Source organism: Natator depressus, chromosome 14 (assembly GCF_965152275.1).
Source record: "Natator depressus isolate rNatDep1 chromosome 14, rNatDep2.hap1, whole genome shotgun sequence".
Lineage (NCBI taxonomy): Eukaryota > Metazoa > Chordata > Testudines > Cheloniidae > Natator > Natator depressus.
In genome coordinates this window covers 28,837,748-28,908,882 of record NC_134247.1, presented here as the reverse complement: position 1 = coordinate 28,908,882, position 71,135 = coordinate 28,837,748, and the positions used below count along the sequence as shown (strand labels likewise).

General features: G+C 48.3%; 2 protein-coding genes across 3 annotated transcripts; one reads left to right on the top strand and one right to left on the bottom strand.

The window, feature by feature from the left end:
* Positions 1–13,192: 13,192 nt before the first annotated feature.
* Positions 13,193–17,962, bottom strand: LOC141999006 (uncharacterized). Of its 2 annotated transcripts, XM_074972082.1 has the most exons (3): positions 17,901–17,962; positions 15,229–15,324; positions 13,193–14,627 (listed from the first exon to the last, which is right to left on the bottom strand). In XM_074972082.1, the coding sequence occupies exon 3, from the start codon at positions 14,370–14,372 to the stop codon at positions 13,770–13,772; it is 603 nt and encodes a 200-aa protein (XP_074828183.1). In that variant the 5' UTR covers positions 14,373–14,627; positions 15,229–15,324; positions 17,901–17,962; the 3' UTR covers positions 13,193–13,769. The 2 variants fall into 2 exon arrangements, with proteins under 2 accessions (XP_074828183.1, XP_074828185.1); XM_074972084.1 differs by lacking the exon at positions 17,901–17,962 and having other exon boundaries at positions 13,193–14,610; positions 15,229–15,611.
* Positions 17,963–18,599: 637 nt separating this feature from the next.
* LOC141999011 (uncharacterized) lies at positions 18,600–49,065 on the top strand. The gene is given in 7 exon segments (XM_074972089.1): positions 18,600–19,170; positions 30,910–31,008; positions 31,363–32,805; positions 40,435–40,660; positions 43,449–43,591; positions 43,914–43,952; positions 43,955–49,065. Coding segments are annotated over 7 exon segments (2,844 nt in total). The 5' UTR covers positions 18,600–19,145; the 3' UTR covers positions 44,824–49,065.
* The last annotated feature ends 22,070 nt before the right edge of the window (positions 49,066–71,135 follow it).

The following is a 71,135-nucleotide window of genomic DNA, read 5'->3' as shown; positions in this document are numbered from 1 at the left end:
CTGAATATCTATATCCTAACACTGCCCAGTGCAGTAGTCTGGGAGCTGACCTTGTTCTTGAAGACAGAGGCAAAAAAAGCATTGAGTACGTTAGCTTTTTCCACATCCTCTGTCACTAGGTTGCCTCCCCCATTCAGTAAGGGGCCCACACTTTCCTTAACCTTTTTCTTGTTGCTAACATACCTGAAGAAACCCTTCTTGTTACTCTTAACATCTCTTGCTAGCTGCAACTCCAAGTGTGATGTGACCTTCCTAATTTCACTCCTGCATGCCTGAGCAATATTTTTATACTCCTCCCTGGTCATTTGTCCAATCTTCGACTTCATATAAACTTCTTTTTTGTGTTTAAGATCAGCAAGGATTTCACTGTTAAGCCAAGCTGGTCGCCTGACATATTTACTATTCTTTCTACACATCAGGATGGTTTGTTCCTCTCAGGAAGCAGGTGGGAGAGGTGGAGGTGGCTAGGCTGAGGAGCATCTGTGCCCTTGAAGAATTCGTCAAGAGTATTCATATGGAGACATCCAAGACTGAGGAAGCTATCCAGCTACAGAGGATTGCTGTCACACCACCGGGGAAGGAGGATATGGCTGTGTCACAGGGAGGACACTGGCTGCTGGTTACTTCTGACAGCAGGCAGTGCTCCAGCCCTACTCCCAACCCACCCACCATGGTGATGGAAAACAGATATGCTGCACTGGCAACGAGCAATGAGGAATCACCCCCAAAGTTGGAAGAGGAGAAGCCATGTACCCCCAAGGCTGGGAAGATCGCAGCCACCACTCCCAGGAATAAACATAGGGTGGTGGTGGTTGGTGACTCTCTTCTGAGGGGAACAGAAGCACCCATCACCCTGACATGGCATCTCGGAAGGTATGCTGCCTGCCAGGGCTCTGTATCCGAGACATTACAGAGGGATTGTCAAGGATCATCCGGCCTGCTGACTACTACCCCATGTTACTCATCCATGTGGGCACTAATGATACTGGCAGGTATGACCCTCAGCAGATCAGAAGTGACTACAGGGCTCTGGGAGTAAGGGTGAAGGAGTTGGGAGTGCAGGAGGTATTCTCTTCGATCCTTCCAGTGAAGGGTAGGGGCCCAGGTAGAGAGAGATGCCTGGCTGAGAGGATGGTGTCACCAGAAGGGCTTCGGCTTCCTTGACCACAGGATGCTGTTCCAGGAAGAAGGACTGTTCAGCAGAGATTGGGTCCACCTATCGAGGAAGAGGAAAAGCATATTTGGATACAGACTGGCTAACCTAGTGAGGAGAGCTTTAAACTAGGTTTGAAGGGGGCAGGTGACCAAAGCCCACAGGTAAGTCAAAAACATGGAGACCTGGGAGAAGAGTCAGAATTTGGAGGCAGCGTGGGCTATTATAGTAGGGATAAAGGAGAGACAAGACAGAAATGGGGTGGGGGGAATCAAATCAGTATCTTAGATGTCTGTATACTAATGTGAGAAGTATGGGGGAATAAGCAGGCAGAACTCGAAATGCTAGTAAATAAAACACAACTATGACATAGCTGGCATCACAGACTTGGTGGGTTAATACGTATGACTGGAATATTGGTATAGAAGGGTACAGCTTTCTCAGGAAGGACGGGCAGGAAAAAAAGAGAGGAGGTGTTGCCTTATATATTAAAAATGTATACACTTGGACTGAGATTAAGATGGAAATAGGAGAGAGACCTGTTGAAAGTCTCTGGGTAAGGATAAAAGGGGTAAAAAAACAAGGGTGATTGCATGGTAGGGATCTACTACAGACCACCTAACCAGGAAGAAGAGGTGGATGAGTCTTTTTTTAAACAACTAACAAAATCATCCAAAGCACAGGGCTTGGTGGTGATGGAGGATTTTAACTACTCTGATATCTGTTGGGAAAATAACACAGCAGGGCACAGATTATCCAACAAGTACTTGGAATGTATTGGAGACAATTTTTTATTTCAGAAGGTGGAGAACGCTACTAGGGGACAGGCTGTTCTAGATTTGATTTTGACAAATAGGGAGGAACTAGTTGACAATTTGAAAGTGCAAGGCAGCTTGTGTGAAAGTGATCATGAAATGATAGATTCGTGATTCTAAGAATGGTAGGAAGGAGAACAGCAAAAAAAAGACAATGGATTTCAAGAAGGCAGACTTTAACAAACTCAGGGAGCTGGTAGGTAAGATCCCATGGAAAGCAAGTCTAACGGAAAAACAATTGAAGACAGTTGGCATTTTTCCAAAGAGACATTATTAAGGGCACAAGAGCAAACTATCCCATTGCTTAGGAAAGATAGTAAGTGTGACGGTGTACCCAATAAGGCTTTATGGAAATATGCTTATGAATGTATATATGACATAACTGGAATATGTTTTATACTACATATGCCATGTAACATATCTCTGTAAAGGCTATGATCTACTGAATCTATTCATCCTATTTGTATGCATGTATCATTTTGTATTCGAAGTTATGAATATTGGCTGTATACTTGCTTGATTTTTAAGTAGCCTTTGTAAAGCATTTGGTCAGCTTCTTGAGAAAGGAACGTGCAAATTAAGTGCCCAATCAAGAAACACTTAACAAACAATGGGTCTTGGAAGGCTTCAATGCACATAAGAAGTCTTCCTGGAGACATTCAAGATAGCATGTGGGCAATGGCTGTTGCCTGTAAAAACTGAGTCATGCATGGACATGTGACTTGCCCATGTGACTCCAAAACTCCATCTTGGAGCTGGACTTTGCATAGGAGAGAGGAGTGGTCTCCACCACAAGAGAAAAATCTATTTGAGCCTGTGGGAGACCCATCCATTTTGTTTTCAGCTGGCTCAAGAGATAGCCTCTCCACTCCCAAGGGTACCTAAAAGAAACTGGAACAAAGGACAGTAACTACAGGGGATGTGAGTGATTGCTGGATCCAGACTAGAAGGAGCCTAGTCTGTGAAAGGAAGCTTACTGGAACGCCTCTGAGGGTGAGATTTTATCTGTATTCAGTTTTCTTACTGTATTAGGCATAGACTTGCATGTTTTGTTTTATTTTGCTTTGTTCTGTCTGCTATTACTTGGAACCATTTAAATCCTATTTTCTGTATTTAATAAAATCACTTTTTACTTATTATTTAACCCAGAGTATGTATTAATATGGGGGGGGGCAAACAGCTGTGCATACCTCTCTATCAGTGTTATAGAGGGCGAACAATTTATGAATTTACCCCATATATGCTTTATACAGGGAAAAACGGATTTATTTGGGGTTTGGACCCCATTGGGAGTTGGGCATCTGAGTGTTAAAGACAGGCACATTTCTTAAGCTGCTTTCAGTTAAGCCTGCAGTTTGTGGGATGTGGTTCAGACCTGGGTCTGTGTTTGTGGCTGGCAAGCGTGTCTGGCACATCCAGGCAGGCTTCTGGAGTCCCAAGCTGGCAGGGAAAGCAGGGGCAGAAGTAGTCTTGGCACATCAGTTGGCAGCCTCAAGGGGGTTTCTGTGATCCAACCCGTCACAGTAAGTAGGGCAAGAGACCATCCTGGCTTAACCAGGAGATCTTCAGTGATCTAAAAATCGAAAAAGAATCCTACAAAAAGTGGAAACTAGGTCAAATTACAAAGGATGAACATAAACAAACAACACAAGTATGTAGGGACAAAATTAGAAAGGAAAAGGCACAAAACGATATCAAACTAGCTAGAGACATAAAGGGTAACAAGAAAACATTCTACAGATACATTAGAAGCAAGAGGAAGACCAAGGATAGGGTAGGCCCATTAATTGGGGGGGGGGGAAATAATAACAGAAAATGTGGAAATGGAAGAGGTGCTTAATGACTTCTTTGTTTTGGTTTTCACCAAGAAGGTTGGTGGTGATTGGACGTCTAACATAGTGAATGCCAGTGAAAATGAGGTAGGATCAGAAGCTAAAATAGGAAGAGAACAAGTTAAAAATTACTTAGACAAATTAGATGTCTTCAAGTCACCGGGGCCTGATGAAATGTATCCTAGAATACTCAAGTTGCTGACTGAGGAGATATCTGAGCCAATAGCGATTATCTTTGAAAAGTCATGGAAGATGGGACAGATTCCAGACGTCTGGAAAAGGGCAAATATAGCGCCAATCTATAAAAAGGGGAATAAGGACAACCCGGTGAATTACAGACCAGTCAGCTTAACTTCTGTACCCGGAAAAATAATGGAGCAAATAATTAAGCAATCAATTTGCAAACATCGAGAAGATAATAAGGTGATAAATAACAGTCAGCATGGATTTGTCTAGAACAAATCACATCAAACCAACCTGATCGCTTTCTTTAACAGGGTAACAAGCCTTGTGGATTGGGGTGGGGGAAGCAGTAGACGTGGTATATCTTGACTCTAGGCCACCAGGTAACTCAGGAGGGTGGAAGACCACGAGTGTCGAGGAAGCCCCCGCGCTCTAGGCCCAGGCTAGCCTGAACACTTCTCCCTCCTGAAGGCTGCTGTGTTATACCTTGTGTTTGCTTTTGTTTTCTTGCATAGTTTTGGTTGATCCTTTTTGGTGATTCTTTGTAAGTGTTACACAAATAAAATTATTTTCTGCTTCAAAAAACACTCTCCTGCTAGGAGGGGTCCTATCACGCGTGGGTGTACGACCCCCCACCCCCAAACCGCCCACCCTGCAGCCGTGCCCATCTTGTCGGGCACTCTCAGGAGAGGAATAATTGGTGACACTGGGCGTGGCAGTAGGTAACTCGAGAGGGTGGAAGACCATGAGTGTCGAGGAAGCCCCCCCGCTTTAGGCCACCAGGTAACTCAGGAGGGTGGAAGACCACGAGTGTTGAGGAAGCCCCCCCGCTCTGGGCCCAGGCTAGCCTGAACACTTCTCCCTCCTGAAGACTGCTGTGTTATACCTTGCGTCTGCTTTTGTTTTCTTGCATAGTTTTGCTTGATCCTTTTTGGTGATTCTTTGTAAGTGTTACACAAATAAAACTCTTTTCTGCTTCAAAAAAACAAACAAACAAAAAACAAAAACCACTCTCCTGCTGCCTTCTGGCCATGCTGTATCACAGTGTCCAGTTCTGGGCACCACAGTTCAGGAAAGATGTGAACAAATTGGAGAAAGTCCAGAGAAGAGCAACAAAAATTATTAAAGGTCTAGAAAACATGACCTATGAGGGAAGATTGAAAAAATTGTTTTTGTTTAGTCTGGAAAAAAGAAGACTGAGAGGGGGACATGTTAACAGTTTTCAAGTACATAAAAAGTTGTTACAAGGAGGAAGGAGAAAAAAATGTTCTTCTTAACCTCTGAGGATAGGAAAAGAAGTAATGGGCTTAAATTGCAGCAAGGCAGGTTTAGTTGGACATTAGGAAAAACTTCCTAACTGTCAGGGTGGTTTAGCACTGGAATAAATTGCCTAGGGAGGTTGTGGAATCTCCATCTGTCATAAATATAAAGGGAAGGGTAAACACCTTTAAAATCCCTCCTGGCCAGAGGAAAAACCCTTTCACCTGTAAAGGGTTAAGAAGCTAGGATAACCTCACTGGCACCTGACCACAATGACCAATGAGGAGACAAGATACTTTCAAAGCTGGAAGGGCGGAGAAACAAAGGATCTGGGTCTGTCTGTGTGATGCTTTTGCCAGGGACAGCAAAATCGACTGCTGTACTCCTCCTTGATGAGGGAACTAGTGCTAAAATTGACCTTCTTGGGTCGAATTTGGGGTAGTGCAGACACAGCGTTGTGCAATTTGACTGTATTGGCCTCCGGGAGCTATCCCAGAGTGCTTCAATATGACTGCTGTGGACAGCACTTTCAACTCCAATGCACTAGCCAGGTACACAGGAAAAGCCCTGAGAACTTTTGAATTTCATTTCCTGTTTGGTCAGCATGGCGAACTCAGCAGCACAGGTGACCATGCAATCCCAGAATCACAAACAAGCTCAAGCATGGAGTGAACAGGAGACACTGGATCTGATTGCTGTGCGGGGAGAAGAACTCCGATCAAAAAGAAGAAATGCTAATATATCTGCCAAAATCGCATAGGGCATGGTGGAGAGAGGCTACACCAGGGACACACAGCAATGCCGCATGAATGTTAAGGAGCTCAGGCAAGCCTACTACAAGACAAAGGAGGAAAACGGTCACTCCGGGTCAGAGCCCCCTACATGCCACTTCTATGATCAGCTGCATGCCATTCTAGGCGGGGACCCTACCAGTACCCCACCACTGTCCATGGACACCTGCAAAGGGAGAGTTTCACGCAACATGGAGGAGGATTTTGTGGATGAGGAAGAGGAGGAGGAGGAGGTGAATGCGCAGCACGCAAGCGGAGAATCAGTTCTCCCCAGCAGCCAGGATCTTTTCATCACCCTGGAGCCAATACCCTCCCGAGGTGGGTTCCCGGATCCTGAAGGTGGAAAAGGCACCTCTGGTGAGTGCACATTTGTAACTGCACTACAGGGGTTAAAAGCAATTGTGTTAGGATATAGATATTTAGGCCTGTCTGTAAAGGCCTATATTCTAAGAATTTAGGTGTATTTTTATTACTTAGCTAGTTACAGAGGTATAAAAGAAAGAATCAAAATCACTGTCTGCTGGTGTAAGGGCCTTCTCTCACTGTGACAGTCTGAGGCCCTGTTCTTAGGCTAAGGCCTTTGGCTAAGCAGCAGAGGCAGCCATAAGCTGGGAAGCGAATGGTCACATCCTCACATTCCAAACTAGTCACACTGAAATCAGGTGCTATTGGGCTGTTAGGAATACAATCCTGTCCTGACAGTGCCTATCACCTCCAGAGAAAGGGAAGTGCCTAGAAGATGTAAAAGGAAACTTAGTTTGATAGCATCCTCTCTGGCAAGAACTCATTATTAATAGCTGGGATGTGAAATCCTTATTTCTGTGTTGTTTTATTATTGTAGTCCCCATTTTTTTATTGTTTGTTTGTATAATCTCTGTCTGGTTCTGTGATTGTTTCTGTCTGCTGTATAATTAATTTTGCTGGGTGTAAACTAATTAAAATAGTAAAATATAATTAGTTAAATAATTATATTACAATATATTAAAATTAGTTAGTTAAATTTTAGTAAAATAATTAGTTAAAATATAGCTAAACAAAACTCAAGTTTTACTATATAGCCTGTAGTCAATCAGGAAGTGTGTGTGTGTGGGGGGGGGAATGGGAATGGGGGTGGGGAATTGGAATCATGTTTTGCTAAGGGGGGGAAATGGGAACAGGGAATGGGGGTGGGGAAATTGGAATCATGTTTTGCTAAGGGGGGGAATGGCAACAGGGACACAGGTAAGGCTCTGTGGTGTCAGAGCTGGGAAGGGGGACACTAAGGAAGGAAACTGGAATCATGCGTGCTGGAAGTTCATGCCAATAAACATCTAATTGTTTGCACCTTTGGACTTTGGGTATTGTTGCTCTCTGTTCATGCGAGAAGGACCAGGGAAGTAAGCGGGTGAAGGAATAAGCCCCGTAATGTTTAATGTTTGATTTGCCCTGAAGAACTGGGATGCATTCGCAGCCAGTACAGCTACTGGAAAAGTCTGTTAATATGTTTGGGGATGGAGTGGGAATCCTCCAGGGACATCTCCATGAAGCTCTCCTGGAGGTATTCTGAAAGCCTTTCTCAGAAGGTTTTTGGGGAGGGCTGCCTTATTTCGTCCTCCATGGTAGGACACTTTACCATGCCAAGCCAGTAGCAAGTAGTCTGGATTCATAGCAGCACAAAGCATGGCAGCGAATGGTCCTGGGTTTTGGTCGCATTCATGCAACATTCGGTCTTTATCTTTCTGTGTCAGCCTCAGGAGAGTGATGTCATTCATGGTCACCTGGTTGAAATAGGGTAATTTTTGTAAGGGAACAGTAAAAGGACCCCCATTCATGCTGAGCTGTTTGCGCTTGGCTAAAAGGGATCATCCTGGAGAACAGCCATGCGGTGGAGGGAGGGGTGTGCTGCACATTCACCACAAAACCACAGCCCCTCCTTATAAACTGCAAACCCAACCGGCATTGCTTACTATGGGAAAGGAGGGCATTGCAGTTTGAAACCATTCCCACATGTTATGAAGGCAGAAGAAGCCAACCCCGTGTACCCTTGGGCTTACCATGGCTGCCTGGAAACCAGATTCTGTTGCCCAGCCGAGTGTGCTGTGTCACCATACTGGCAGGCACTCAATATAAAAGGCAAAATGCGACTTTGTACCTAAAGCTCATGTGCTGTCAGCTGTGAATTGCTTGATTCACTGTGAAAGAGTCTCCCTTTTGTTCTTAGAAATGTATCTTCTTAAATTTTACTCTCCATTTTAATCCCCCCTGCAGGTGAAAATGTTTCTATGCTCCATGTACCAACACTGTCTCTGAGGTTATCACAGATTAAAAGGCAAAAAAAAAACCGCACTCGTGATGACATGTTTTCTGAGCTCATGCAGTCCTCCCGCACTGATAGGGCACAGCTGAATGCAAGGAGGCATTTGGTGGCAGAGGCCAGGAAAACATGCAGTGAGTGTGATCAGAACATGCAGGAGGAGATGCTGAGGCTAAAGGGGGAGTAAACAGACATGATCAGGCATCTGGTGGAGCTGCAGGAAAGGCAACAAGAGCATAGTTGCCTCTGTATAACTGCCTGCCCTCCTTGCCAAGTTCCATATCCTCCTCACCCAGACACCCAATGTGGGGTGGGGAGGCTCCAGGCACCCAGCCACTCCACTCCACAGGATGGCCCAAGCAACAGAAGGCTGTCATTCAAACAGCTTTGATTTGTAGTGTGACTACAATAAGCAATGTGGCCTTGTCCTTCCCTCCTCCCCTACCCCACCCAGGCTACTTCGTCAGTGATCTCACTTTTTTTTAATAAATAAAGAATGTATGGATTCAAAACAATAGGGACTTTATTTCCTTTGCAGCTGTGATCAAAGTGGGGAGGGGGACTGGCTTATAGGGAAGTAAATTCAACAAAGGGGGCGGTTTTGCATCAAGGAGAAACACAGACAACGGTCACACCATAGCCTGGCCAGTCATGAAACTGGTTTTCAAAGCCTCTCTGATGCTCAGAGCTCCTAGCTGTGCTATTCTAATTGCCCTGGTGTCTGGCTGCTCAAAATCGGATGCCAGGCAATTTGCCTCAACCTCCCACCCCACTGTAAAAACGTCTCCCCCTTTCTCTCAGATATTATGGAGCACACAGCAAGCAGCAATAACAATGGGAATATTGGTTGCGCTGAGGTCTAACCTAGTCAGCAAACAGTGCCAGCGGGCTTTTAAACTTCCAAAGGCGCATTCTACCACCATTCTGCACTTGCTCAGCCTATAGTTGAACTGCTCCTTACTACTGTCCAGGCTGCCTGTGAATGGCTTCATGAGCCATGGGAGCAAGGGGTAGGCTGGATCCCCAAGGATAACTATTGGCATTTCAACATCCCCAACGGTAATTTTGTGGTCTGGGAAGAAAGTCCCTTCTTGCAGCTTTTTGAACAGCCTGGAGTTCCTATAGATGCAAGCATCATGCACCTTTCCAGACCATCCCATGCTGATGTTGGTGAAACGTCCCTTGTGATCCACCAGTGCTTGTAGCACCATTGAGAAGTACCGCTTGCGGTTTATATACTGGTTGGCAAGGTGGTCCAGTGCCAAGATGGGGATATGCATTCTGTCTATCACCCCCACCACAGTTAGAGAACATTGCAGCAAAGCCATCCACTATGACCTTTTTAGCAGAAGGTCACCGATTGCCTTGGCTACTTGGATCACAGCAGCCCTCATGGTAGATTTGCCCATACAAGTTCAAATGGTGAAAACCCTAAACTGGGATGTGGTACAGCTCTGTAGGCAAAGAGCAACTGCTGCAACACTAGGTCCCAATCATTGGAGCACTCATTTACAAATTTACGTATCATGGCCCCCAAAGTCCCATTAAATTTCTCCACCAGGCCATTTGTTTGATGATGGTAAGGGGTGGCAACCAAGTGATTCACCCCATGAGCTTCCCAAAGGCTTTCCATAGTTCCTGCCAGGAAATAAGTTCCTGCATCTGGGAGGATGTCGGAGGGCCAACCTACCCTGGCAAAAATGTCTGCCAGTCCCTGGCACACACTTTTAGCCCTGGTGTTGCTTAGAGCTACTGCTTCTGGCCATCGGGTGGCAAAATCCATGAAAGTCAGTATGTACTGCTTTCCTCTGGGTGTCTTTTTTGAAAAGGACCCAGAATATCCACAGCTACTTGCTGAAATGGAACTTCAATGATGGGAGTGGCTGGAGAGGGGCTTTGACCTGGTCTTGGGGTTTTCCCACTCTTTGGCATACCTCACAAGACCGGACATAGGTAGAAACATCCTTGCCCATTCCCTCCCAGTGGAATGACCTCCCCAAACGGTCTTTGGTCCTGTTCACCCCAGCATGGCCACTAGGATGATCATGGGCCAAGCTTTACCCAGAACTTAGTTGGAACTACCAACTGTCTCTGAGGATGCCAGTCTTCCTGGTGTCCACCAGAAAGAGTTTCCTTGTATAAAAGTCCTCTTTCTACAACAAACCTGGATTGATTAGAAGAGCTGAGAGGCGGTGGGTTGCTCCGGGCCGCCGTCCAAGCTCTCTGGAGGCTTTCATCTGCTTCCTGTTCAGTCTGGAACTGTTCCCTTGATGTTGGAGACATCAGTTCCTCATTGAATTGCGGACCTATGCTTGGTCCCTCTGGAAGCTATGTAGGGGATGGGGCTGTTTCCGTTGACTGTGAACCGCTCTCTGCTGGTGCACTATGTTGGGGTTCAGGCTCCGGCTGAGCCTCTTGTGTAGGGTTATTGGCTGCTGCCGGTTCTGGTTCTGGGACTGGTTCTGTCTGGGTCTCTGGGACTGGATCCACCACTGCCGTTGCAGATGTTGGCATGGGGTCCGGGTCCATCACCTCTGACCGGGTCCTGGTAGAAGTTTCCGGAACAGAGCTAGGCGGGACGGCTTGCTTAGCCTGGCTGTGTGTGACCATTCCCACCCTCTTGGCTAGCTTCACGTGATTGGCCAAGTCTTCCCCCAACAGCATGGGGATGGGATAATCATCATAGACTGCAAAAGTCCACGTTCCTGACCAGTCCTGGTACTGGACAGGCAACTTGGCTGTTGGCAAATTGAAAGAGTTGGACTTGAAGGGTTGAATTGTCACTTGGATCTCCGGGTCGATTAAATTTGGGTCCACTAAGGAAGCATGGATAGCCGACACTTGTGCTCCGGTGTCCCTCCACGCGGTGACCTTCTTCCCGCCCACACTCACAGTTTCCCTCTGCTCTGAGGGTATCTGGGAGGTATCTGGGCCTGAGGACCTCTGGTGTGATTCCAGTGCAATGAACTGTAATCTGTTGGGGTTCTTGGGGCAGTTGGCCTTTACATGCCCTGGCTCATTACATTTAAAACATCGTCCAGATGACGGGTCACTGGTGCGAGGTGGTTGCTGGAGAACAGGGTGGCAGGACGATAAGGTGTCTGGAGTATTCCTTGGTGTGTAGTTGGGGCCTTGGGCTGCCCCTGGTAGTAGGGTGTGGTCTGAGGGTGTTCCTTCGGGTATCCGCTCCAACTGTGAGCTGGGTTGTTCCTCTCTCCTCCCTCCACCCGTTTTGTTCCGGCTTGCCCCGCCTCTCTGGCAGTTTGGGACTGTTCGTATCGATGAGCATAAGAAGCAAGACTTTCTGCTGAGTCCATTTCCTTATCCCATAAACACTGTTTTATTTCCTCCTTGGACATATTCAGGAATTGCTCCTGAGCTATCAAATCACACATTCCATCAAAGCTAGTGACACCCCTTCCTTGGACCCATTTATCTAACAGATCCTTCATCTGGTTTAGATAAGCCACATTACTTAGTCCAGGCCCTATCTTAAGGGTTCGAAATTTTACTCTGTACATTTCAGATGTAATTTGAAATTGCTTTAAAACCAAATCCTTGAACTTATTATAGTCAGAAGCCTCATCAATAGGCATCTTTTTGAATATGTCCAGAGCTCTTCCAGTTAATTTTGCGACCAATGTGGTCATCTTGTGAGCTTCAGGAATTTTATGGAGAGTGCACAGTCTTTCAAGGGTGAGAAAATATTCAGCAATATCACTGGATTCATCATACTGTGGACATAGTCGCTCCCATTTGTGGACTGTTAGGGAAGGATTGTTAGGGTTATCCAGTAGATTCCGCTCAGCCCTTACCTTCTCCAACTCCAGTTCATGCTTCCTCTCTTTTTCCCTCTCCTCCATTTCTTTTTCCGTTGCCTCCAGTACTCTCCTGTGGGCAGCCTCTTTGGCTGTTTCTGCCTTGGGCTCTGTCATGTTTTTAACTAACTTTACACCCGAGAGTTAGAAAGAAAAACAAACAAACAAAAAAAAACTTGGCTTGTCAAAAAACTATATATATATATAGGTTGTGCTGTAACCAGATACCTATGTTCTCTGATAGTGATTGTCAGCCTACAGAAAAATCCTTAAAAAAAAAAAACCTAACACCTTTGTCTCCAGGCAAATAGATAGAAAACCCCTCTAGTTGCTCTTAGGTAAAAAACAACTTCAGGTCTGTGAAGACTTGTGAATTTCCCTGCAGGAGGTTAACTACCCTGCCTTTAGGTAGAGAAAACTCCAGCTCACAAAAGACAATTCCCTTTTGTCTCTGCTCTGGCCCCCAAGCAGAGACAAAAAAAAACTCTAACTGCTTTCAGCTTAAAACCTGCTTTCCAGTAGCCCAAAGGAAAAAAAGAATATTTCCTTTTAAAAAATCTGTGCTTCTGGTTCAAAAAATCTCAAATTGATCTCAAAATGATTTCAAGTTAATCCCACTACTCTGCTACCATGTCAAGGTTCCTTCCCCACTCTGAACTCTAGGGTACAGATGTGGGGACCTGCATGAAAACCCCCCTACACTTATTTTTACCAGCTTAGGTTAAAACTTCTCCAGGGTACAAACTATTTTACCTTTTGCCCTTGGACTTTATTGCTGCCACCACCAAGCGTCTAACAAATATATAACAGGGAAAGAGCCCACTTGGAAACGTCTTTCCCCACAAAATCCTCCCAAACCCTACACCCCCTTTCCTGGGGAAGGCTTGATAAAAATCCTCACCAATTTGCACAGGTGAACACAGACCCAAACCCTTGGATCTTAAGAACAATGAAAAAGCAATCAGGTTCTTAAAAGAAGAATTTTAATTGAAGAAAAAGTAAGAGAATCACCTCTGTAAAATCAGGATGGTAAATACCTTACAGGGTAATCAGATTCAAAAAATAGAGAATCCCTCGAGGCAAAACCTTAAGTTACAAAAAGACACAAAAACAAGAATATCCATTCCATTCAGCACAACTTATTTTATCAGCCATTTAAACAAAACAGAATCTAACACATATCAAACTAGATTGCTTATTAGCCCTTTACAGTAGTTCTAACCTGCATTCCTGCTCTGGTCTGGGCAAAAACAACACACAGACAGAGAGAGAGAACCCTTTGTTTTCCCCACCCCCCTGCCAGCTTTGAAAGTATCTTGTCTCTTCATTGGTCATTTTGGTCAGGTGCCAGCGAGGTTATCTTTAGCTTCTTAACCTTTTACAGGTGAAAGGGTTTTTTCCTCTGGCCAGGAGGGATTTAAAAGTGGTTAGCCTTCCCTTTATATTTATGACACAGCCAAAAGACACTCCAGGACAAGGAGGCATTGCAAATAACAATAGCACCAGTATCCTCTGTTTCCCAATGATCCCAGTGACCAGAGGCTTCCCCTCCTGCTCCCAACCAACCCTCACACCATGAATTTCGTCACTGATTTGGATGGAGCAGGGCCCCGAAGGTGGAGGGCTAACTCAGGTGGATCCTTTGATGTCTAGTCAGGGCTGAGCTCTGGCCGAAGTTTTTCCTGAAGTTGTGGCATGTGTAGGGTTTCTCTCTTGTATGGATTCTCTGGTGGGTGCTGAGGTTCGAGCTCTGACTGAAGATTTTTCCACACTCAGGGTATTTATAGGGAGTCTCTCCTGAGAGGGTTCTCTGGTGTCTGATGAGGTCTGAGCTCTGGCTGAAGCTTTTCCTGCAGTCAGGGCACTTGTATAGCTTTTCTCCAGAAACATGAGCTGCCTGGTGTCTAATGAGGTGCCTGTTGTCGTTGAAGCTTTTTCCACAGTCACAACACTTGTAGGGTTTCTCTTCTGTATGGATCCTCTGGTGCTGAACGAGGTTTGAGCTCTGAGTGAAATTTTTCCCGCAGTCAGGGCATATAAAAGGCTTTTCTCCGATGTGGATCCTCTGGTGCACACTAAGGGCTGAGCTCTCATTGAAGCTTTTCCCGCAATCACACTTGTAGGGTTTCTCCCCTGTGTGTAGTCGCTGATGGGTGATCAGCCTGGATCTCCAAAGGAAGCTTTTCCCGCATTCACCACGTTTGATCTCTTTCCACTGAGGTGTCATGGCTGGTCAATTTCTTCAGGTGTCTTGGTTGTCCTGTGAGTGAATTTATTCCCTCTCTTCCTTAGAGGGTTTCCATTCTCCATGACTGGCTCACTCTGATGGTCACAGGCTTTTTCCTGCTCAGGACTCTTGGAAACACTCCCTTCGGATCTTCCAGATCCCCTCCCTTGTGGTGCCGCTTGCTCTGGACCTGCCTGCAGAGGAGTCTCTTCCCTGTTTTCCCTCACCATCCCGTAACCTGCAGGGATAGAGGATCTAGACAGGAGTCAATCCCTGTGCTGGTGGGCATGGGAACCTGAGAGAGGGGAATGGGGAAGGGTTTTTCACAAGGATAAAAACCAAACTAAAATCTCTGTTGGTAAAACTGAAAATCAGGAACTGAGTTCCACAGAAAAGAGGATATCGGGGAAAACCATGCTTCAACAGCCTGGAAGTTGAAGATAAACAAATTCAGGCTGGAAATAAGGCAGAATTTTTTTTAACAGTGAGAGTAATTAACCATTGGAACAATTTACCAAGGGTCATGGAGGATTCCCCATCCCTGACAACTTTTAAATCAGGATTGGATGTTTGTCTAAAAGATCTGCTCTCGGAATTAGTTTGGGGAAGTTCTCTGGCCAGTATTATACAGGGGGTCAGACTAAATGATCACAGTGGTCCCTTCCAGCCTTAGAATCTATGAATCTCATGAGGAAGGATTAGTGGCCAGATATCAGGTAGGATGGATGGGAAGCCACGAGTGACATCTGCCATGAGACTACAACACGTACTGGTAACAATTCTGAATGACCTGAGCTGAGGCAGAACTAAGAGCGAGGCCTGGAAGCCTTTTGAGTTGGTTTAAGCACTTCCTCACCTGTGCAGTTGCCACTCAGGAGCTCCCTTTTCTTGGAGCCAGGGTGCTTCCCCTCTGTCCAGCTGGGATGTCAGATCAAGTCTGGGCATTGGAATCCTGCTCAGGAGGGAGAGAACAGACCATATCAGGGTTTGTTACATATTGGCTGATAACATGTCACAAAGACTGTTCCAGGATTTTAAACCCAGCTTCTTTGGCTTTGTCTAGAGTAGATGTGTTCTTCTGGAAATTTCCCACCAGTGTACCCACACAGGAGCAGCTCCACCATTAGTAGCCACAACTGGAGCACTAGGATGGACAGGAATCAGGCAACTAACTCTACCACCACCGTAACATCTAGTTGTGCTGTAAGCAGTCAGGTGACATGGCGGTAAAAACACTGATGTCCCATTTGTGTGACTACTACAAAACAGCCGGGCCAAATTTTCTCTGAGGAATAGTAAATTCACAGAAAAATGCATTTTTCAGGCCACCAAAACTATCTGCTCAATCCAAGCAAATTCAATGAGTAGTTTTGCCCCCAAAATTATTTTTCCACATTTTTTAAATTAACCACTTTGGCATTTCATTTCAAAATGGCACTGGACATAAACAATGTTCTTTCAAGGAGAAAAACTGAGGGGGGGGGAATCAGTTTTTGTTCAAAACACAATTTTTTATTAATTATTATGATTATTGTTATTTTTTTAGGCCACTGAACTGAAAACTCAGTTATTCTTTCATCATTTGGCTCTCCACTCCATCCCCTCCACCCCGCCTGGAGCTGAGCCAGCGTTACTGCAATGTAGGGGCAGAGAAGAGACAAAGCCTTTCTTCCGCAGGTCAGCACTTCAATCCAATGGACCTTCTCACACACACTGGGAGGGAGATGTGGTTTCTGCGGTAAATTCAAGGATACACACTCCGGTTACTTGATACATTCTGCAGAGCAGGGGTAATAAAGCATTTGCTGCAGTTTATGTTCCTCTACATTTATGCAAATTATCTCATTAGGTAATGTGCATGCAATTTCACGTGGAGCAGCACACTCACCCTGTCTCCCTCCTCCCGCCCCTTCCCCTCGGGCTGGGAGACTCGGTCCCTGGCCCGGCCCGGGCCGGACGCTCTCCCGGGGCTGGCTCGGATCCGCAAGCGCTCAGGGGAGCAGAGCCAGGGGGGTCAGGGAGGGCAGCAGCTCCGGGACTCGCAGACCCCCGCCCGCCCGGGAGCAGAGCTGGGGCGAGGAGGGGCCGTTAGTGAAAGGTAACTTTCCTGCCCGGCCCCAGCCCTTTCCCCCAGGTCTCTCGCGTCTGCGGCTCCGGAGCTGGTGTCATCAGAGCCCGAGGCTGGTTCCAGTCCCCAAAGACAGTGTCCCCCTCCCCCCATCCTGGAGGTGGGGCAGTAGCTTTAGAGTCTGACCCTGAAGCTCCGCCTGAGATACCAGAGTAGCCTTCCCCCCCCTCTTGTGTGGCCAAGGCCTGGGTAAACTGACAGTTGCAGGGGTTTTTAGCAGCTGCGGCTTGTGGTATTTTGGGCTATCTGGCTGCCCTGCCGCTGGCTGGAGCTGCTCGGGACCAGGAGGCTCCTGATCTGCTGCACAAAGCCGTGGGTGACTGATGTCGGGGTGTCCCCCCACTATAGGTGCTGGAACTAGGGGTGCACGGGTTCTGCTGCACCCTGACTTGAAGTGGTTTCCATCATACACAGGGTTTACAATTTGGTTCAATGGCTCTGGGCAACCCCACTTATGCAAATTGTTCCAGCGCCCTGACCCCCACCCATTGTGTGCCCAGCAGGCAGAGTGCACCCCTCACCTTAGCCCTGAGTGTATGGGAGGCAGCTTGAGACAAGGCTTTGGGGCTTCCCAGGCTGGTGAGCGAGTACTGCCCCCTGCACATTCAGGGGATAATTATCCCTGACAGCCAGCCCAGCTTTGAGGGTTTCAGGCTGCTGCAGAAAGACGGTCTGTAACCTTTCCCCGCTGGGAAGAAACCAGCATGAGCTGCCACCATCACAAATATTGTTGAAATCACATTTTCCCAACTCTCTAATTGTGTAGTGAATGGCAGTACCCTACTGTGGCCATTCATTCTGCCATTTAGTCCCCCTTGTCTGTGGGAGTCTTTTCCTTTGCCTACTATGGGCTTTTGGTCAGGTCCATAGGCTGTGACCCAGAGTCACTGATTCCTCTGTGGATGACTGAATCTGCACTTTTCTAGGACCTTTTCCCAGAATACCTTCTGAGGAGCTGCTGGTCCTCCCAGAGCCCCCAGAAGTCACTGGGGGAGAGAAATGTTCACCTCCTGTCCTGGCACAGGCCAGCTGGAAACAGGCTGAGGGCTCCTGCTCCCCACCCAGACCAGGGTGCATGGGAACCCCACTGGGAGCAGCAGGATGGGTCCTTTCTCCTGACTGTGCTGGCATGAGCAAGGGTGGCATGGGGACCAGTACCCAGGCAGAGCTGGAGGGCCAACAAGGAGCTGGGTCATGCATGCTGCTGCACTAAGCCCCAGGGACAAGTGTCAGGAGTGTTCAGGGTTGGCACAGTGCTGAGCACACAAAGGGCTAGCCTGACATCACCCCCAGCCATGAGACCCAGCACAGCCTCTGCCTCCTCCTCAGATTCCACAGGAGACTGAGGGCCTGGCCCAGCTGCAGGGCTTAAAACAGACTGGAAAAGGGGGAGACCTCACCACACCAACCAGGAGGGGGCACTGCTTCCTCCAGCAGCGGCATGTGGGGGAGCAACGTACCCAGCCCCAAGGGAGGAGCCAGAGCTCTCTGCCAGGGGGTGGATTTTACAGGAAAAGAAGAGATCTGGGGTATGATAAAGGGGTCTGGGCTGATGGACACCTGGCCCCGAGGGCTGCCCCGAGCCCTGGCTGGCAGCAGGGGGCAGGTTTCGCTGGGGCTCTGTCTGGTTGGTTCGCGCTGGAGGTTTCTCTCTGCTCAGGCAGGAGAGGAGGGCTCTGGCCGGATCGCCCCGTGCCGCGCTTCTGCTCCCAGGAGCCCATTAGCTGCCGTCGATGGCAGGCTCTGGCTGTTGCTACGGGGCGGGGCGGGGCGGGGCGGGAGGCTGCACTTCCTGGGTCAGACACTGTTGCTCCATCCGGAGCCGCTGATCCTCCTGTCCCCTCCCCAGCGGGGTCTGTGTGGGGAGAGCCCTTTCCTACCGCCCTCTGTGTCCAGCCGGAGGAGGGGACCCATCTCTGCTCCCGGGGGGGCGGGGGTCTGCGAGTCCCGGAGCTGCTGCCCTCCCTGACCCCCCCCCCCCGGCTCTGCCCCCGTGAGCGCCGGCAGGAGCCGAGCCAGCGCCGGGAGAGCGGCCGGCCCGGGCCGGGCCAGGGACCGAGTCTCCCAGCCCGAGGGGAGCGGAGAGGGGGCAGGAGGGAGACAGGGGGAAGAGACTGGAAGGGCCAGCAGGAGCAATAAGGGGGTGTATACAGATCTCTGGTCAGATCCTCTTCCCTCCCCCCTTATGCAGAGGGAGGAATTGAACCTGTTTGGCCCACATCCCAGCTGAGTGCTAACTTCTGGGCTCTGAGTTATACTGTCGGCACCTTCTCTGGGTTTGGGAGGGCCCTGGCTGCCAGGCATGCTCTGAGCACACCTACCAGATCAGGCCTTGCAGGGAAGTTAGGCATTCACCTGCCTGGCTTAGCCTGGTTCAGGGATCGTGCTAGGGCTCAGACAGGAGATAGTGTCCGGATGCCTAGAGGGAGGCTGGATTAGCATCTGGGCTCCCAGAAGATGGATGAACTGGAAGGGTTAAAGGTGTGTACTTTTGAGTTAGTGAAATAAGCCCCACAAAGGAGGAATGTTGGTCTGAGCATTCTGGTCTGGGAGTAATCATTGCAAGACGGCAAGAGAGCGAGAAAGAGCTGCAGGACTGAGTGTGGCACCAGCTCCTAGGTGGCACCCCATCACTCCAGTCAAGCATGAGAAAGCCAGGAAAGGCCACAGGTAAGGGATCCCTTATGCATCTTTAATTGCCCCCTTTTGCTTAAGCATTAGGATGCTGTGTTTTATTACATGGTCACATATTATTTCTCAGAACTCATTGTCTCAGGAAGTTGTTGAGGCCAAGAATTTAATAAGATTCAAAAAAGGATTGGACATTTACATGGACATCACACTTCAGGTCTGAAGCCAATTTCTGGCTAGTAGAGACCAGGAGAAGACCTAATATGGGGGCATATTTTCCCACATCTGCTACACCATCCTCTGAAGCAGCTGGTGCTGGCCATTGTGAGAGACAGAATATTGGGCTAGGTCCATACTTGGGTCTGATCCCGTCTGGAAATTCCTATGTTTGTATTATACGCTGCAGGGTTTTTTCCTACAATCTTAAGTGCACATGTTTGACAGCCTGTAATATAACTGTGTCATCTGGCATGCTGACAACAACTTCCCCATGGCCAAAATCCTACGGTAAATCTTTAGTGAAACAGATTTGTCATATCGTCACTTCTGTCTTTTATAATTGTGCAGGCAGTGATTAATTTGTGCCGGGGCTGAGCCCTGGCACCTTGAGGCTTGGCAGTTCATAGCCCTGACACCTCTGGGCTCCTGGCCAGCAGCTGCAGCTCTCCAGTTGCCCAACTCGGAAGGCAGTGCCACCGCCACCAGCAGCACAGAAGGAAGAGTGGCAATACTGTCCCATGCCACTCTTACTTCTGTGCTGCTTCTGGCAACAGTGCTGCTTTCAGAGCTGGGCGCCCAGCCAGCAGCCGCCACTCTCCAGCTGGTCAGCTTGAGCCCCGGCACCTCTTTCATTACAGATTAAGCACTGGGTGTATATTGTTAATTATTATGCTGCTACATGTACAAGCAGGATTTCTATCCCTCTGGACTCAGATACACTTCTGATGGGTGGTTTTGTTATCACAGCAGAACAGAGAGTTGCACTAACAGCCTGGATGCCTATTCTGGATGCCACCTTTTCTGACACCAGTATCCCCTTCTGACACCAGCCTGACCCCTCTGTCAAGCAGTAGCAGTTGTCTGAAGTTTTGCAGGTTGGCTTCACAGTTGGGGAGAAATCAGTGATTATCCATGAGGGTTTCCAGCCTGCTGGTTTTCATCACACATGGGTGACTCAAGGTAACATGCTGTGGCCACTGAACTTGAGCTATTACCAACATACTCTTAAGTTTGAAATCAGTCTGTATACACTGTAAGAGTAAACTGCAGTACACCAATCCTGACATGAGAAGGACAAACTGCATGCAGCGCAATCCCTTCTCCTAGGAATCTCAACCCCACACTAGTTCCCAGACAGCAGCTCTGTCTCGAGCAGACTGTATTTACAGACAAGTTTCATAGGGGTAGCCGTGTTAGTCTGTATCAGCAAAAACAACTAAATTTGTTAGTTTCTAAGGTGCCACAAGTACTCCTCATTGTTTTTTAATTTAGAGGGCAATCTCTCCTGCTTCTCGCGCAGCTTCTCCTGTCCCGAAGCTGCCTCTACTCCAAACCTGGCATAATCCAAAACTAACAAAGCACAGTATATCATCCCAAGAATCAAAACTTGCTCACATGCCTAGGAAAAGGGTTTGGAGACTATGTGTAACAGTGCCACTTTGTGATACCTGACAGGTTTTGTTATGCACTTTATTTGCCTCTTTCTTGGGAACTGCCCTGAAATGACCCTCATAGAGTTAACAGTAACTTTCCCAAAGCAGTGAAAGGAATTGCTTTAAAGTATTTATGCTTCTAGCTTCCAAATTTAAGCTAAGGTCCTTCTAGGAGCTGACAAATGCATATGAATGTCTTCCTAGCTGCTAACTGTGCACCAGAATAGAATACCCTGTAATTGGTCACGCTTGTGTTCATGTTTCCTAGCTGACCCCATTTAATGGCACACATTTTTAAAAAGTGGCCTCACTGATATCATCCATTTTTTAGGAACCCAGCTTGACACTTCAGGTAGGCGCAGTTCCCATTGGCTCTAGCACCTCTTAAGATCCATAACCGTTTCACTGTGGGCACTTGACATGTGAGGTACTCAAAATCAGTGTCCCTGAAAGTGCAGCAGCCTTTGGGGCTGAGCAGAGCAGCCGGGGTTGCTGAAGGTGACGTGCTATGGCCAGTGAACCTGTGTATTGTGAGTTTGAGCCCAGCCCTTGATGACTTTCAGAGAATGCGTCTTGTGTACATTGCTTTCCCCTGACTAGGAACAAATACCATGGGCTGTACTTTCAGGGAAGGGGACTCTTCTTTAAACCATGATTTGAGGACTTCAATAGCTCAGACATAGGTAAGAGGTTTATTTCAGGAGTGGGAGGGTGAGATTCGGTGGCCTGCATTGTGTAGGAGGTCAGACTAGATGATCATAATGGTCCCTTCTGACCTTTAATATCTATGAATCATGGGAAGCAGTGATTCTGAAAGGCACATGGTGGATAATCAGCTGAACATGAGTTCCAAGCCCAGATCCACAAGATAAGTAGGCACCTAAATCTCAGTTATAGGCTCCACAAAAACCCTGCTCTGTTTCTGCAGGCACCTAAACTCATTCAACCCCTGTTTTCAGGGTAAAAGTTCCCTCCACACCTCAGCTTCTGCCTCTGGCAATGCACACAGCTGCCTGGACACCTATCTCCCCACTAAATCCCAGAGCGACCCACAAACCAGGGGATGATACATGTTTGCTTGCCTGTGGCACCTGATCTAGTAGGCATGCCCCTGAGAACCAGTAGGCATTGGAGCCAGGGGACTGCACCCGGAGGCTCGTTCCTGGGTGCCCTAACCACCAGGCTACAGATTCTCTGGCACAGTGACTCATTATTTGATCCACAGTGGAATGGCTTCAGCAGGAGAGATTGCAGAAGGCCCCTGTTAGATTATCCGGTAGCCCAGTGGTTGGAGCACTCACCTTGTTCAAAGCCTGTCTCCCCTTTGAGAGAAGGGGGACTTGAACCTGGGTCTCCCAAATCTCCACTTAGAGCTCTAACCACATGCCTAGCCTAAAAGTTATAAGGCAGGCCCTGCCTCCACGGTCTGCTCCTCTGACTATTTTATGCAGAGTGAGGCAGGCACCTCTCTCCTTCTCACAAGAAACAACTTAGGGGGCCTGAGCCACCTGACTCCATGAGACAAGTTCCAAGCCAAGCTAAAAGCCTCCCTGCAGCCTGCATTGCAGGGGCCTATCTGCATTGGAGGGGCAGGACTTCGAACGCACCCCTCTTGTTGGCATCTGATACTGGCCAGTTTAGATGTCTCCCTGCCTAATGTGCTGGCTTTTGTGGATCCTATTCTAAGGCATCTGTTTCTCCCCGTTCATTGTACTGGGAGCAGCTGCACCTAACTCAGGTTTTGTGAATACCAGTGCTGTTCCAGTGACTTCTTAGGTGCTTAAGAATCCAATTGCAGATCTGGGCCCAACTGTGACCAAACAAGTTAATGTAATCCTTGGATGTATAAACAGGAATAGTGCATCGGAGTAGAGAGGTTGTTTTACCTCTCTATTTGGCACTGGTGCGACCACTGCTGGAATTCTGTGCCCAGTTCTGGTGTCCACAATTCTAGAAGGATTTTGAGAAATTGGAAAGGGTTCAGAGGAGAACCATAAGAATGATTAAAGGATTGGAAAACCTGCCTTACAGTGAGAGCTCCAAAAGCTCAATCGATTTAGCTTAGCAAAGAGAAGGTGAAGGGATGACTTGATCACTGTCTATAAGTATCTTCATGGGGAAAAAATCTTTTATAAGTTAAGGGCTCTTCAATTTAGCAGACAAAGGTCTAACATGATCTAGTGCCTGGAATTTGAAGCTAGACAAATTCAGCCTGCAAATAAGGTGCAAGTTTTTAAACAGTGAGGGGAATTAACCATTGGAACAACTTAGGGTCGTGGTGGATTCTCCATCACTGACTACTTTTAAATCAAGGTTGGATGTTGTCCTAAAAAATATACTCAAGTTGAAACAGGAATTATTGTGGGGCAGGTCTCTGGTCTGTGTCATACAGTATCATATAGATGATCACAATGGTCCCTTCCGGCCTTGAAGTCTATGAACAATGGAGGGAGGGGAGATCTTGTACAGAATTGTCAGAGCAAAACTCTTATGCTTGCAGAATGCAACAAGAGGCTACTTAACATTCACATCCTTACCCAGGAGCATCTGGTTTTAAGGAACTTGCATGAAAAATCCACACTCAGAAAACAAACTGGGATTCTCTCTTTTGTGGGCAGGAAGCCTTGAGCCAATCTAGCCTCATGGCACCAGTGGGACCTGGAGGAGGGGTTGCTCTGTATTTCATAGGTAGCGTGTGCTTTAGAATGCTCTTTTGGTTCCCTTCCTCTAACGTCAGACAAAGTGACCATAATGATTCCTTTTAGCTGTCACAGGGCGGCACAAGTTTCCTTCCCCTTGTTCCTGTGCTTGGGCTGGCAAAAGAAAGGGTCTCAGGTGCCTCTTGCAGGTGCTTCACCTGTGTTCTTTTATTTACAGTGGCTGTACAGTCCTGTCAAGGTTCCTTCCCCACTCTGAACTCAAGGGTACAGATGTGGGAACTGCATGAAAACCCCCTAAGCTTATTTTTACCAGCTTAGGTTAAAACTTCCCCAAGGTGCAAACTATTTTACCTTAAGCTCTTGGACTTTATCGCTGCCACCACCAAGCATCTAACAGATATATAACTGGGAAAGAGCCCGCTTGGAAATGTCTTTCCCCCCCCAAATCCTCCCCAAACCCTACACCCCCTTTCCTGGGGAAGGTTTGATAAAAGTCCTCACCAATTTGCATAGGTGAACACAGACCCAAACCCTTGGATCTCAAGAACAATGAAAAAAGCAATCAGATTCTTAAAAGAAGAATTTTAATAGAAGTAAAAAGAATCCCCTCTGTAAAATCAGGATGGTAAATACCTCACAGGGTAATTAGATTCAAAACACAGAGACTCCCTCTAGGCAAAACCTTAAGTTACAAAAAACACACAAGAACAGGAATATCTATTCCATTCAGCACAGCTTATTTTCTCAGCCATTTAAAGAAACAGAATCTAGCTAGATTACTTACTAAGTTCTAAGACTCCATTCCTGCTCTGTTCCCGGCAAAAGCATCACCCAGACGGAGAGAGACTTTGTTTCTCCCTCCCGCCAGCTTTGAAAGTATCTTATCTCCTCATTGGTCATTTTGGTCAGGTGCCAGCGAGGTTATCTTTAGCTTCTTAACCCTTTACAGGTGAAAAAGGTTTTTTCCTCTGGCTAGGAGGGATTTAAAGGTGGTTAGCCTTCCCTTTATATTTATGACATGGCCCCGAAATCACAGATAGGGTGAAACGCTGGCTGGGATTTCTTCCTGGAGCTCAAGGAGAAAACAGAGTTAATAAGACACATGCACCTCTAAATATACTACCAAGAATATAAAGACTAACAATATTTTCCACATCTCAAGGACAAATTTTAACCAGCTGATTCTGGGAAACTTTCATGGGAGAGTGCATCAGCCACTTTGTTAGGAGATCTTGAGATGTGTTGGATGTCGAAATCAAAATCTTGGAGAGCTAAACTCCACCGAATAAGTTTGTTATTTCCCGTGGCAGTATGAAGCCACCGTAGCGCAGCATGGTCGCTTTGCAGGTGGAAACGCCGTCCCCAAACATATGGGCGTAGCTTTTCCAGAGGGTAGACAAAAGCGTAACATTCTTTTTCACTGACTCACCAGTTGCTTTCCCTCTCAGACAGCTTCTTGCTGAGAAACACTACAGGGTGGAATTCTTGATCCGGTCCTTCCTGCATTCAAACTGCTCCCACACCAGGTTCGGAGGCATCTGTGGTTACTAGGAACGGTTTGTCAAAGTCTGGGGCCCTTAGCACAGGGTCAGACATGAGTGTCGCTTTAAGCTGGTTAAAGGCCTTCTGACACTCTTTGGTCCACTGAACGGCATTTGGCTGTTTCTTTTTGGTTAGGTCTGTCAGTGGGGCGGCGATTTGGCTGTATTGCGGTACAAGTTGCCTGTAATATCCGGCCAAACCTAAGAAGGATTGGACCTGTTTCTCTGACTTTGGGACAGGCCACTTTTGGATAGCATCCACTTTGGCCTGTAGGGGGTTGATAGTTCCTTGACCCACCTGGTATCCAAGGTAAGTCACTCTGTTTAGGCCTGTTTGACACTTCTTAGCCTTAAGAGTTAGTCCTGCCTCCCTTATGCGCTCGAAGACTTTTTGTAGATGTTAGAGGTGTTCTCCCCAGGAATCCAAAAATATGGCCACATCGTCAAGGTAGGCGACTGCATATTCTCCTAATCCCGCTAGGAGACCATCTACAAGTCTTTGGAAGGTGGCAGGTGCATTCTGCAGCCCTAAAGGGAGTACATTAAATTCATACAGCCCGACATGTATGGTGAAGGTTGAGCTTTCCTTGGCGGATTCATCTAGCGGTACCTGCCAGTACCCCTTGGTTAAGTCCAAGGTAGAGATGAACTGGGCCCGTCCCAGTTTCTCTAATAGTTCATCTCTGTGTGGCATTGGATAGTTGTCTGGGTGAGTCACAGCATTTAGCTTACGGTAGTCCACGCAAAAGTGTATTTCCCCATCCGGTTTGGAAACTAGAACCACTGGAGATGCCCATGCACTTCCAGGGGGCGGATTACACCCATCTGTAGCATATCCTGGATCTCCCGTTCTATAGCAGTTTTAGCTTGAAGAGACACCCGTTAAGGTTGGACTTTAATTGGGTGAGCATTACCTGTGTCAATGGAGTGGTATGCCCGTTCAGTCAGTCCTGGGGTGGCTGAGAATGTCAGCATGTAGCTAGTGCACAGCTCCATGATCTGCTGTCGCTGCATACACCCAAGGGTCATGGAGAGGTTCACCTCTTCCATGCCGCAAGCACTTCTGCCTTCGTAGTAGATGCCTTCAGGCCACTCAGCGTCGTCTCCTCCCTGGGCTGTAAACTGACAAACCTTTAATTCTCTGCAATAAAAGGGCTTTAGAGAATTAATATGGTATACCTTAGGCTTTTGGTTTGAGGCGGGGAATGCTATGAGATAATTAACAGCTCCCAGGCACTCCTGGGCCATGAATGGCCCTTCTCACAAGGCTTCCATTTTATGGGCCTGGAGTGCCTTTAAGTCCATGACCTGATCCCCTGCTTTGAAGGAATGCTCTCTGGTATGTTTATCATACCAGGCTTTTTGCTCTTTTTGAGCATCCTGTAGGTTTTCTTTAGCAAGGGCTAGAGAGGTTCAGAGGGTGTTTTGTAGGTTGATTACAAAGTCCAGAATGTTAGTTCCTGGAGAAGGTGTAAATCCCTCCCATTGCTGCTTCACCAACTGTAATGGCCCCTTAACCTCGCAGCCATATACAAGTTCAAATGGTGAAAACCCTAAACTAGGATGTGGTACAGCTCTGTAGGCAAAGAGCAACTGCTGCAACACTAGGTCCCAATCTCTGGAGTGCTCATTTACAAATTTACATATCATGGCCCCCAAAGTTCCATTAAACTTCTCCACCATGCCATTTGTTGGATGGTGGTAAGGAGTGGCAACCAAGTGATTTACCCCATGAGCTTCCCAAAGGCTTTCCATAGTTCCTGCCAGGAAATAAGTTCCTGCATCTGTGAGGATGTCGGAGGGCCAACCTACCCTGGCAAAAATGTCTGCTAGTGCCTGGCACACACTTTTAGCCCTGGTGTTGCTTAGGCCATTGGGTGGCAAAATCCATGCAAGTCAGTATGTACTGCTTTCCTCTGGGTGTCTTTTTCGAAAAGGACCCAGAATATCCACAGCTACTCGCTGAAATGGAACTTCAATGATGGGGAGTGGCTGGAGGGGGGCTTTGACCTGGTCTTGGGGGTTTTCCCACTCTTTGGCACACCTCACAAGACCAGACATAGGTAGAAACATCCTTGCCCATTCCCTCCCAGTGGAATGACCTCCGCAAACGGTCTTTGGTCCTCTTCACCCCAGCATGGCCACTAGGATGATCATGGGCCAAGCTTTACCCGGTATTTAGTTGGAACTACCAACTGTCTGAGGATGCCAGTCTTCCTGGTGTCCACCAGAAAGAGTTTCCTTGCATAAAAGTCCTTTCTACAACAAACCTGGATTGATTAGAAGAGCTGAGAGGCGGTGGGTTGCTCCGGGCCGCCGTCCAAGCTCTCTGGAGGCTTTCATCTGCTTCCTGTTCGGTCTGGAACTGTTCCCTTGATGTTGGGGACATCAGTTCCTCATTGGATTGTGGACCTATGCTTGGTCCCTCTGGAAGTGATGTAGGAGAGGGGGCTGTTTCTGTTGACTGTGAACCCCTCTCTGCTGGTGCACTATGTTGGGGTTCAGGTTCCGGCTGAGCCTCTTGTGTAGGGTTATCGGCTGCTGCCAGTTCAGGTTCGGTGGGGCCCTCTGGTGTTGGGGTTGCAAGTACTGGATTCAGTGCTGGCAATGGGTCTGGTGCTAGTTATTCTGCTGGTTCCGGTTCTGGGACTGGCTCTGTCTGGGTCTCTGGGACTGGATCCACTACTTCTGTTGCAGACATTGGACCTGGACCCTAGGCCATCACCTCTGACCAGGTCCCGGTAGAAGTTTCCGGAACAGAGCTAGGCGTGACAGCTTGTTTAGCCTGGCTGCGGGTGACCATTCCCACCCTCTTGGCCCGCTTCACATGATTGGCCAAGTCTTCCCCCACAGTATGGGGATGGGATCATCATCATAGACTGCAAAAGTCCACGTTCCTGACCAGCCCTTGTACTGGACAGGCAACTTGGCTGTAGGCAATGAAAGGGTTTGACTTGAAGGGTTGAATGGTCACTTGGATCTCTGGGTTGATTAAATTGGGGTCCACTAAGGAAGCATGGATAGACGACACTTGTGCTCTGGTGTCCCTCCATGTGGTGACCTTCTTCCCGCCCACTGTCAGTTTCCCTCCACTCCGAGGGTATCTGGGAGGTATCTGGGCCTGAGGACCTCTGGTGTGATTCTGGTGCAATGAACTGTAATCTGTTGGGGTTCTTGGGGCAGTTGGCCTTTACATGCCCCGGCTCATTACATTTAAAACATCGTCCAGCTGACAGGTCACTGGGGCGAGGTGGGTTGCTGGAGAACAGTGTGGCAGGACGATAAGGTGTCTGGAGGGTTCCTTGGGGGGTAGGTGAGGCCTTGGGCTGCCCCCGGTAGTAGGGTGTGGTCTGAGGTTGTCCCTTCTGGTATCCACTCCAACCAGTTTTTTTCTTCTCTGCCACCTCCACCCATTTGGCTCCAATCTCCCCCACCTCGATTACAGTTTTGGGCTTCCCATCTAGGATGTATCTTTCTATTTCCTCAGGAACACCCTCTAAGAACTGCTCCATTTGCATTAGGAAGGGCAAATCTTCTGGAGATTTAACACTTGCTCCCGATATCCAGGCATCCCAATGTTTCACAACGTGGTAGGCATGTCGGGTAAATGACACATCTGGTTTCCACCTTCGGGCTCTGAATCGCTGATGGGAATGCTCGGGTGTTTGCCCCATTCTGACTCTCTCCTTGGTTTTAAACAGTTCATACTGGTTCATGTGTTCCTTAGGCATTTCAGCCGCCACCTCAGCTAAGGGTCCACTGAGCTGAGGCCTCAGTTCTACCATGTATTGGTCTGTAGGGATGCTGTACCCAAGGCAGGCCCTTTCGAAGTTTTCTAAGAAGGCCTCGGTATCATCGCCTGCCTTGTAGGTGGGGAACTTTCTGGGATGGGAAGTGGTACCTGGAGAAAGATTGCTAGGGTTTGTTGGTATATTCTGCTGAGCCTTTGCCTTCTCCATCTCCAGTGCATGCGTCCTCTCTTTTTCCTTCTCTTCCATCTGTCTTGAGTTCTACCCGTCTTTCATGTTCCTTTTGTCTTTCTTCAGCCTCAAATCTGGCTAATTCCAGCTTCTGTTGAACAGTGCAGTCTGTTATCCTAACCTCTCTGTTTTTAAACTAACTTTACACCCGAGAGTTAGAAAGAAAAAAAACAAAAAACAAAAAAAAGCTTGGCTCGTAAAATTTTGCTGTGCTGTCTGGATACCTATGTTCTCCGATAGTGATTGTCAGCCTACAGAAAAATCCTTAAAAAAACCCTAACACCTTTGTCTCCAGGTAAATAGGCAGAAAACCCCTCTAGTTGCTCTTAGGACAAAAAAACTTCTCCAGGTCTGTGAAGTGTGAATTTCCCTGCAGGAGGTTAACTACCCTGCCTTTTGGTAGAGAAAACTCCAGCTCACGAAAGACAATCCCCTTTTGTCTCTGTTCTGCCCCCAAGCAGAGAAAAAACCTTCTAACTGCTTTCAGCTTAAAACCTGCTTTCCAGCAGCCCAAAGGGAAAAAAAAAATTCATTTTAAGATCTGTGCTTCTGGTTCAAAAAAATCTCAAATTGATCTCAAAATGATTTCAAGTTAATCCCACCTCTGCCACCATGCCAAGGTTCCTTCCCCACTCTGAACTCTAGGGTACAGATGTGGGGACCTGCATGAAAACCTCCTAAGCTTATTTTTACCAGCTTAGGTTAAAACTTCCCCAAGGTACAAACTATTTTACCTTTTGTTCTTGGACTCTATTGCTGCCACCACCAAGCGTCTAACAGATATGTAACCGGGAAAGAGCCCGCTTGGAAACGTTTCCCCCCCCCCCCCCAAAATCCTCCCCAAACCTTACCCCCTTTCCTGGGGAAGGCTTGATGAAAATCCTCACCAATTTACATAGGTGAACACAGACCCAAACCCTTGGATCTCAAGAACAATGAAAAAAAAAAAGCAATGAGATTCTTAAAAGAAGAATTTTAATAGAAGTAAAGGAATCACCTCTGTAAAATCAGGATGGTAACTACCTCACAGGGTAATCAGATTCAAAACAGAGACTCCCTCTAGGCAAAACCTTAAGTTACAAAAAGACACAAGAATAGGAATAGCTATTCCATTCAGCACAGCTTATTTTCTCAGCCATTTAAACAGAATCAAACACATATTTATCTAGATTACTTACTAAGGTCTAAGACTCCATTCCTGCTCTGTTCCCAGAAAAAGTATCACACAGAGTGAGAGAGGCTTTGTTTCTCACTCCCCCCAGCTTTTGAAAGTATCTTGTCTTCTCATTGGTCATTTTGGTCAGGTGCCAGCGAGGTTATCCTAGCTTCTTAACCCTTTACAGGTGAAAGGGTTTTTCCTCTGGCCAGGAGAGATTTTAAAGGTGTTTACCCTTCCCTTTATATTTATGAAAAGTCCCAATTCCCCCAACACTGGTCCCTGCTCTGACCCCTCACTGGGTCCCCTGGCCTTTGAGGCTTGTGTCAGCCAGCAGAGACAGAGCTCCTATCTTCCTGGCTGGCTAGCCTCCCCAGTTGAGCTCTTCCCTGGGTTTATATTTCTTCCCAGTCAGCAACGCAGCTGGTTCCACTTGGCTCAGCAGATTACACTGAGCCTGCCCTCATTAGGGCCTGCAGCTGGGCTCCCGGCTAAGGGTCTTGGCCTATGTACCCGGCCGCCCTTCAGGGAAGAAGGGGGAAGCTGGGTCTTTAGCAGGGCATCCAAAGGTGTTATACCTCTGCCCTGCGACACAGGCCTTAAAATCTACAAGGGGAACAACAGGGCATCTGTCTCGCACAAAGGGTCTCCGTGACCAGGTTCCCATCCGTTCGGATCCCATGCCCTTCAGCATGGAATAAGGCTGGGTTAAAACCCCAAGTAACACTTTATTGTAAGGAAATGGAATAAACCCTGATCTCAGTTGTTTGTGTGTTTTCTCCTGAGCAGGATTACTCATTGACAACTCCAATGTGAGCTCTCAGATGGAACAAGGGGAAGAGCCATGGGTCCCAGATCTCCAGGGCTGTGAAGAACGGGAGATTTCAGGTGAGGTTAAACTAACTTGGTAGCCATCAGCGAGTAAAGTAAAAATGAGGGATTCCCACCAACACCCCATGTGTTTCCCCAGTTCTGCCTTCCCCAGGACTGTCCCCCACAAGGGTCGTATCCTCATCGCAGATGTCACTCATCATAGCTTCCCATCCACCCTGCCTGACAGCTGGAGTGTTTGGGTGGGAACTTGTCCTTTCCCCCATTTCCTCCAGGGGATTCATCTCCTGATGTTCCAATCTCTCCATTTGCTATTTGAGTTTGTTCCCCCACTTCTTGTTCCCTTCTCTGAGGTTCTCTGTCTCCCCATCACAGGGAATGACTCCTGTCCGGATTCTCTTTCTGTCCCAGCAGGTGACGGGACAGTGAGTGAGAACAAGGAGGAGACCCCTCAGCAGGAAGGTCCCGAGCAAGTGGAACCGCCTGGGATGTTATTGGGAAGAGCTGAAAGGGATGTTTCCCAGAGTCATGAGCAGGGAGAAGCCTGTGAGAGTCAGCGCAGGCTGGAGAAGCATCAGAAAAACCAGCCAGGGAAGGGAGAGGGAAAACCCACTTGCTGTGGAGAAGGACTTGAGAAACCAGAAGACTTCTCGGCCTGTCAGAGAGAAGGGAAAGGAGGTGAAAATGGAGATACACACACTGTGTCTTGGAAGAGCTGTAGACAGAGTTCAGAACTTAGTGTTCAGCAGACCATCCACCCCAGAGAGAGGCCCAATAAATGCGCCGACTGTGAGAAAAGTTTTACCCAGAAATCAGCCCTTGTTAGACACCAAAGGCTGCACACGGGAGAGAAGCCCTACAAATGCAGTGACTGTGGGAAGAGCTTCAGCGTGAGCTCACACCTGATCACCCACCAGAGACTGCACACGGGAGAGAGACCCTACAAGTGCCTGGACTGTGGGAAAAGCTTCAGCGAGAGCTCAAATTTTATTCACCATCGGAGAATCCACACAGGAGAGAAACCCTATAAATGCCCGGACTGCGGGAAATGCTTCAGTAACAACTCAGACCTCACGAGGCACCACCGGACCCACACGGGAGAGAGGCCTTATGAGTGCCCGGACTGCAGGAAGAGCTTCAGCGTGAGGTCCCATTTAGCTAGACACCAGCGTGTGCATGCAAAGGAGGAGGAGCTGGAAAGCTCCTCCCTTCTTGCACATCAGAGATTCCCATCAGACGAGAAGCTCTACAAATGCCCTGACCGCTGGAGAAGGTTCAGGGACAGCAGAGGCCTTGCCACACATCAGAGAATCCACACAGGGCAGAAATGCTACCAGTGCTCCGACTGCGGGAAAAGTTTCGGGGTGAGCTCAGCTCTTTCTGAGCACCAGAGAATCCACGCAGATGAGAAACCCAGCATCTGCCCGGATTGTGGGAAATGCTTTCTTCAGAGCTCAGAGCTGCTCCTCCACCAGATTAGCCATGCAGAGGGGAAGCCCTACACATGTGAAGAGTGTGGTAAACACTTCACTCAGAGATCAAATCTCCAGGCGCACCTCAAACATCATACAGCTGAGAAGCCCCATAAATGCACCCAGTGTGGGAAGAGCTTTGTCAAGCGCTCCATCCTGGCTAGGCACCAGATCACCCACACGGACCTGAAACCATTTAAATGCTCCACGTGCAGCAAAAGCTTCACTCAGCTCTCCAGCCTCACAAGGCATGAGAGGGTCCATGAGGCAGAGATGCTCTCCGAGCCCCCTGACTGGATGGCAGAAATGAACCATACATTCATTGATTCCAGTGGGCGGGCGTGGAACTGGGCTCGAGAGTACCCGGCTGCCCAGCTGTGGGGTGAGGAGGCAGCCATAACCAGCCCCAAACTGATCAGTGACCCTCAGCTTACGCCTGGTCTGGCAAACCCCAGGCAGGGCAGGGGAGACCTCAGCCAGCCCCTTTTAAGTGCTGCTGACCTGGCTGCCAAGCCACGAAGCTCCTCTGCCTCCTGCCAGGACAGTGCAGGGAGGGAGAATGTCTCCATCTCCCTGGACTGAAAGATCCCCCATCCCCTTAACTGCTTCCCCAGGCCGCCAGCCTCAGGAGCAGTACTAGGGGAGGGCATTATGGCTGGGATTTCCCAAGGCACCCAGAGGGCAGGATTGGAGGTGATGGGAAGCAGAGGGGGGCAGCTGGCTGCTAGGGGTATTGAGTGTCTGGAGACTGGGGGATAAGGAATCATAGAATATCAGGGTTGGAAGGGACCTCAGGAGGTCATCTAGTCCAACCCCCTGCTCAAAGCAGGGGGAGAATGGGCAGGGTTAGGATGCTGCATTCCCCTCAATTGGAGTCTCAGCATCTCTGAAAGCCAATCCTGATACTTCTAATGACCACCATTAGTCACTTGTGCCATCACTTCCTGGTAAAATCTGCTGCTTTTTCCCACCCTTTGGGTGTCTTCCCCACCCTTCTTTCCAGGTGTCCCTCCCCTGTCTCTGTATTTCTCCTCCTGTCTTCCCTCAGCATGTCCTCTGCTGCAGCAGTTCACGCAACCATCACTCCCTTTTCCCCCCATCCCCTCTGCTACAAGAACGAACAATGACACAGTTGGGCTGGCATGTACAGTGCCATAGGGATTTAGCTTAAACCCCACCGCAAGAGGAAAGGGGGCAGGGCTTTCTGCAGACACCACTGAACCAGACTTACCTCGCGTTTGGAATGTTCCCTTCCCCTAACAAATCAAAGCTTAGATTCTGCAGAATCTGGACGTGCCAGAGGGAGCACACAAATACTTGATGCAGCTGGATGTTTGATACTGCTTTCTTACATACAATGATTATAGTCAGTATGGAAATGTTTAAGCCGACAGATAGAGAGATGTGTATGGAGAAAATAGATAAATAGAAAAAAGACTTTCTCCTGGGGACCTCTTGAATATTTTCTAGAGCGTGTTGGAAGGATTGGACTCCCAAGTATTATTTTGCACCGTTAAAGAAGACAAAAGTATCTTGCAGTGTAAAGAGGAAAAATCCATTAAACTTGAAGGGGGAAATGGTTGGAAAGGTACTTGAGTTAATCCAGTAGCAGGAACCTTTTTGTAGTTGATGGGTATCCTTCTGTTTTGTACTTTTTGATTTTAAACTGCAGGCGTATGTGGTTTGAGAAAGCTCTGAAGGGAAACTTTATAAATCAAAATAAAATAATTGTACGATGGCTGAGGTGCTGGCACAGCTCTTTAGGGACTTATCAAGGAAAGGTGTGTGTGTGTGTGTGTGAGAGATGCAACTGAGCTGGGTGTGTGTGTGTGTGTGTGAGAAAGAGAGAGAGATGCAACTGAGCTGGGTGTGTGTGTGTGAGAGAGAGAGAGAGAGAGAGAGAGATGCAACTGAGCTGGGTAAACAAGCCTGTGATTGAACAGGTTCAGTACAGCCTTTTGCAGCACCTTAGTGGCAAGGTCAGATCTGTAGCTTGGCAGGTGTTGGTGTCATTCTGGCTTACCCCATTCAGCTTCCCACCCTCACCCCCTTCAGGACCATCTGCAGACACTCCACAGCCTCCATTTTTGTCAGCTAATTCTAAACTATCTTAATACATCTGTAGGGATTTAATGTGGGGGAGGGATAGCTCAGTGGTTGAGCATTGGCCTGCTAAACCCAGAGTTGTGAGCTCAGTCCTTGAGGGGGCCATTTAGGGATCTGGGGCAAAAATTGAGGATTAGTCCTGCTTTGAGCAGGGGGTTGGAGTAGATGAGGTCCCTTCCAACCCTGATATTCTATGAAACAGCTTCTACAGCTTCAGGAGCTGGAGCTTTAAAAGCCTAACACTCCCTGATTAGGCCAGTCAGAGGTCTCTGTGGTAAAAGCCCTTTAGGAGGTTTCAGCTCTCATGCTGCTGGATGATTGGTTTTTTATTTTACAAGGAAAAGCTAGTACAAAAGGTAGCAGAAACCCACAACTCTGATTCCCAAGCATTTTAAATGAAATACCAAAGCACAATTCACCCCAGAGATAAATGAAACATGCAACAGCAAAATATTGTTGCTTTATGGCCTGATGTATTGCTACTGCATGGTGTTAAATACTTTGAATTAGGATATGGCACTTTGCATACAATCTACCCAGTTCAAATCTCTCTGCTCCTTCCCCTGTTGTTCATGTCACACAAAAGTTTCTGGCTGATTCAGTGGATCACACTAGTTTCTTCTTCTAAATGAGGAAAATTCTCTCCCATACAGGATCTTGTTTTCCCAAGTGAAATGTTTCTCTTCTTTAATTCAGCCTCTGAACTCACTCTTATCTGAGGAATTGTTGTGTGCAAAGTTGTCCCCTGGGCAAGGAGCAGCTATGCAGGTTTCAGGGCAAGGTCAGCTCTGCAGCCAGGCGGACAGGTGACAAGATCTCTCTCAGGCGGGGATTTGCTCCTCTCTCCCTTCTCCCCTCTTGTTCTCACTCTTTTTCCCAGCCAGGATGGCACACAGGGAGAAGGGGAAGGACATGCCTCTAGGAGGAATGCCTGCAGATGGGAACAGCGGAGTGCTTGGCCAGCTGCTCCAGCATCACCAGCTCCAGAGCGGCTTGGATCTGCGATGACCCAATGGCGGGGAGTTGGCTTTTCAGCCTCAGCTGCTCGGCCTCTGTGGACACCCAGCTGTAGAGGTCACTCACAAAGGATTTCATCAGTTTTCTGGCCTTGCCTGACATGTGCACCTTGCCCTGGTGCAGGATTCTGGAGACATACAGGGAGTGGGAGCATTTCTTCAACAGGCTGCTCCTTGCTGGCTCTGTTGTCTCCTGCTGCCCTTCCTGAGGCTGGAGCATCCTCCACTTGGGCTTTGGGTGCATCCTTCTGCGTAGGGGCCATTTTCTCCAATGAGCCTGAGCTATCTTCTTTCTGCCTAGGCACCTGCCATGGCTCCATTCTGGAATGGCTCAGCTCACTTCAGTCCCTGCCACTCCTGCTGCCCTCTTATATATTGGCTGGCATGCAAATGAGGGGTGCTCTTTGTGACAGACCCCATTACCCAACTATGCATGACTATGATCAGTTCCTTCCCCTATGTGAATGAAAAAACCTGACTGTTCACTGGCAATCAAGATGCTACAGCACCTTTATGGGCTTATGTGCTACCCCACAGAGATTAATGGGGAATAATTATATGTTATTATAATTAAAATATTCAGGGATCACCAATGAATGAATGATTATTCTCATTATAATATTATATTATTGATTTACAATCAATTTGTTAATTATCATGTACTTATTATCATTCAAATCCAAACCCTGTACTGAATACAAAATTATTAATTTCCTCCTGGGTGTTTCCCATGACATATCTGAGTGCTTCACAAACATTAATACATTTATCTTCACAGCACCTGTGGCAGGGGACATGGCATCATAATCTCCAGATTGCAGACTGGAAACTGAGGTACAGAGTGGTTAAGGCCAGAATGGTCAGAAGTGTCCTCTGGTTGTGGGTGCCCAGCTGGAGACACTCAGCGCCTAGTGTTCCAGAGCACTTAGCACTTTCCATAGTCAGAGCAGAGTTCCAGTAGGTCAGTTGTGATTGTAAATGCTCAGCACCCCCTGCAAATCTGGCCCCACGTGTCTCCTGTTGGGCACCCAGAAAGTGAGGCACACACCTCATGGCCAGCTGTGACATGCTTGGTTTAAGTGACTTGCCCAGCATTGCACAGGACTGTGGCAGAGGCAGGTAAAGAATCCAGTTCTCCAGTCAACTTCCATAACCAGGAGACCATCCTTTCTCTTCCTGACACTCCTCCCATATTCTGCAGCAAAAGAGGCTGGGGTCCTACAGGGCAAGTTTCTCTGCGGCTCTGTCTCTGGTTTATTCGCTCTGGAGTTTTCTCTCCGTTATGAAGGAACTGGCTGGATCCCAGTGTCATGTTTCTATGGGGGTTCATCAGCTGTGGCCACCAGAGGGCTCTGTTTAGTGATCGGGGAGAGGAGGCTGCTCTCTCGGTCTCGCTGTTCAGCATGTGCGGTGTTGAGCTTCCTGGGTCAGGCTGTCATCAGCGTTGCTGCTGCCACTGCACCCTGGATGGGGGCTTTCTGCGGGGGCTGGAACCAGCTCCTGGGCAGCCCCGGGCTCTGCCGACACCAGCCCCTGAGCCGGAGCCTGCAGGTGAGGGGAGAGACCCGGGGAAAGGGCTGGGGCCGGGCAGGAAAGTGACTCCGCATCAACGGCCCCTCCTCGCCCCAGCTCTGCTCCCGGGGGGGCGGGGGTCTGCGAGTCCCGGAGCTGCTGCTGCCGACTCCCCGCCCCCCCCGGCTCTGCCCCCCTGAGCGCCTGCAGGAGCCGAGCCAGCGCCGGGAGAGCGACCGCCCCGGGCCGGGCCAGGGACCGAGTCTCCCAGCCCGAGGGGAGGGGAGGGGGCAGGAGGGAGACAGGGGCAGAGACTGGCAGGGGCAGCAGGAGCAATCAGTGGGGAGGAGGTTCCCGGGTCCCTGCCCTGCCCAGCCCCATTCCCTGCAGCACCCCGGGCAGATTGACTTTCCTGGGACAAGGGGAGGAGCAGGGAGAGGAAAAGCCAGTTCCTGCCTCTGCCTAGTCCCCGCGCTGCTGGGGGGATGCGCTGCCCTGGGGACAGTGTCAGGGGGAGCCCCCAAAGCAGCTCCTTTGATCCTGCTCTTTTCCAGAGTTTGGTTCAGACACTCTGCTAGTCCTGTTGGGTTCTCCCTGTGATAAAGCGACCCAGCGTTTTTCTGATATCCCAGACTCTTCAGGGTCTCTCTGCAGCAAAGAAAGCTGTGGCGAATCACAATGTAAAATGCACTAAAGCCCCATGCAGGAGTCAGTCCTTCAGCAGAGCAACAGGACAGGGCCCGGGGCTCCTGAGGAGACTGGAGTTAAGAAGAGCACAGTGTTAAAGGACGATTCCTGGACCCTTCCAGACACATCTCACAGACACAAAACGGCCTAGGGATTTGGGTCTCTTCTTGGGGTAAGTCCAGACACAGGCTCCTTGCTGAGCTGATTGTGGCGCATCTGTACTGAGGGGAATGGAGCCCCTCTCACCGCAGTGTTCTTTCAATGGCAAGCCCAGTGATGATGGTGGAGGCAGCTGACTGGAAAGCTGGTTTTCAGAGCTGGGGGCACCCGGCGTTCCCTCAGGAGCCAATGGGAGTGGCCGAAGCCTAGGACCTCTGACAATCCCGGCATGCATAGACATTCGCAAGTCCGCCAGGTTTTTTAAAGATTTTGGGTGTCTCAGCTCTTAGGAGCCAGAATTGAGTCCGGTTCCAGAGCCGCTGAGACCCCATTCCCTCCGTTTGAGTAGTGGGTGCTCAACACATCTGAAAATCCGGCACAGGGTGTCTGAAATTGGGGGCCCAGCCTCAGCAGCTCCCTTACTTCCCAACATGGCTAAAGTGGGACGGGTCCGGTGCCTGGTGGGTGGGTGTATGTGTGCATGTGTGTGCCTGCATGCGTGCGTGCGTGCAGGGGATTTACAGAGTAAGCCTGTCCTGCACTCACCCCACAGCGGCTGTTCCTGTGACTCCTGTCCGTTGGGGTTGGGTATGTTTGCAGCCCCCCAGTGGGTGAGACAGCAGCTGGACTAAATTTGAGAGAGTGGTGCCCTAACCCCGTGGAGTCCCTTTGCTGCTCTGTGCCTCAGTTTCCCCATGTGTAGAATGGGCATAATGATACCACACTTTGAGCACTTTGAGAGCTATGGATGTACAGTGCTGGGTATCACTGATATCTCTGTTTTTGAAAGCTGTGCTTTAGCTCAAACAGAAGCTCGGCGCTCTGAAATTCTCTGGCTTGCGTTATACAGGAAGGGAGGCTAGATGACCGTAATGGTCCTTCTGGCTTAAAATCTTTAGTCACTGATCCACCTCCAACACAAACTTCATATAATTTTAAAAAATCAGAAATGACATTGTAGCAAAGAAAATGTCGTTGGTCTGTGCTTATCTCCACCAGCATCAGGGATAACTTCTCAGTGCCTTCCTTGTTTTTAAGACGTCAGCACACAACCTTCAAGCAGAAATCTCCAACTTACACCTGTTCCTCAGAGAGCCCATCCACAGTACCACCGCTCCATGATCGTCTCCACATGGTAATCACAAGCTCACCTCACAAAAACTCATCCCTCTCTTCCTTTTAAGTTTTATACTTCCTGGCCTTTTAAGTAACCATTCAGTTGCAAAGATAAAGTACCACATGGTGTTTGCTGTACGATAAATGCACTGTCCAACACAATTAGTAGGAGATAAGGACTCAGTTTTTCCAGTTATCAGATGTAGATGTAAAACCCCACAGATCTTTCCCCTTTTCTCTTCAGTTATTAAATATTGAGATAAAAGCCAATCACTGGTCCCTTCCCCATTGCCATGAGGGGAGAGGAATTAGCACTTTCTAGTTATTTATCAAAGAATGAGCCAAAATCCCCTCGGATTTTACCCCTTTTCTCCCTTATCATCAAAACAGTGATATAAAATCCCACCTCTATTCCCCTGCCTGCCCAGTCCCCAGTTTGAAATGCAGGAACTTCTGGTTTGGGAGGGAAAATTGTTGTCTAGGGTCCCCAGCCCAAGTGGGGCTGACAGTTACAGCCTGCACAATGATCAATTCTCCTCTCACATGTGATGATAACGTTGCATCCCCCTTTACATCAGACAGAAGCGGAGAGATTTGCTGATTAGGGTCTGCACGGGCGAGGGTGTGCCCTGGCAGTGCTCATCCGCAATCTAGTCTTTCGGTGCTGATGTAGGACTTACGATCTCTTTGACATTACATGTCCTGGCTCTCCAGGCCTTGGATTTTATGGGACAGACCAGGAGGCTGTCACTTAGCAAATATAACTGGCTTTTGAAACGAAACATTTACTTTGTGAGGAATTCAGAGTCTCTTGGGAAACAACTGGAAGACTAGAGAGCAGAAAAGTTTTCACTGGAGCCGTATTTTCAAAAATGTGGGGTACATCCCCCCGGGTGTGTGTGTGCAAAGCATTAGCTGGGGATGGAACATGGAGAGGTGTCTCAGCTTTCATAACCCCTCTCCCCCAACAAACCCCACACAACCAGGTCGTTAGGTGTCCTAGTGGCAAAGAAAATCTGTAAAATGTGACCCGAGTGTGACTGATGCAGATGCATTGCTCTGAGTTTGGAGAGTGCCTGAGACAAAGGCTCTGAGCTGCAGCCTGCCCTGTGCATGTCAGTGGTGCTGACTCGGAGGCTACTAGTGATGACTGAAATGTCAACATCAGAAACATTAGAATCCCTGAAAGAGTCTCCTTTGAGTCAGCTCTTTTCTAGGGGTCCCTCAGAAATTGTGACTGTTTGTGTCCTGGTGGGAGGCACCAGGTCTATGCTGTAACTAAAGTGTCCAAACACTTTCCCAGCATCGCAGTGATGAGATGTTCAGTCTGCAGGGAGAGATCCGGGGGGATCATGTTGTGAAATAGACTAACGCCCCTTCTGAAATCATCCTCTTTTCCCTTGTCGCTCTGACAGGCTGCAGAACAACATCCACATTACACTCCAGATCGTTCCATCCTCCCAGGGGATGGGGAAGTGACATGGCTGCAGCAGAATTGATGACCTTTGAGGAGGTGGCTGTGTATTTCACTGAGGAAGAATGTGCTCTGCTGGACCTGGGTCAGAGAGCCCTCTACAGGGACATCATGCAGGAGAACTATGAGACCGTGACCTCACTGGATAAGGATTCCTGTCCCCTCAGGTATTAGAAATTGTAGGGCCTCTAAAGTGTCCAGGTTTTGCTTCTGTTCTGGATTTTTCTTTGATTCTTTTCCAGCTAGTTTCACAAGTTTGGAGATGAAAAGCAATGAAACCGGCAGAACCTTGTCTACACTACAGCTGCTACTGGTTCAGCTGAACTGATGGGAGGATTCGTTTCTTCCAACATTCCCTAGTGAAGAGTCTGCCTTAAATCTCAGGAGGTTCAGACCCTCTAGTTCCCAGAGACCACGTGAGAAGGACTGGCCCCTCCACACCTCCTGTGGGACAGGAAATTCTGAGACACAATGGAGATGATAACCTACCCTCAAGTTTTCAAGAGGGAAGAAGGGATTGTATTTATCTGTCTGTGATTCACAATCACTAAAATGCATAAAATCTCTCGTTTGGAGAGAGCGCGGATCTCTGGAGATTGAGTAAGAGGCAAGGGGATTGGTCATGCTGATGGGTTGAAGTCACCAAGTCCCCTAGTGCATGGCGATCACTGGGTTAGATTCTCTGGCCTCTGTTGTGCAAGAGATCAGATTAGATAATCATGAAGCCTCCTTTTCTGCCTTGAAATATATCAGTGTCTGTGATATGTCAGGGTAGAAGCTCGACTAATGAGCAGCTGTGTCACTCCATTCTGCCACCTGGTTGCCTTTTAATGCCTTGCTCAAGTATGCAAGCCTGTGTGTGTGTGTGAGAGAGAGAGAGAGAAACTGCAGCCTGCCAGCCACACTTGGGTTACACTCTGGCTCTCACCAGCCTGCGTTGTACTGTAGGGTGACCCCAGTATACCCCCAGTTTTAGATTTTACCCCAGAAAGGTGTGTCCTATACTGTCCAGCCCTCTCCTGGACAATACAAGTTATATTAAGTCCATTATTCCTTTAAAAAGAGTAATATACACATGACTTGTCACCCCAAATGGAATTTCCCAGACACGTCAATGTAAACACACTGGATTAGATAAAAAAACAATACAAGTTTATTAACTACAAAGAGAGAGCTTTTAAGTGAGTGACAGTAATGAGGCTGTCATAAATATAAAGGGAAGGGTAAACCCCTTTAAAATCCCTCCTGGCCAGAGGAAAACTCCTCTCACCTGTAAAGGGTTAAGAAGCTAAAGGTAACCTCGCTGGCACCTGACCAAAATGACCAATGAGGAGACAAGATACTTTCAAAAGCTGGGAGGAGGGAGAGAAATAAAGGGTCTCTGTCTGTCTATATGCTGCTTTTGTCGGGGATAGAAGAGGAATGGAGTCTTAGAACTTTTAGTAAGTAATCTAGCTAGGTATGTGTTAGATTATGATTTCTTTAAATGGCTGAGAAAAGAATTGTGCTGAATAGAATAACTATTTCTGTCTGTGTATCTTTTTTGTAACTTAAGGTTTTGCCTAGAGGGATTCTCTATGTTTTGAATCTAATTACCCTGTAAGGTATCTACCATCCTGATTTTACAGAGGGGATTTCTTTACTTCTGTTTACTCCTATTTCTATTAAAAGTCTTCTTGTAAGAAAACTGAATGCTTTTTCATTGTTCTCAGATCCAAGGGTTTGGGTCTGTGGTCACCTATGCAAATTGGTGAGGCTTTTTATCCAACATTTCCCAGGAAAGGGTGGGTGCAAGTGTTGGGAGGATTGTTCATTGTTCTTAAGATCCAAGGGTCTGGGTCTGTAGTCACCTAGGCAAATTGGTGAGGCTTTTTACCAAACCTTGTCCAGGAAGTGGGGTGCAAGGTTTAGGGAAGTATTTGGGGGGAAAGACGTTTCCAAACAGCTCTTCCCCAGTAAACAGTATTTGTTTGGTGGTGGTAGCGGCCAATCCAAGGACAAACGGTGGAATATTTTGTACCTTGGGGAAGTTTTGACCTAAGCTGGTAAAGATAAGCTTAGGAGGTTTTCATGCAGGTCCCCACATCTGTACCCTAGCGTTCAGAGTGGGGGAGGAACCTTGACAGTGGCCTAAAAGTCAGAAATGGTTACAAGGAAAATAAATAGGACATTTACTAATACCTAACTTAACAAATTATATCAGATTCAAGCAAAGTTTCTCCCCACATGTTTTCAGCAGTCTTAGTGACCAAACCCTGTAGGTCAAGACCCTTCTTCTAGAGTCCAACAAATGCTTCCTTTGTCTCTTTAGGTGCAGAGAATGTGATAGGGAGAGAGAATGGGTCTTGCAGTGATTGTCCTTCCTTTTTATTGTTTCAGTCCCCCTTCTGAAAAACATTTCCGGCTGGGCACCAGGAGACAAAAAGGCTATGTGGAAGGATATTCCCTGCTGCTTTTTTCTTACCTGTTTGAGTTTTCTTTGTTCCCTGCTTGATGACTCTGTTTACTGCTTCAATGAAAATTAAGTACAGCACACATTGCTTTGTTTAGGACAGACTGGTTTGCCAACTTCTGTTTGGGCAGGGCTGTGGGGTTTGGAACATGTGTTAAGAACACCATGCAGGGGAATCTTATAACTTACGTACAATGTTGCCACACACATTTTACCAGGACAGTGCTGATCAGCAAATTATGAGTTTTCAAATGATACCTCACAAGGCATATTTTGTACAAAAAATATTACAACAGTGTGTAGGGTGTGAACACAGGTGTACATTCTGTCACAATGTCCTACAAGGGGAACAACACATCCCCCAGCAGGTGTCTGATTCCCCTAAAATGTCTCTGTGATCTAGATTCCATCCATCCATCCAGATCCTATGTCTCTCAGCACAGAAAAAGGCTTGGTTCAAATCAGGGAAAGTTCTTTGTAACAAATATTCTCTGTGTCAACAGCAATCCCTGGTCTCCTTTCCCAATAGCAGGATTTGCAGTTCCCAAACCTGCTGTGATCTCCCAGCTGGAGCAAGGGGAAGAACCGTGGTTCCCAGATCTGCAGGGCACTGAGGAAAGTGAGATCTCCAGGGGCACTGGCACAGGTGAGGAATCAGTTATTCTGACACAGAAATGTTAAGACAAATAAAAAATTGGGATTCCCACAAGGGCCTTGTGAGCTCACCGGGGTCTGGATCATTCCCAGCGGTGGCTAAACGCTCACGGCATGAGGCACCAAGTCTGGCTGCCCTCTAGTGGTACCTGCCTTGCTTCTGACTGTTCAGGTGGGAGGTGGAAGCAGAATGGATCCTCTCCTCTGGAGAAGGGTTGTAGAGAAGGTGGGGGGAAGATTCAGAGCCTGATTTTTTCGATTGCCCTAACAATTATTTTGGGTTGTTTTCCCCTTTCCTATTCCCTTTCCCACAGCACAGGGAGTGACTCCTGTCTGGATTCTCTCTCTGTCCCAGCAGGCCATCGGACGGTGAGTGAGACTGAGGGTGGGAACCCTCAGCAGGAAGGTCCTGAGCAACTGGAACCACTTGGGTCGGTATTGGCAAGATCTGAAGAGGATGTTTCCCACAGTCAGTGTAGACCAAAAATAGAGGAGAGAAGCCACCTAGTGGAGGCACTGGGTCAGGATCCTGGGTATGGTTTTCAGGACCTGAAAGAAATTATAATCCAACCGAAAATCCACATGAGAGAGAGTAAATACACATGCACTGAGTGTGGGAGATGCTTTGGGCAGAGCTCGGACCTTATTGTACACCAGAGAACGCACACGGGAGAGAGAACCTTCAGTTGCCTTGAATGTGGGCAAAGCTTCAGCCACAACTCCAACCTGCTCTGGCACAGGAGGAGCCACACGGGGGAGAAACCCTTTATCTGCCCTGATTGTGGGAAAAGGTTCATTGGCACCGCTGACATCAAGAGGCACCAGAGAATCCACACGGGAGAGAAACCCTACAATTGCTCCGAGTGCGGGCAGAGCTTCAGCCGCAGCTCGAATTTCCTGAGGCACCAGAGAACCCACACAGGGGAGAAGCCCTTTCAATGTTCTGAGTGTGGGAAGAGCTTCCGAGAGAGATCAGACATCTACAGGCACCACAGAACCCACACAGGGGAGAGACCCTACCAGTGCCTCGACTGTGGGAAGGGCTTCGCTGTGAACTCAGACCTGATTAGGCATAAGAGAGTTCACACGGGAGAGAAACCCTATCAGTGTCTGGGGTGTGGGAGGAGCTTCAGCCGGAGCTGCCACCTGATTGCACATCAGCAAATGTACATGGCCTATAAGGCCCCGATGAGCAGAGGGGGGAGTGAAAAACACATTTGCTGATCTTCTCATATGTCAGGGGAATTCAGCTTTGGCGTATCTGTCCGCCTGTCTCTGGACGCTTGTCCCTAGCTCCTCTCCCCCTCCACTACCACTGACTGGCCCTACAAATGCCACATCTGCTCTCCTTTTGCTGGCCTTGCTGCGTCGAGGTTCCTTTCTGGGATGTTTCTTTTGGGGTGAGGTGTTAGTGGGGGTAAGCCGGAGTGGTGTAGAGATCTGATGTCAGCTGGGTATAGAGCAATGCTTGCAACACAGATCTGTCAACTGTCCTGCTACTGTTGACTCTACACTGTGCTGCTGCAGCTGCTGGGAGGATCCACAGGTTAGGCTGGGAGCAAGTGGGGTTAGGAGACCAGGAGAAAATACTGTGGGGAAGGTCGAAAGGACTTGAGACTTGATTTCACCACCCCAACCCCTGTAATGACAGTGCACCCTGGAAGTATTGGCTCACCTAGCCACCACAATCCAGCCAGACTCAACCCCTGGGCCAAGGTCCCCGCTGTGCTTTGTTCTGCCCAGCTTCCAGCCCCAGCTGCTACTCAGTAACTGTCTGCTGGGTGAGGGTTTGGGTGTCAGCTCAGCCCATGGTTAGCAAGAGAGCCCAGAGGGTGCGCCCGGATTAACAGGGGCCTCTCCCCACCTTGGATGGAGCAGGGGAGATGAGACCTGAGGGACTGAATGTTTTCTCAGAGGGTCCCCACGTTAAAACAATCTCAGGGCTGATGGGCAGCTGGCTCCCAGGGGGTGGCCTGGAGCCATGGATGGCAGCAGTGGGCACATTTCACCACCCCAACCCCTGTAATGACAGTGCACCCTGGAAGTATTGGCTCACCTAGCCACCACAATCCAGCCAGACTCAACCCCTGGGCCAAGGTCCCCGCTGTGCTTTGTTCTGCCCAGCTTCCAGCCCCAGCTGCTACTCAGTAACTGTCTGCTGGGTGAGGGTTTGGGTGTCAGCTCAGCCCATGGTTAGCAAGAGAGCCCAGAGGGTGCGCCCGGATTAACAGGGGCCTCTCCCCACCTTGGATGGAGCAGGGGAGATGAGACCTGAGGGACTGAATGTTTTCTCAGAGGGTCCCCACGTTAAAACAATCTCAGGGCTGATGGGCAGCTGGCTCCCAGGGGGTGGCCTGGAGCCATGGATGGCAGCAGTGGGCACATTTCTCCAGAACCCTGTCTCTGTCTTACTTGGTTTGGAAGCTTCTCTGTGTTTTGGTCGGATCAGTCATGTGTTGCGTTTCCCCAGGTGAGCACAGAGAGGGGGCTTGACTGCCCTATCAGAGGGCTCTGGCTATTGCTTAGGGAGAGGAGACTGCTTTTGCATTACCTCTGCTCAGTCTGGGCAGAGTTGAGCTTCCTGGATCAGATGGTGTTTCAGTACCCATGACCCATCCCAATGTACCCAATCACCATGTCGGAGCCCGGGCTGAGCAGCTCTGCTCCCCAGTGGGGTTTGTGCAGGGAGAGCCCTTCCCTATCGCCCCTCTCTGCTCAGCCCGGGGGACTCTCTCCGGGGGCTGGAACCAGCCCGTGGGGCAGACCCGGGCTCTGCTGACACCAGCTCCTGAGCCGCAGACTCCAGGTGAGGGGAGAAACCTGAGGGAAAGGGCTGGAGCTCGGCAGGAAAGTGATGCTGCACAAACGGCCCCTCCTCGCCCCAGCTCTGTTCTGGGGTGGGAGTCTGCAAGTCCCAGAGCTGGTGCCCTCCCTGACTCCTCTTTCCCCCCCCCTCCCCCGACTCTGCTCCCCTGAGCGCCTGCAGGAGCTGAGCCAGCTCCAGGAGAGCGAACATCCCAGCACCGGGCCAGGGGATGAGGGGAGACATGGGGAGAGACTGGAAGGGGCAGCAGGAGCAATAAGTGGGGAGGGAGGTTCCCAGCCATGCCCAGACCCATTCCCTGCAGCACTCCGGGGCAGATTGACTTTCCTGGGACAAGGTGATGAGCAGAGATTGGAAAAGCCAGTTCCTGCCTGTGCCTTGTCCCTGCGCTGCTGGGGGAATGTGTTGCCCTGGGGACAGTGTCAGGGGGGATCCCCTAAAGATTCTGCTCTTTTCTAGCATTTGATTCACAGACTGTTACCAGGAATCTCTTTTCTGCTGTCTTTTCCATCCCCTTTTGAAAAACTCAATTTGATTTTCAAACCTCCCGGCAATGCCAGCCGTACCAGGGCTGTCTCCCTGCTCAGAATGGAGCTGGTTCTATGTGGCTTTTCACATGATCTGGCTGCTTCAAAGGTGTAATGACTGACCCAACAGGTCCGTGGGGGTGTGGGTGCCTGTGCAGGAACACCCGGATATCCCGATTGGGGTCATGGGTGTGAAGCCCTAAATCTCAGGTCACTGAGTCCCAATGCGTATATTTGTGTAGGAGAGAGACCAATTTTTGGGGGGAGGCAATTTGACTCCCAATCCATCATAATGAGGTGTTCAGCTCCTCCTGGGTAGGTGCCCGTTCCTTTCTGGACTCAGAGGATAGACAGTCACAGGTGACCCTGAGTTGATCAGTGACTCTGATACTGCCTGGTCGAGCAGAACCCTTGGCAGAGGAGAAGTCCCCTATCAGCCTCTCCTCATTGCTCCAGCCCCAGCTGCTGGGCCTGAGGCCTCTCTGCCAGCCTGTTGGGAGAGGGAATTGCTTTGTAAACCTTTTAATTCACTTCTCCTGCTTCTGCCCCAACTCAGCTGGACAGGCTGGTGAAGTTGGTTGTGCTGCCTTGAGGAAGTTGCCAAGACATTCCTCTCTCAGGTTCCAACTCACCCCATCACCAGAAATGTCAGCTGACTCTTGTATGAACCATAGAAGATTAGGGTTGGAAGAGGCCTCAGGAGGTCATCTAGTCCAATCCCCTGCTCAAAGTAGGACCAACACCAACTAAATCATCCCAGCCAGGGCTTTGTCAAGCTGGGCCTTAAAAACCTCTAGGGATGGAGATTCCACTGTCTCCCTAGGTAACGCATTCCAGTGCTTTACCACCCTCCTAGAGAAATAGTTTCCTAATATCCAACCTAGACCTTCCCCACTGCAACTTGAGACCATTGCTTCTTATTCTGCCCCTGTTTCTCACAGGGCTGGGCCACAAATGGCAATCAAACCACCAGGAAGAAAGAAGTTCTTTATTTCTGAGATAGGAAATGATTATATAAAATGACAGGGGTTAATACAATGCTCAGCATTTGTATTTTATCAGCCAAGAAGCCATGCTGGGCACTGACTGCTTTTCAGCAAAAGGAAGTCAAGGCAGAGAGGATGTTCCTGGCCCACTTACATTGCCCCTTGGCCTAAGGTGCCTGGGTCACACCGTCAGCTTCAGGCAGGGGCAGGGTGTGTTATTAGCTACATCATTAGTAGTTTGTAGCAAAGTTCCTGTAACACAGAAACCAAATCAGATCCCAGGGAGCTATCCAGGGATAACCCCATCCAGCTACCACCTCTTACAGTGTAAATCCTTCTCCCTACACTAGGCTTTTAACACGTTGGCTCAGACCCACCTTCAAAACCCACCTTTTCTCCTAGGGAAGACCCAGCTAATAGTTTCTGTCTGAGGTGGGGTGACAGGCACTGCACATGGTGTCTGGCTGAGGCTGTCCCACTCATTTATACAGGGGCCTTATAATGTTCTCTGTAACATTCCTCCATCCTATTCCCTATCTGCTAGCTGAGATTCCTTTGCTAGCATTTCTGACTGCAGCTGCAGGCTGAGCAGAGGTGCCTGTTGAACTGTCTGCAATGCCAGTTCCCCAATCACTGCACTGAGAGGAGGATTAGCAGAGCTCTCCTGCAGGCAGCCAGGGGAGGCCCTGCATTTCTGGGGCTATTTTGCAGGAGTATATAAGGCAGACTGTGCCCACTGAAATGATCTCACACCCAGACATTGCAGGGAGGGAGGGGGAGGAAGTCCTCTCGAAGGTTAAGTAATTAGAAGGCAGGCTAAGAAAAATCCCAGTTTATTATAATATTGTCAGTTATTTAAATCAGCATTTTATTCTGCATCAGGCACATTCTCTTCTGTTTTTTGAAAGGCGTTATTGCTTTAGAGTAACAGCCGTGTTAGTCTGTATTCGCAAAAAGAAAAGGAGTACTTGTGGCACCTTAGCGACTAACCAATTTATTTCAGCATAAGCTTTCGTGAGCTACAGCTCACTTCATTGGATGCATACTGTGGAAAGTACAGAAGATCTTTTTATACACACAAAGCATGAAAAAATGGGTGTTTACCACTACAAAAGGTTTTCTCTCCCCCCACCCCACTCTCCTGCTGGTAATAGCTTATCTAAAGTGATCACTCTCCTTACAATGTGTATGATAATCAAGGTGGGCCATTTCCAGCACAAATCCAGGGTTTAACAAGAATGTCTGGGGGGTGGGGGGGTAGGAAAAAACAAGGGGAAATAGGTTACCTTGCATAATGACTTAGGCTTGAATAGAGACTGGGAGTGGCTAAGTTAATTGTATCCAATTTGCAAATGAATTCCAATTCAACAGTCTCTTGCTGGAGTCTGGTTTTGAAGTTTTTTTGTTGTAATATAGCAACTTTCATGTCTGTAATCGCGTGACCAGAGAGATTGAAGTGTTCTCCGACTGGTTTATGTATGTTATAATTCTTGACATCTGATTTGTGTCCATTTATTCTTTTACGTAGAGACTGTCCAGTTTGACCAATGTACATGGCGGAGGGGCATTGCTGGCACATGATGGCATATATCACATTGGTGGATGTGCAGGTGAACGAGCCTCTGATAGCGTGGCTGATGTTATTAGGCCCTGTGATGGTGTGCCCTGAATAGATATGTGGGCACAGTTGGCAACGGACTTTGTTGCAAGGATAGGTTCCTGGGTTAGTGGTTCTGTTGTGTGGTATGTGGTTGCTGGTGAGTATTTGCTTCAGGTTGGGGGGCTGCCTGTAGGCAAGGACTGGCCTGTCTCCCAAGATTTGTGAGAGTGTTGGGTCATCCTTCAGGATAGGTTGTAGATCCTTAATAATGCGATGGAGGGGTTTTAGTTGGGGGCTGAAGGTGACGGCTAGTGGCGTTCTGTTATTTTCTTTGTTAGGCCTGTCCTGTAGTAGGTGACTTCTGGGAACTCTTCTGGCTCTATCAATCTGTTTCTTCACTTCCGCAGGTGGGTATTGTAGTTGTAAGAATGCTTGATAGAGCTCTTGTAGGTGTTTGTCTCTGTCTGAGGGGTTGGAGCAAGTGCGGTTGTATCGCAGAGCTTGGCTGTAGACAATGGATCGTGTGGTGTGGTCAGGGTGAAAGCTGGAGGCATGTAGGTAGGAATAGCGGTCAGTAGGTTTCCGGTATAGGGTGGTGGTTATGTGACCATCGTTTATTAGCACTGTAGTGTCCAGGAAGTGGATCTCTTGTGTGGACTGGACCAGGCTGAGGTTGATGGTGGGATGGAAATTGTTGAAATCATGGTGGAATTCCTCAAGGGCTTCTTTTCCATGGGTCCAGATGATGAAGATGTCATCAATGTAGCGCAAGCAGAGCAGGGGCATTAGGGGATGAGAGCTGGGGAAGCATTGTTCTAAGTCAGTCATAAAAATGTTGGCATACTGTGGGGCCATGCGGGTACCCATAGCAGTGCCTCTGATCTGAAGGTATACATTGTCCCCAAATGTAAAATAGTTATGGGTAAGGACAAAGTCACAAAGTTCAGCCACTAGGTTAGCCGTGACATTATCGGGGATAGTGTTCTTGACGGCTTGTAGTCCATCTTTGTGTGGAATGTTGGTGTAGAGGGCTTCTACATCCATAGTGGCCAGGATGGTGTTATCAGGAAGATCACCGATGGATTGTAGTTTCCTCAGGAAGTCTGTGGTGTCTCGAAGGTAGCTGGGAGTGCTGGTAGCATAGGGCCTGAGGAGGGAGTCTACATAGCTAGACAATCCTGCTGTCAGGGTGCCAATGCCTGAGATGATGGGGCGCCCAGGATTTCCAGGTTTATGGATCTTGGGTAGTAGATAGAATATCCCAGGTTGGGGTTCCAGGGGTGTGTCTGTGCGGATTTGATCTTGTGCTTTTTCAGGGATTTTCTTGAGCAAATGCTGTTGTTTCTTTTGGTAACTCTCAGTGGGATCAGAGGGTAATGGCTTGTAGAAAGTGGTGTTGGAGAGCTGCTATTATACCCACCTGCGGAAGTGAAGAAACAGATTGATAGAGCCAGAAGAGTTCCCAGAAGTCACCTACTACAGGACAGGCCTAACAAAGAAAATAACAGAACGCCACTAGCCGTCATCTTCAGCCCCCAACTAAAACCCCTCCAACGCATTATTAAGGATCTACAACCTATCCTGAAGGATGACCCAACACTCTCACAAATCTTGGGAGACAGGCCAGTCCTTGCCTACAGGCAGCCCCCCAACCTGAAGCAAATACTCACCAGCAACCACATACCACACAACAGAACCACTAACCCAGGAACCTATCCTTGCAACAAAGCCCGTTGCCAACTGTGCCCACATATCTATTCAGGGGACACCATCACAGGGCCTAATAACATCAGCCACACTATCAGAGGCTCGTTCACCTGCACATCCACCAATGTGATATATGCCATCATGTGCCAGCAATGCCCCTCCGCCATGTACATTGGTCAAACTGGACAGTCTCTACGTAAAAGAATAAATGGACACAAATCAGATGTCAAGAATTATAACATACGTAAACCAGTCGGAGAACACTTCAATCTCTCTGGTCACGCGATTACAGACATGAAAGTTGCGATATTACAACAAAAAAACTTCAAAACCAGACTCCAGCGAGAGACTGTTGAATTGGAATTCATTTGCAAATTGGATACAATTAACTTAGGCTTGAATAGAGACTGGGAGTGGCTAAGTCATTATGCAAGGTAACCTATTTTCCCTTGTTTTTTCCTACCCCTCCCCGCCCCCCAGACGTTCTTGTTAAACCCTGGATTTGTGCTGGAAATGGCCCACCTTGATTATCATACACATTGTAAGGAGAGTGATCACTTTAGATAAGCTATTACCAGCAGGAGAGTGGGGTGGGGGGAGAGAAAACCTTTTGTAGTGGTAAACACCCATTTTTTCGTGCTTTGTGTGTATAAAAAGATCTTCTGTACTTTCCACAGTATGCATCCAATGAAGTAAGCTGTAGCTCACGAAAGCTTATGCTGAAATAAATTGGTTAGTCTCTAAGGTGCCACAACTACTCCTTTTCTTATTGCTTTAGTGTGTCTCTTGCTCTCACTCTCCACATTACTGGGGCCCGGTGTGAACTTGGCCTATACCCAGAAGCAAGGGAATATTTTCTTCCCCTTGAAAGGGACTGGTTGGGAATGGCAGATCAGCTCCTCAGTCTCAGAATTGTAAAACACCACCCACACCACATCATAGTCCAGAGACACCCCGACCTTCCTGGGCCTCACACTCAGGGATAGGAGTCTCTTTCAGGAGATGGGAGCCCAGAGCTGACTCCCTCACTGCTGCAAGGCCCAGAACCCCTCCTGGGATTTAAAGCTGATCCCTCCTTTCTTCTCCACAGACTCCCTGGCAACCCCCACAGTCCAGTTTTCCCCTACCCCCATATCTGCCTCCCAGTAATGTCTCCCCACATTGCCCAACACACATTGCTCAAAATCAGATCTCTTGTGAGTTTGGGACAGGTCCTTCCACTCAACATTCCATTCCACGGATTTCTGATCTGGAGACACCAGGATCCGGGGATTCTCCAGGTCCAGGGTCACGGCCTCTGCAGACAGAGACAGAGCATCAGGGCAGACCAAAAGTGGGAGGAGGAAGGGAGTGAGAGCATCAAGACAAAGCCCACTCTGGTCAGGGTTGATGGGTGAAGGGCAGAGAGATTCAGAGGCGGTAGCAGATACAGCCCCACTAGAGGGAGAGACAAAATCTGAGGGGAGACAGATACACTGCTCAGCATGGGGACGGGAGGAGAAGACAGAAGAAGACGACCTTATGCCAGGATGTGCTCAGAGGAGATACTGCAGCCCAAGGGGATGGGAGGAGCCATGGGCAGACATGACAACAAATAGCAAGGGGATCCGTGGGGATGGAAAAGCTGAACACTCCCTCCCTGAATATGGCAGAGGGAGAACAGCCCAGCCAGCCACAGTCAGTCCCACCAGGAAGAGGCAGGCAGCAGACACCAGGTGACCCAACCCCTCCCAGACAGCAGCAGTCCTGGAGATTGACACTGAAGCAAGAGATGGGGGAGCAGAAAGTATGCTGGAAAGACCCCAAAGCTCCTGCTGTCCCCCAGGTTTTAGACCCTCAGAAAGAGCCACAGCCAGCCCCAGTTGCCCTGGGGACTCTGCACACTCCACAGAGGCCCTGGGGCAAACTTCTGAGTGGAGAGCTCAGGGGTAAATCCATGGGCCTCATTTCAACCCAATGCTGCCAGCGCCGAGCAGCTGGAAAACCCATGGAAATGAGGTCATTAGAGCCAACCATTCCCAGCCCCACCCAAGCTCCGTGCCTGTTACCATCCTTCCATCTCCCTCCTGGAGGCAGGCCAAGATCAAAAATCACCCTGGGTGAAATGATGGGCCAGTGAAGCCCATGGAGACTCAACAGTGACTTCAGCAGGGTATGGATTTCACCCACTGTGCACAGTTTGGTGTGCATTTACCTCTGCATATATCCTTCAGAATGTCTTTCAGATCAGGGGGGTAAAATACATTCTTCAGTCCTAAAAAATAAATCCCGTTATCTCTCAGCTTGGCTCTGCAATGGACGTAGTTCTGTAAAGCTTCTGCGAGGAACAGCATGGCAAATGGAAAAGAGAAGCATGCACATACCTGCTCAATACACTTTGCAAGTCCTAAGCAAAAAAAGGAGAAAAATAATCAGTATCCACTTCACTTAATCTAACTCTTCAATGATTTTTTTCCCCTGTGGTATCCCAGACTTCCTTCACATCAGGGCCATTTCCCTTCTGAATGGTCAAATGTCCAGAATTTCATTATTCTTGGAGAGCGATCTGGCTAAAAGCCTCTCTGCTCTGAGCCTGCCCTGCTCTTAACCTGAGCCGTCCATATTGTTTGATTGCTGTAGTTTTTCTGAGGCAGACACCTCTGTATTTAAGGGTGAAACTGACTTCCCATTACACACCTGATTGAGTCTCTTACCCCCAAAAAGCAGAATACAAGGAAGAGCAGCCTCACCTTTGGTAGGTCACATCTCAGGCCGAGAGAGAATTTTTCCATTAAATGTGATAGGAATTGAAGAACCCTAATGTCAAAGGCCCCAATCCACAAAGGCACTGAGGTGTAGCCACACCAAGCATTGCAGTGCCTAGCCACCCAGTGAAACCTACATATCTTAGGTTAGGTGTCCAGGCGTCCTATATACTGAATGGGAAGAGACAGGTGCCTCAGAATGGGATCCACAAAAGCCAGCACGCTAAGTAGGGAGCCACCTAAGCCAGCCAGTGGAGATGGCAAGGAGAGGGGTGAGTCCTAAACCCCACCCATCAAATGGTGTTAGGGACCTAAGCTCAGCCTGGAGGGAGATGCCTGTCTCCACTTGGGATCCACCATCAGGAATCCCATCCAGGAGGCAGGCATCTGAGTCCTTTTGTGGATCTGGGCCAGACCTCCCAGAACAACCCAGAGCATCTGAAAAATGTAGCACGAAGGAGCTATTGTCAATGCACTTCTCTCGTTCTGTACTTTGGCTCAGCTCAGAAGTTTTGCAGAGCTCTCATTCAGAGAGGACCCCTCAGGAAATCTCCTAGGGTTCATGTCCAGAATAGAATAGCCCCATATCTTTACCTCTCTGCTCCTGACTGCAGCTCTCAGTGGCTGTGGAAAGCTGATGGATGCTGGCACCCAAAAGGAAGAAATACTACATAGTGCCAACTGTTATTTCCTTTGGATATAAGTGACGCCCACTTCTACACTTTAAATAAGGGATGTGGGATCATAAAAGTTACAATGCTGCACTCTGTGAGAGTGTATCTAACCCTGTAGGCCATGGTGAGCATAAACAGGGCTCAGTTCAAAGTTACAAATTCCTGGTTGGAAAGACACCAGACTGCTGTGCTAAGGATCCTCACCCTCACGTTACAGCTGGGTTCTCACAGCCTCGCCTGCAGAGCCAGATCAGGGCTATCGGTTACCATGCTCGGAAAGTGCTGGGATTAGTCTGTGGTGCTGGACAAGGGCCTCCTCTGCTCCCGCTCTCCCCAGGGCTGCTGCTCTGGGCTCCTACCACAGAGAGCTCCTGCTCTTGACTCCATTGGGGTCAAACAGGGCCACAGTGAGGAATTCTGGGGCCTTATGCTCTATGGAGATCCCCACCTTCCCTACACCATGCAGAGCACGTGATACACACAATCTGTAACCATGAACATCTCCATTTATTAATTGTATAACTGCAGAACATGTAATCAGCCAGCTGCACACTAGGCCAGGACTCTAAATGCAAATATGTATAGAGAGATACAGACAGACGTGGGAATCAGGGAGGGAGCACTCTGTATCCCAGCCATCCCTTTCACACCTAGTGATTTCAGGGTAGGAGCCTGGATTTGCTTTCTAGCTGGGGAGTGGAAGTTTGCTGCTCATGCACACAAGCTTCAGCTCAATTCCCTGAGACGAAAATGCATGCTTGTGCCAACCAAGCCCAGATAACATGGTAGGTTTGGAATGAGATTTGGTTGCTTCCTTTTACTGTTAACATTAAAGGAACCTTCGGAACCTCAGTTCACCATAGGATTTAACATTGTTGTTTTCACTTAATCCAGCAGAGCACTTAACTGTGCATAAATCCAAGCACTTGAGCAGTTCCATTGATTTCAATGGGACTACTCCCATGCTTATAATTGAGCATATGCTTAAGAGTTTGCTGGATTGGAGCCTCAATGTCGGAATATATTATAATAAATAATAATTAAGAACTGGAAAGTCACACTATTCAGCTTTGCAATGTTAATAGCAAAAGTGAGTCAGTTGTGAAGTTTCGATCCAAATTCAAGTTCCTAAACTTCAGATCCAAACCCAAGCCACTTCACACAAGTGTTGGGATTTGGAGGTCTGAACTGGCCCATCATAAAAGTAAACCTGAGCTGTGAAGTTGAAATCTGGACCTAGAGCTGATCTTCCTCATGTTCTGAATGGGTTGGATTCTGTGTCCCAGTTTTGGGTCCATCTCTAGTTACAAGTAAACTGTAAAGAGAATATGGAGTTGTAAGTAAGCTCAGAAATGTGACTTGAACGTCCCTGCTCACTGGGCTGGGCACAGGAGATTGAGCACAGAAATCTGTTTCCATTTGCTTTCCATAAATTCTTTCAAACCACTCTCCTCCTGCCATGAAATCTGTTTCTCCAGATTTGCTAATGATGCCCCATATTCATCATTCTATGATACTATAGATACCAGAAGAGTCAGATGCCAGAGGAGATATCATAGCCCCCAGGAGGGCTAGCATGAGATTTCTGGTACTTGTGATGCCCAAGAGAGCCAAGATCTTGTAAACCCAGCAGAGAGAACGGATTAAAATGGAGAGGGAAAATCATTTTACAAGGTTAAATTAGAACTGATTCCTGACATAATTATTGGATGCTGATATTATCACAAGAGCTATAAAAGATCAGGATTGGTCTGTAAATATCTCCGTTTTTCAAACTGATACAATACACCAGTGTAATCCAGAGCTGCTTCATGTGTAGCTCTCTTTTAGAACAGTCTCTATCTGCTATTGCATAGAATCGAAAAACATTATATCAGAAGTAGCTCTAGAAATCAAAACTCCTTTGTCTCTTGAGTACCTGCCCTGAACCCCTCTGCATACCACCAGAACCTTTACACTGTGTTCCCTGCCCCACTATCAACATTTACTAATCGCCCCTGGGGTACTTTAATTTGTATTCCTGTATTACTTTAGTATAGATTTTGTGATTTTTGTGCCATTATTGCTGAGCAAGTAATAAAAGACATTTCTGTTCTGAAAAAGCACTGCCTGGGATCTATCCTTTGAGCGGAAGGCTGTCTCTCTGTCCTCCCAGGTGTAAACAGATTTAGTCTGTTCGGGGAATTTCCTGAAGGCCATAGGGAGATCCTTGGTAAGTCTTGGCAATTCTATTAGGGTGAGCCCCCACTTTTCACCTTACAGGTGTTACCCGGGGTTCTTTCAACCCAAAGCTCTTGGTAACTTTTACTCTGTGCGAGGTGGTGTCAGGAAATAAATCAGGGGAGACACAGTCGTCGGACTGATAGATGGCTGGCACAAACAGGACAACACAAGAGTGCTTTCACTTAAAGCTAAACTTTACTTAATCTCAAGCACTTACAGACGTCCGCAAAAGGTTATTAAATTACCCCCAACCCTTGATAATTACCAAAGCTGAGTGTGGCTCTCGAATGACACAGCGGCAGGCTTCTGGTGACCAAATCTTCTGTCTGCCAGTGGGACTGCAAGATGTATCCAGAGGGAGAGTCCAAAAAGAGTCCAACTACCTCAAACTTTTCCCCCTTATTTATACATTAGACATGTCCCTTAAAGAAAAATTGTTACAAGCAGTTTCAGTGGTCCAGAAAAAGGTTCCTTCTGATTATTGATTAACCAGGTGTGGGTTTTGCCAGAGTTTGCAGCCTTGAGGCCCCCAATAGACATTCCTGGGGCACATCCTGCTCTTCTAAAATGCATGTATCAGCCACTTCAACACAGTTCTTATCAGGAAGGACATGGGGTCAAGCTGCTCTTTCTGTGGCACCCAAAGACCCCCCTTCCCTCCTGCCTTGGTTAAGCTAAGCCTGCTGACTTGGCTGCTTTTAGCAATAAGCCATAGTGGTTTCAGGCACTTTACTGGTTTGCCAAAGTCTCCCCGTACAACAGGAACAGATTGATAAATACCTGGGTCTGTTCTTGGAGTAACACATCTGCCTGTGGTGCCAAACCTGAGCAGCGCTGAGACCCCGTGCGACAGGTCACAAGTCCACTCATTGTAGTCTGCCCCCTGTTACCCCATCATGTGTCAAGACAGGGTCTGGCCAGGCCAAACCTGGTCAGGGAACAAACAGGACGGCTACCTCCTAGCAGCAGAAAAACTGACCACTACCACCCAACTCCATCAGCCTGACCCTCCTCTTCCTCTCCCAGGTACAACTCCCTCCAGCCTGACCCCCCTGGCCCATGAGCGCCTACACCGACCCCTTCCCAGGAGCTCAGTCCAGGGAGACCCCGACCATCCCCTCCCAGACTCCCCACCACACACCTTGCAGGAGAGCCTTGGGATGTGGCCAGCCTGCTTTCCAGCACCAAGAGCATGTGGAGTGGGACTCAGTGCTCCGCCGACAGTGCTCCCAGCAGCCATGTGACCTGCGTGCTGCGGGGGAAGCAATCACCGGTGCTCCCATGTGTCCACCTAGCATCAGTGGGCAGCTGCCATGTGCCTTTTCCCCCTCATAAAGGCACAAGTTAGGGTTGCCACCTGGCCAGTTTCTTTCCTGAGAAGAAACATCCCCACAACCCCACCTGGCACATTGCAACTGGCAACTCAGGACAAAAACAGGCCGGGTGGCAACCCTAGACCCAAACCTGGTCAGGGACCGCCTTGAAATTGAGGGGCCCTGTGCACTTGCACAGAGCGTACATTTATTAATACAGGCCTGCTGCCAAAGAGAAAACAGTCAGAGCATGGTTATACCCTTGATCTAAAGCTTTATATCCCTTCACCACTGGAAATCCTGAACTGAAAAAAGGTCCTGAATGAATCAAACCAGACACTTACCCTCCTCTCTGTGGATTTCTCCTCCTCCTGCAGATGGCTGAGAATTTTGAGGAGTTTTTCCTGACAGGGACAGTACATTTGAGAAACAATCTTTACATCGGCACTGCTCATTGGTGGAGATTATTATGAAATGTGCATTTAGTATAAAATCTAAAAACACCCACCATGGAAACAAGCAGAAGACTCAGTTCTGCAGAGTGCCTTGGCCTTGGAGGGGCTGAGCTGCAGGGCTGAGGGTGGGGCCCATTTCCCATGTATCTACTATCTGCAGGGGCTTGGGACTTTCTGAACTTGTGGATTCCATTGAAGTTTTACATTATTGATCACAGCCCAGCAAGGCAATAACCCAGAAAGTCTGAGAAAAATCCTTAGGAACTCAGAGAAAGGATATTTTCCCATTTAACCCATTTATAGCAGTGCAATCCCAATGATTTCAGACATTGCTGTGGGCATGTGGCCAGTCCGCAGGGTGGAATAATAACTATATTTGAGAAGGAGAAACCAACGTAATTGTAGCCTCAGTCTGTTCAAACTGCTGGTGCAGAAATCACCTCCTCCTACCCCACATGTTCCCCTGAACCCCTCAGCTTCCTTCCTGCAACCACACCTAACCCTGCCCCTCATTCCAATGCCCTGCATCATCCATACTCCTGTCTGCCAGAGCATGTTCCTGCTCCCCACTTCCCCTTCACCCCCTAAATCTCCCTCTGCATCTTTCCATCCTCCCTTTTGCTTTCCGTGCTCCCATCTCCCCAAAGGTTCCTATCCAGTCCCCTAACCACCTGCCACCTCCCCTCAGGGCAACCTGGCTTCATGCTGTTGAAAACAGTGGGAGGTGGAAGGTGTATGTCCAATGGGCAGCCTCATTCCCACATGCAGGGACTGGAGGGAAACAGCAGCCATCTTGTCTGTCATCACCCCATGGAAAATGATAGGAAGTGGTGGCCATTTTGGACAAGGAAATGGAAGGTGGGAATAGGGCGAGGAGTGAGTGAAAGTTTTTAAAGAAAATATCACAAGTGCTGGCAGCACGCTGACATCAAGATTCACCAAACCTGGGTCTGAGGTCTCCACTCAGTCACATTCCCCACCCCCTTGGCCTGCTCCTGGTCTCTTTAGTGCCAATCCTGCAAGTCCATTCACACAGAGTGAAGCCTTGTGGCGGCCCAAAACCCCTTGGACAAGAGTGGAGCCACACGCAGGTGCAAGGCTTTGCTGTATCGGGCTGTTTGCAGCAGCCTGGCCCAGACTGCAAGCTCTGCAGGGCAGTAGCCTAGGCATCATGGGTGACTCTAAGGTGCCCAGCACACTGTGACAAGATAGGTTTGATCTTTGAAAAGATGTTTGAAATTCAGTGTCGTGTCTTCACCCAGCTCCCCAGAACGCCCCTGCTGAGTGGGAGTGGCCCTTATTTTCTGTCCTCCCAGTCGTTGAAAAATGACAGTAAAATGCAGCTATTTGTGACCAGACTGATGGCAGGAAGGGAAACTCAGCTGGCGTGTGGCGGCCATTTCTCTCCCCTCTCCCCCACTCCACTGGGAAGGGACAGGGAACCTCAATAGCAGCTCTTTTCCCTCCCCTCTTCTCCTAGGCAGAGGAGTAATTTCTCTCCTCTGTTTTCCCTGTCCCGAGCAGGGGACAGGGCAGCTCTGCCAGGGGGCAGGCTGAGGTGCTGGGCTTAGGGAGACACAGAATGGCACTACAGGGTGATTGCAGAGCACTTTAAAGAAAGCTGGGTGTTTCTCTCAGAGGGATTGGAAGTGAGATAGGTACCAAAGGGGATGATGAGAGGGCGTCCTTCACAGCTTTCACTGGACCCAAAAGAAAATCTTCATTTCTGAAGAAGTTAGTACTTTAGGGCAGTGATGAGCTGCCAAAAGCCGAAGAACTGGTTCCTTCAGTCTCTCAGGGTCTTCGGTGGCACTTCGGAGGCAGGTCCTTCACTCGCTCCGGGTCTTTGGCGGCACTGAAGGACCTGCTGCCAAAGTGCCGCTGAAGACCCAGAGCGAGTGAGGGGCCAGCTGCTGAAGTGCTGCCGAAGACCCGGAGCGCCATCAGCTGAGTAAAAATTAAAAACGGATTCTCAGGGAAGCCTCCCCAGCCGACAGATCAGGCGGGCCAGACAGGGCGGTCCCGCGGGCCGGATGTGGCCCACAGGCCGGAGTTTGCCCACCCCTTTAACAACCAGTTCTAAACCGGCTTCAAAATTTAACAACCGGTTCGCACGAACCTGTGTGAACCAGCTCCAGCTCACCACTGCTTAAGGGGGGATCTACATTGGGAAAGGGGCTCCAATTTCACTACCTTGATTTAACATAGGTACTCAAGCTAAGGTAAATTGATATAAGCAAAGGTTAAGCTTGTTCAAGTACCTCTGCATTAGGGATTTGCTGGGTCAATTTTAAATCTATTTAGTTAACTGGCACAATTTTTCTGAACTAGGTTTTGATATAAAAATATCCACCTTAAAGAGATGGCTGGCAGAGGTACAGGGTCAGAGTTAAGGCTGATTGTGGAATGTACCTGTGCATTTCATACCTTGCTGATGCTTGCTTTTGTAACTACAGTATCCAATGTTGTTTTCAATAAGAGGATATTTATTTACAGCCTTAACGCTTTCATAATGATTTTTGTATCTGAAAATTAGCCATAAGTAAAACCTGTGCCCTGCGGTGCATCGTATCTGTGGCCCTTACCCACTTATATGATCATATAATGTGGGACTCATTTGTAAGGAAGTAGATTTAAGGTCTCTGTAGATACCGTCAGCTGGTTCACGCCTTGCTTCCCAAACCAGCATGCCCCCTCACTCCCCAACCTGGGAGCAGTTCAAGGCCACACGTCTATTTTACTTAAATCATGTTGATGGAGAAAGTGTCTCTGTCAAGGTTCCTTCCCCACTCTGAACTCTAGGGTACAGATGTGGGGACCTGCATGAAAACCTCCTAAGCTTACTTTTACCAGCTTAGGTTAAAACTTCCCCAAGGTACAAGCTATTTTACCCTTTGCCCTTGGACTTCCACTGCCACCACCAAACGTTTATCTGGGTTTATTTATTAGGAAAGCATTGTTTGGAAACGTCTTTACCCCCAAAATCCTCCCAACCCCTGCACACCACTATGCAAAATCCTCACCAATTTGCATAGGTGACCACAGACCCAAACCCTTGGATCTTAAGAACAATGAAAAAGCATTCAGTTTTTGAAAAGAAGGATTTTAATAGAAGTAAAAAGTAAAAAAGAATCACCTCTGTAAAATCAGGATGGTAAATACCTTACAGGGTAATTAGATTCAAAACAGAGAATCCCTTAAGTTACAAAAAGACACACAGACAGGAATATCCATTCTATTCAGCACAGCTTAATTTCTCAGCCATTTAAAGAAATCATAATCTAACGCATATCTAGCTAGATTACTTACTAAATTCTAAGACTCCATTCCTGTTCTGTCCCTCACAAAAGCATCACACAGACAGACGCAGACCCTTTGTTTTTCTCCCTCCTCCCAGCTTTTGAAAATATCTAGTCTCCTCATTGGTCATTTTGGTCAGGTGCTAGCGAGGTTATCCTAGCTTCTTAACCCTTTACAGGTGAAAGGATTTTTCCTCTGGCCAGGAGGGATTTTAAAGCTGTTTACCCTTCCCTTTATATTTATGACAGTCTCACACACTGATCTCCAGGAACCCACTCTGGAGCAGGGCACAGTGAGTGAAATCCTGGCTCCACTGAAGTCAGTGGAAGCTTGACTTTCACTTACAGTCAGGCCAGGATTTCACCCAGCGACTTTCATAAAGGTTTAATTAACCAGGAGCACTGATGTCTCTTACCTTACATTTCTGGGAAGCCCTTCTATGGGAAACACATTGTGAGTTCTGTGAGCTTGGGATTCCTTACACTGTGGGTAGATGGCTTCTTCATGCTCCTCACAGAACAATGTCATGTTTTCCCCATGTATCCAACACTTTACCTCTCTTTTTCTGTTTATTCCTTGTTGTAACTCAGATTCTTGGCTGCTTCCTGCTTTATCACGTGGCTGCATGTCAGGCCCAATTCTCCCTTTCTGGAGTCACTCAGTGCATTGTGAGCAGTCAAACACTCTCTAGTTTTTTTTACACATTCAGCACAGTATGCAGTTTTGCAGGATCGGCAAAGGTTCACCCAATCTGTAGTCTGCTTCTGGCAGATATTACAAATGCTCTCATCTAATGCTTTATCTCCTGCAACTGCTAACTCCGTGTCCACTCAATTCGCAGTTATTTCTTCTTTCTGTCCTTTGATTTGCAGATCATGATCTTGAGCTGATAATGGGAGGTGCCTGGCTGCAGCAATCAGCTATTCACAGTGACAGAATAAGGTGAGGAAAAAGGAAGGGGCAAGGGATGAAGGGGGAGCAGGAGAAAACGGGGAAACAAGAAGAGGTAACGGACAGGAGAACAGCAATGGAACGTCATGGTGAAGGGGCGGGAAAGCAGGTTAGGAATGGAGGAGTGTTGTGCAGGGAGTTGTGGGGTTGTATAGGGCAGGAAATCAAAATGGGAATGGAAAGGTGAGAGGAGATAGAAAAAGTGTGTGAATTATTTATATACTTTCCTTTAGTGATCAAAAGCATGTAAGAAGTAGGAGGACCCCCATCCATTAAGGCCCATCTGCACTAGGGAAAAAGGCATTGGCACTACCAGATCTAACGGAAGTTTAGAAATCCCTCATCTACACACATAAAGAAAAAGGTAAAAGGTAAAAGAATCACACCTGCAGAATAAGAATGGAAGGTAACTTTACAGAGTAATAAAAAGATTTAAAACACAGAGGATTTCCCTCTGGGCTCAGCTACACAGTTACAAAAACAGGAATGAAACTACCTCTGTAGCATAGGAAAATGTACAAGCCAAAACAAAAGATAACCTAATGCATTTCCTTGCCCTATTCACAGTTTCTGTGGTTTTAATTTAATTATTCCAGGTATATTTTCAGGAGGTATTGTACCTGCTTGGCTTCTCCCTCCAGAACAACCCACACAACAACAACAACACCCTTCCCCCCCCCCCCCAGATTTGAAAGTATCTTCTTTTTTCATTGGTCCGTCTTGTCAGGTGCCAATTAGGTTATTTGAACTGCTTAACCCTTTACATGTAAGGCAATCCAGTACAGCTGCCAAGGATACATAAAGGTTGCTACCCTTCCCCCTATATTCATGACAGCAACACTCCAGTACTCATGGGGATAAGAACCACAGGGGAGTGCAACAGTTCTGACAGATCCATCCCACAATGCTGTGCTCTGCCTCTCAATGACTGATGTGTCTTCTGTGCAATGTACACTATCATCCTGCCTTCTGGCAGAGCTGACAGCAGCCAAGGCCTTTACCCAGCTGGCCTCAGCGCTGCTGGAGACACATCATCAGGATGCTTGGAAGAGTTTGATTGTTATTAGTAAATGTTGATAAATGTCGATTTCGCCGTACAGACAAAAACCTACGGAGAAATATTTCCAGTGATAATAATCTAAATTTACAAATACGCAAAGTAAGAAAAATGCTACTTGAGAACTTATTTTAGCCCTGTGTTTGGCAGTGTTGTGACAGCTGGTGGAAAGCTGTGTCCAGATCTGGTGTCCACAGCTAAAATAACCTCTCTAATCCTACTCAAAATCCCCCTGTTTATGTATCCCATGATTGAATTAGTGCTTTTGACCACAGAGTCACACTGGGAGCTCTTGTTCAACAAATTATCCCCCATCACTCTACATGGGTAGCTCTGTGGATCAGTTACCTGAGTACTGTTGGTATCCAGGCCAGGCCTACTCAGCAAGTTAAACTCTGTCACCAGCACAATCAATTTTCATTTTATCTGGCAAGGGAGTTACAGACCCAGTGTCCCAAAGCATGTGTCTAAAACAAACAAAAGGAAGTATTTTTTCACACAATGCACTGTCAACCCATGGTACACTTTGTCAGAGGATGTTGTGAAGGCCAAGTCTATAACAGGGTTCAAAAAAGAACTAGATAGGTTCATCAATGGGTATTTGCCAGAAGCTGGGAATGAGCAACAGGGAATGGATCACTTGATGTTCATTCCCTCTGGAGCACTTGGCACTGGCCATTGTCAGAAGAGAGGATACTGGACTAGATAGACCTTTGGTCTGACCCAGTACGGCTGTTCTTATGTTCTTATGTGTGATCAGGGTGGGTTACCCTACATTTTCCAGCACATAGAATTGCTGCCATGCTACCCTCTGTAATAGAATCACCAGTCTTCCCAACCCCAGGCATTCCAGTGTCATGGGTCAGGCCACTCAAACCATGAGCTTGTCTTAGAAATAATGAAATTTTACACATAAATAAATGTCAGGTGTTCTTTAGTTGCCTGATGTATATTCAGCTTTTAGGGCTCATCTTTTCAAGCTTTTTCTCTGCACCCAATGGGCTAGAAACTTACTTTATTTAAAGAAAAGGAAGCCAAGATTTCCACATACTCACAGGACTCCAAGAGCTGGGGTTTTAAGTAAAACACTAAATATTGCTGGACTGGAGATAATATCCCGAGAGCTGGCTGAGTCACTGTGTAGCCAGGCTGAGACTGGGAAAGACGTGTGAAGAATCTCTCTGCTTCCAAGTCATTCTTTGCATGAGCTGCTACCAGCAGCCAGTCTCAGTGCCAGGAATCCAAGACTTGTGGAAGGCAAGTATAAAAGGCCTGGGGAGACTGAGCCTCCCCAAACAGCTCTGTTTGGCCTTGCCCATGCTCCACTCCCAAGCCCCATCCTGCTTCCTGGTGCTGTGCTACAGGGGGCTCTTCCTTGGACTAATGGGGGCTGGCCTGTGACCAGTGACTTTGCCCAGCGCTGGAGGCACCACACACCCAGCACTCTGGGGATGCGGGGGCAGGGGTCTTGCTGCCTACCCACCCGCCCAGCGCTCTGGGGCTAGGGATGGCCACACTGCCCGCCCTCCCAGTGCCCTGGGACTGAGGACGGGGAGAGAGGCATGCTGCCCACCCAGCACTCCGGGAATGAGGGGGGCACCCGCCCTCCCTCCAGAGCTGGGGGCTCTTGGGCAGCCCAGCGCTGCGGGGGCAGAGGCTGGCAGCCATGTGGGGGGCTCTGGGCTCCAGTGGGAGGGGTGGAGCCTTGAACAGAAGGGGCAGGCCTGGCTGGGGGCTAGACTTTTTGAGCCCAGCGTTCACCAGCTGCTCAGGCCAATACTGTAATAGGCATGACAACTCTTCGTTCTGGTTTGCCTTCAGTTGCAAACACCTCGATTGCCATTCAGACCATGACCAGTACTCCAGCTAATCCTGTACCCCTGCCTCCCTGCTGTGCCACATCAACCCAATGGTCCACCTAGCCTGGCATCCCCACTTCCCATTCACATTGGGTCTGAGCAGGGGTCCAGCTAGCCCAGTAGCTTGTCTCCTAGAACGCCCAATACTCCTTAAAAATAATATACCCCTTCCAGAGTCTTTTTTAACCCTTTGTGATGTAACTCCACAAGTTGTCATCATCCAGATAAAAGTTCCGTTGCTCTTCTAAATCTTGTTAATCCCTTGGCCTCTGTGTTATCTTGTGGCAGTGAGTTCCACAGACTAACCACATGCTGCGTGACAATGACTTTCCATTATCAGTTTTAAATTTGCTGCCTTTCAGGTCCATCAGATGGCCCCTTTTTCTTGTAGAATGGGAGAGGATGAAAAGAAGTGCCCAGTTTGCCTTCTCTATCTTCATTATTTTCTCTCCCTCTAATATTTTCCCAGCTCATACCTCTCTGAGATACGTAGTCCTGCTATCCCCCTTCATCTGGAAGACTTTTTGCTCTACGTCCACAAAGGGGACTTAGCATTTCAGCCCCGTGTCCAGCACCCAGGCTCTGTATACAATGTACAGGCAGAGTTTGGTGCTGAGAATGGGATCCCCAGGAGCCAGCAAATTGAACAGGGAGCTGCCTAAGCGAGCCCGCAGGAAATGCCAATGGGAGGGGTGTGGCCTAACTCTGGGTCCAAGGGCAGGAGGCACCTATCTCCTTTTGGGAGCCACAGCTCTGAACCCTCTGCTGGGGTCAGGCACCCAAGCCAGGCCAGTCCTTCAGAGAAAGCCAGGGACTGGGTAGGTGTGGTGGTACACCCCAGGACTCAATAGCCTAGTGCTTACAGCACTCACTCCCCCATGTCTGACTCAGAACGGGGACTTGAACACAGGCCTAAGAACATAAGAACATATGGGGTGAGACCAATGGTCCATCTCACTCAGTGTGCTGTCTTCAGACAGTGGCCAGTGCCAGATGCTTCAGAGTGAATGAACAGAACAGGGCAAATACAAAGTGATCCATCCCATGTAGTCCAGACCCAACTTCTGACAGTCAGAGGTTTAGGGACACCCAGAGCATGGGGTTGCATCCCTGACCATCTTGGCTAATAGCCATTGATGGACCCATCCTCCATTAACGTATCTAATTCTTTTTTCAACCCAGTTATACTTTTGAGCTTGACAACATCCCCTGGCAATGACTTCCACAGGTTGACAGTGCGTTATGTGAAGAAGTGCTTCCTATTAATTTCATTAGGTGATTCCTGGTTTTTGTGTTATGTGTTATAATACATCTCTATTCACTTTCTCCACACCAGCCATGATTTTGTAGACCTCTCACATATCCACCCTTAGTCATCTCTTTTTCAAGCTGAAAAGTCCAAGTTTTGTTAATCTCTCCTCATATGGAAGCTGTTCCATACCCCTAATCATTGTGTTGCCTTTCTCTGTACCTTTTCCAATTCTAATGTATCTTTTTTGAGATGGGGCAACCAGAACTGTACATCGTATTCAAGGTGTGGGCATACAATGAATTTATATAGTGGCATTATGATATTTGCTGTCTTATTATCTGGTCTCCATACTGGAAGAGAAAGTTCAAGGTCTGGAGCAACAGGTATCGACCCTGTGTTGCATAAGAGAAACTGAAGATTTCCTGGACGGATGTCAGGATAGGCTTCTATGGGCACAAGGTTCTGAAGATTCAGAGCAGGCTGCACACTGGGGACAGAAGGATGGTGAAGAAATTTGGCAGCATGTGACCTCCAGAAGAAAAAAGGGGAACGTCCATGTACCAGCAGGGCAGATACAGGTAAGTAACCGTTTTCATGTTCTCTCCACAGGTACTAATGCGGAGAGTGGACCAGATGATACGACTGAGGGAAGGGAGCAGAAGGAGACTCCGCCGATTGGAAGGCATGGGATGCACTGTCCTAGGGTTGGGGGTTCCACGACCACCGCTCCCAAGAGCGGGTGGTGGTGGGCGGGGACTCTCTCCTCAAAGGGACTGAGTCATCTATCTGCCGCCCCGATCGGGAAAACCGAGAAGTCTGCTGCTTGCCAGGAGCTAAGATTCGCAATGTGACGGAGAGACTGCCGAGACTCATCAAGCCCTCGGATCACTACCCCTTCCTGCTTCTTCACGTGGGCACCAATGATACTGCCAAGAATGACCTTGAGCGGATCACTGTGGACTACATGGCTCTGGGAAGAAGGATAAAGGAGTTTGAGGTGCAAGTGGTGTTCTTGTCCATCCTCCCCGTGGAAGGAAAAGGCCTGGGTAGAGACCATCGAATCATGGAAGTCAACGAATGGCTACACAGGTGATGTCGGAGAGAAGGCTTTGGATTCTTTGACCATGGGATGGTGTTCCAAGAAGGAGTGCTAGTTAGAGACGGGGTCCACCTAACGAAGAGAGGGAAGAGCATCTTCGCAAGCAGTCTGGCTAACCTAGTGAGGAGGGCTTTAAACTAGGTTCACCGGGGGAAGGAGACCAAAGCCCTGAGGTAAGTGGGGAAGTGGGATACCGGTAGGAGGCACGAGCAGGAGCACGTGAGAGGGGAGGGCTCCTGCCTCATACTGAGAAAGAGGGGCGATCAGCAGGTTACCTCAAGTGCCTATATACAAATGCAAGAAGCCTGGGAAACAAGCAGGGAGAACTGGAAGTCCTGGCACAGTCAAGGAATTATAATGTGATTGGAATAACAGAGACTTGGTGGGATAACTCACATGACTGGAGTACTGTCATGGATGGATATAAGCTGTTCAGGAAGGACAGAAAGGGCAGAAAAGGTGGGGGAGTTGCACTGTATGTAAGAGAGCAGTATGACTGCTCAGAGCTCAAGTATGAAACTGCAGAAAAACCTGAGAGTCTCTGGATTAAGTTTAGAAGTGTGAGCAACAAGGGTGATGCCGTGCTGGGAGTTTACTATAGACCACCAGACCAGGGGGATGAGGTGGATGAGGCTTTCTTCCGGCAACTCACACAAGTTACTAGATCGCAGGCCCTGGTTCTCATGGGAGACTTCAATCACCCTGATATCTGCTGGGAGAGCAATACAGCGGTGCACAGGCAATCCAGGAAGTTTTTGGAAAATGTAGGGGACAATTTCCTGGTGCAAGTGCTGGAGGAACCAACTAGGGGCAGAGCTCTTCTTGACCTGCTGCTCACAAACTGGGAAGAATTAGTAGGGGAAGCAAAAGTGGATGGGAACCTGGGAGGCAGTGACCATGAAATGGTCAAGTTCAGGATCCTAACACAAGGAAGAAAGGAGAGCAGCAGAATACAGACCCTGGACTTCAGAAAGCAGACTTTGACTCCCTCAGGGAACTGATGAGCAAGATCCCCTGGGAGAATAACATGAGGGGGAAAGGAGTCCAGGAGAGCTGGCTGTATTTTAAAGAATCCTTATTGAGGTTACAGGGACAAACCATCCCGATGTGTAGAAAGAATAGTAAATATGGCAGGCGACCAGCTTGGCTTAACAGTGAAATCCTTGCTGCTCTTAAATACAAAAAAGGAGTTTACAAGAAGTGGAAGATTGGACAAATGGCCAGGGATGAGTATAAAAATATTGCTCGGTCTTGCAGGAGTGAAATCAGGAAGGCCAAATCACACCTGGAGTTGCAGCTAGCAAGAGATGTTAAGAGTAACAAGAAGGGTTTCTTCAGGTATGTTAGCAACAAGAAGAAAGTCAAGGAAAGTGTGGGCCCCTTACTGAATGAGGGAGGCAACCTAGTGACAGAGGATGTGGAAAAAGCTAATGTACTCAATGCTTTTTTTGCCTCTGTCTTCACGAACAAGGGCAGCTCCCAGGCTACTGCACTGGGCAGTACAGCATGGGGAGGAGGTGACCAGCCCTCTGTGGAGAAAGAAGTGGTTCAGGACTATTTAGAAAAGCTGGACAAGCACAAGTCCATGGGGCCGGATGCGTTGCATCCGAGAGTGCTAAAGGAGTTGGCGGATGTGATTGCAGAGCCATTGGCCATTATCTTTGAAAACTCATGGTGATCAGGGGAGGTCCCAGATGACTGGAAAAAGGCTAATGTAGTGCCCATCTTTAAAAAAGGGAAGAAGGAGGATCCGGGGAACTACAGGCCAGTCAGTCTCACCTCAGTCCCTGGAAAAACCATGGAGCACGTCCTCAAGGAATCAATTCTGAAGCACTTAGAGGAGAGGAAAGTGATCAGGAACAATCAGCATGGATTCACCAAGGGCAAGTCATGCCTGACTAATCTAATTGCCTTCTATGACGAGATAACTGGCTCTGTGGATGAAGGGAAAGCAGTGGCCGTGTTGTTCCTTGACTTTAGCAAAGCTTTTGACACGGTCTCCCACAGTATCCTTGCCAGCAAGTTAAACAAGTATGGGCTGGATGAATGGACTATAAGGTGGATAGAAAGCTGGCTAGATTGTCGGGCTCAACGGGTAGTGATCAATGGCTCCATGTCTAGTTGGCAGCCGGTATCAAGTGGAGTGCCCCAGGGGTCGGTCCTGGGGCCGGTTTTGTTCAATATCTTCATAAATGATCTGGAGGATGGTGTGGATTGCACCCTCAGCAAGTTTGCAGGTGACACTAAACTGGGAGGAGTGGTAGGTACGCTGGAAGGTAGGGAAAGGATACAGAGGGACCTAGACAAATTGGAGGATTGGGCCAAAAGAAATCTGATGAGGTTCAACAAGGACAAGTGCAGAGTCCTGCACTTAGGATGGAAGAATCCAATGCACCGCTACAGACTAGGGACCGAATGGCTCGGCAGCAGTTCTGCAGAAAAGGACCTAGGGGTTACAGTGGACGAGAAGTTGGATATGAGTCAACAGTGTGCCCTTGTTGCCAAGAAGGCCAATGGCATTTTGGGATGTATAAGTAGGGGCATTGCCAGCAGATCGAGGGACGTGATCGTTCCCCTCTGTTCGACATTGGTGAGGCCTCATCTGGAGTACCGTGTCCAGTTTTGGGCCCCACACTACAAGAAGGATGTGGAAAAATTGGAAAGAGTCCAGTGGAGGGCAACAAAAATGATTAGGGGACTGGAACACATGACTTATGAGGAGAGGCTGAGGGAACTGGGGATGTTTAGTCTTCAGAAGAGAAGAATGAGGGGGGATATGATAGCTGCTTTCAGCTACCTGAAAGGGGGTTCCAAAGAGGATGGCTCTAGACTGTTCTCAGTGGTAGCAGATGACAGAACAAGGAGTAATGGTCTCAAGTTGCAGTGTGGGAGATTTAGGTTGGATATTAGGAAAAACTTTTTCACTATGAGGGTGGTGAAACACTGGAATGCGTTACCTAGGGAG

Bases quoted from the DNA above. Each gene is read 5' to 3' on its own strand.
- LOC141999006 (XM_074972082.1), bottom strand. From the start codon at position 14,372: ATGACACCTCAGTGGAAAGAGATCAAACGTGGTGAATGCGGGAAAAGC.